Here is a 72,089-nt window from a genome sequence, read left to right on the forward strand (position 1 = left end):
AACTCTCAAGTGGCTCTTTTAATAAGCACTTCTTTACCAAATAAGTACTTTTTTGTACTTGTTTTACCAAACACTCACAATTACTTATTTTCCACTTAATGTGTACTTACCAAAAAAGTACTTGTTACATGTGAAATCAAACATGGCCTTATTCACATTTAACGGAGTGATGGCTCCTTTTCTCTTTATCGAGAAGCCGAGAAGCCTCACATTTTTAAAATTAGTTCCATGCTATCATTTTTTCACAAGATTGGATTTTTTTCTTTTTTATAAATAATTGTTCTGACACCATCTATAAGATAAATTTTATCAATGTTTTAAAAAATGACCTAGAACCGGAACTATTTTGGCCACCGGTTTCTGGGTTGATGGTTTAATTGGACAGCCCATTATGACAAAAAATAAAAATAAAAATTAAAACAACAATTAAAATAAAAAATGGCTTAAAACCATTAAATGAATCAATAGTTCAACCGCCTGAGTCAACGAGTTGTTAAGCAATTTAACAGTTTTTAGCCAAAGACTGGATTTGGGGTAAAACAGAACTGATTGCCTAGACAGTTCCTGGGCCAAACTGATTGCCTAGACGGTTTAATTGGACAGCCCATCTAATGAATTTTCAAGTTATTTCTTTAAAAAGTGTTGTCAATTTTATTTTACAGATGGGAGAGGTCCTCTTGTCTTGTACATTTTAGTTTGTTATTAATCAAAACGAGTGGATGATCAGGTTGTTATTTTTATGCTTATTTTTACATATCATGATGCAAATCCGGACCTCCTATTCATTCTTGCAGGGGATGACCCGTATAGTTAGACCTCTGTAGTTTTTTACCTGGTAGTTGCCTCATATTCTTCCTACTAAAACGAAAATTAAGCTTGGTTTTAAGGGCTTGGGGCACACCTTTAATCGTAAGGTTGGTCCTTGTAAATTATACTCATTTAATTTTGGGAGAATGATGGTTCAGTCCAGGGTCAAAATTTATAGGTTCAAAGTACTCTTGGGGTAGGTGCCAGTTTGGAATTGATGCCAATTCATGAACGGGCATTGGTGCATAGAGTATGAATTATTAACATTTTGAATATTTATAATTCTGTAGTAAATATCAGAAATCTGCATTGGGCCTGTATATACTTTTCCGTTTAATTTTTTGTTAATCTATTATCTTTTGACACAACACAAACAGACAAACTTTTGGTTGATTAGGATTATCAAACATAAGAATGCAACTTAGGCAGGCCCAACCTCAACTCGACCAAATCCAACTGTTTGGACTTTATGCTGAATCGTTCCTGAAAGGTTGAATTGGGCTTGAAGCTTAGAGTAGTGTCTTGTGGAAAGAGTTTGTGGATAGGAGATCGGGGCACGAATTATGATTCCATCACACCTTTAACAATAGTTTTCATGGGTGCATCCATACATAAACTTCATCATTCAACTCGTTAAAATTAATACGATTACAATTTAGAAGGCCATGAGAACTGGGAGACATATAAACTTCAACATTTCAGGATTCAGTTGTTTTGTTGTGCATCAGTACGTGTACCTAGATGTAAACAGATCGAGTTTGACACGGGTTTGTCTCAATTCTAACCTGACCCTGCAGTGCTTCAACACAAACCTGACCCAATCCGCCTTAAAATACATGATTTTCAAACCCGACCTAACCCTATAGGGTCTAACCCGATATCGATTCAATCTGATCTATAGCATTTCAATTGTATTTCTTAACATATTTTAGAGACTTAAAATCTATTAATTTAAATTAAGAAATTGTTTTGTAGAATTTAAGATGTTACTTTTTCCATTAAAAAAAGAAAAAAAATCAAAACCAACATATAAATAAATCTTAAACTTTAAACTTATAGATTTAGAAGTCAAAATGTTACAAGAATACCTTATATATATAGAAGGTACCATGACATGATGAATGATATGTAACTGCTTGAACCAAAATCACCTTACCGGTCCAGTCCAAATATCTTTGATGTGCTTCTTTATTCCATCTATCCATGTCTAAGAGATAAGCCCCACAGAACCCAACCCATCCAATTATATAGGTTGTTATTGGTCTCCGCATTGCTTGTCTCCATTATAATTGGATCAGACGGTTTTGGTTGTTTTAAACTGGTTAATATATCACAAAGATAGCTCCAGTCTATAATTAACGGCCAAAGAAGTCAGGGGTTAATACGAAAACTAATCCAGGAATTACAAATAGAAACCAAACTCCAAAGAGAAAAACCAAACAATAAAAGAAACAAACATGGTAAAAATCCAAAGAAATGCTAACTCCTACTCCCATCTACGCTCGCTTTATCTAAGACTAAGACCTTACCAAGGACATCGATAAGAGCCAGCTGGGGTCCTGAAAACATTAAAAAGTCTTCATCAAAAAGACTCCCTTCTATTAGCAGTTTAATTTAACAGCAGTGTAATCTTGTTATATTGCCATGTCCAAATTATAAATGTGTCAATTTAAGGGGCTTTTGCCAATGTGAATGATTTTTTTTTTTTTCTTTTTGCTGATGTGGGGTTGTTTTGGTTTTTAAAAACAAAATCATACATGTTGCCAAACACCCCCTTAATAGTTGGATGGGGAGATTTTATGGTTGGATCACCCTCCTAGATAAGGCCGTTAACCAATATAGGTCCCAACTATATGGGACCTTGGGAGGGGGATCATCCTCCTACACGGTTAAGTGATATTTTAAACTTAATTTGATCGTAAAGCTCCTTGTTTGTCTTGATAGTTTCTTTTATTTATTTATCTACTAGTATTACATAGTTCACATTACAGAAGAAGCAGAATAGGGGGTAGGGACAGGGCAGGGTGAACGTGAAATCCACTGCCCAATTGGCCATATCACGAAAATCCTGTGGCTTTGCATGCTTGATCGCGCATCTCCTACTTCGGAGGGATGCCAACTGACCATCTCCCTCACACACTGTGATTGACAATTTATAACTGAAGTTTATCGGGGCAGATCTGGTTGTTACATTAAAGCCCAATCCATCAATCCATCAATCCATCTTTAAGAACCATGGATTACAGTTGGCCTGTGGGCTGTGACATCCAAATTTCTTGGGCTTGGGGGATGGTTATATGGGTTTGGCTTTACCATAAAGCCGGTTTCTGTACCTGCACTCTAGTCTTTGCATGCATTTATTTATCATTTTCATTTTCTTTTTGGCAAAATAAGAGGAAGATATGTTAACTATAAACAAAATAGCACAATGATTCTTCCTCAACACATGTCATAGACTTTTGATTACAACATTCCATCCAAGCTAAACCATGAGCCAATATATTCCGGTTCCTATTTACATTCAAAAACTGTACACCATTCCATGTACTATTGATGTAGGCGCATATGGAAGGGCCAGGATGGTGCCATGTGGCATTTGCCGGATGAAATTCTGGCCGTCCGCTGCTAATAACCTTCAATCAATTCCCAAGCGAGTTCAAGTATAAATAAGTGTCACTCCCTAGATAGGTTATCTTGGCTCTTTCCTACTCTCAAGTATAAATAAGTGTCATTTAAGTAACTTGACTATCGCAGTTTCCGCCCCTAGAATAACACCCAGGGCCTCTGATGTACTCTCTGATCTTTAGGTCGAACATTGCAGCCCTCGGATGAATTAGCCCTTAGCTAAGGAAGTGAAGTTACATTGTTGCCCTCGGCCCATCCTTGGCAGCAACAACTATAACTAATGCTTCAATTTCCCAAATAAAAGAATATATGATCCCTCCCATAGAGACTCTTAGATAGGGGTGTCCATGAAAAACTGAAAAATCGAACCAAACTGCAAAATGCAGTTAACCGAACTGGTCGGTTCGGTTTCGATTTGGAATTTTTGAAAAACCGAAGGACCGGTTCAGTTTTCGGTTAACCTATAAAAAAACCGACGGTTAACCAAACCGACCGGTATATATATTTATATGTATATTTTATATATCTTTAATATATGTCACATATTTTCTATATATTTTATATAAATATATACTTATATTATATTTATAATGATCTATTTATAAATATATTATATATTTTTAAAATATTTATAATATATTATATATCATTTATTATTTATAATATAATATTATACATATATTTATATAATATATATTATAAATATAAAAAACCAAAAAATCAAACCGGTCAAAAACCAGAACCAGCAGACTGATTAACTGATGAAACCAATTCAGTTTCGGTTTGGCGAAATAAAAAAACCAATACCACTGATTCGATTTACAAAAAGGGGCCATGGTTCGATTAACCAAACCGTGGACACCCCTCCTCTTTAGAGATCCTGCGCATCAGCGAAAATAACAGCAGCCTTCAAATTGCCTACGTCCCTGCTGGATTTAATCGCCTCTATCATCACAACTGGTGGTAGCAAAACATCCATCTGATGCTGCAACAATGACCCTGTCATTATGATTTAATAACACAAAACCGAATGCTGTTTTGTTCTTTGCTTCACTAAATGATCTATTAGTATATATTTTATATATTGAGGAATTTTATATGTATGTATATCAATATAATATACAAGAATGAGAGGTACAAGGGCCCTTGTATACAAAAATGGCCCATAACTCAATAGCCCAAGTTTTTGAGTTGTATATATGGTGTCCCTCTCTTGTATTTAAGTCAGTGTATACGTATATGATGACTCCCCTCAATGCATAATAAGAGTTGACTCAATTCCTTCTATCCCTCCCCGGGGCTAGCTCTTGTTGTTCAACAAGCTTCCACATTTTTAGCATATTTCTCCCACCTTATTAAACTAACAAACGAGTCCATGCGGTGAATGGGGTGAATAGATATGTGTTAAGAGATTTTTTTTTTTTTGAAGCCCATAGGCTCGAAATTAACAGACAACTTCAAGTTACAGATCACCCCTAGAAGATTTTTAATGAAAGATGGGGGAGGACCAAGAAATTGTTGGAATACAAGAGAGGGCAAATCTAGCTAGAAGGTGAGCAACCTTATTACAATTTCTTGGACTGTAGCTAAAAACACTGTTATTTAGCTAATGAGAAAGCCTCTTGCATTTTGCAATCACAATAAGTCTGAGTCGCCAAGGTGGGTCGTCACTGTTCTCCACCAACAAGAGGTCGATGATAGGTTTAGAATCACTTTCAATAACTGTGATTGACAGGTTTAGAGAGAGGGCTATTCTTAAACCTTCCAAGAGAGCATAGGCTTCCGCTACCTGTGCTGGGCAATGGTCTAAAGGAACTGCTCTGGCGAAGATACAGGCACCCCGATCACCTCTAATGACAATTCCTGCTCCAGAACGTGAATGGGAAACTGCGCCATCAACGTTAATTTTGACTGACCCCGACGGCGGTTTTTGCCATCTGCTCAAATCCCTTCCATGATTAGGTGCGCCGTGGGGAGGTTGATGGGTTCTTTGTGTTTTGCAGGCCATTTCCCTGTTTCGGTGAGCATCAGCTATGGTGGATCGAGGGTCAAAGGACTTGTGCTCAAAGATAAGTTCATTCCTTGCTTTCCAAATCTGCTAAAGAATTGTAAGAGCAAGGCTGTAGGATGGGTGGTGCCCATTAAAATAGAACATTTAACAAAAAAATCATTAAACATAAAATCAACGGTTGTTTTGTAGTGTTTAGGCAATTATGATATATAAGAAGAAAAATAAGTGATATATATCTAATATTTTATTATAATAAAATCAAAGAAAAGGAAAAAGCATCACTTTTCCTAGATAGGTCAACTTTAGTTTTATAATTTATAAACACAGTGGTATCCAATTTACTATCGAGCCAGAGTAAAAGACAAAAATTGAAAAAGATGAGTGAGAAAACTTCTATACTTGAACAACCCACTTAAGCTTAATCAAATTCATTCGAGCCCATCACAACGTTCTAACAGCTTTTTGTAATCTTGTATTGGGAATATCTTTCCATGAAATAAAACACAAAAATACGGAGATATTCTCAATATAAGGCAGTAACAACTGTTCAAATGGGCAAAAAACTGAAGCTGAATTCTAGATTAGGTAGTTTTCGATTGGCAAAATTCGGCTTTAACCTTGTATTAGTACAAGCCGGAGGTCCTTGTCTTATAGGGTTGGGTCTTAACGTGACCTAACCCATCATATTTATTCCTCTTCTTTACTACATAGAGTTAATGGGAATTTAAAAAAATTTGAGAGAGAAAGAAGGATTTATCGAGGGAAGGGAGAGATTACTAACATTGACAAGTTGGGAGAGTTAAAAAACACTTCACATTGTCACCCCACAGCACCTCACAGCAATCCCAACCGAACATCTTCTAATGATAAATATCATACAAAATATTCTCAATGCACGCTGAGATGTGCATGTGGGGTGCATTGATATGGTCTAGTTGAAAAGAAGGATTCTACTTACCAAAAAAAAAAAGTTAGGATGGATTTTATTAGACAGAATTACATAAAAAAATAAGATTCGAAAGGTTTTTCATTTAAATAAATAAATCACACAATTGAGATATATTTCTCACAGAGCACTCCTCAGCCTCACACATTCCACTGTGTATTAAAAACATCTATCTATGAATTATAAATACAAATGCAAGGGATATTCCCAATGTACGACCAAAATATGCTGTTAGTCGGTGTGAGGAGCAGTTCCGGACTCTAAATCACATGTATGAAAAAGGAGATGGAAGATAGGTGTGAGCACTGACGTGATGGGGAACTAGGGAACCCCTCATCAGCTCATGTATCTACTTTGCTTCCTCTGTATAGTATAGGAATTTAAAGGGCTGATGTTACTATGTTTTAATGGGATGCGTCAGACTAAGGGAAGGACATTAACCAATAAGGAAGCGGAGTTGTTTTTCAGTCACATTCCAACAAACACCATGGCCGGCCATGTTTGATGTCATCAACAGAAGGGATGTGCTCCTCATGGTGAACGGGGGGGTATTAACTTTGTTCCTATTTCAGAAGAAATCCCCTCGCTTTTGGAAACCACTGAGATTTTGGATGTCTATTGTTTGGGCTTTGGTCTTTGGGATTAAACAAATTAGAGTCAGTCTCGATTACCAAAAATAGAGTCTAAAAAAAAAAGTAAAGTAGCGTCTGTCGATACACATTTTATATATTTCAATTAGCATAAAATATAGAGACAAATTATAAAAAATAAATATTAATAAAGAAAATAAGGGAACGAACTCTCATTGATTTTTCGTATTTCTTGAAGTGTTGATATAGATTTTCTTGATTTTGGCGCTTTGAGAGATTTGGTGTAAATTTCTTCACTTCATGCTTCGCGCTTGATCGGCTGTGAAGGATGCTTCTTTAAGAATGACCTTTTTTGTGGTGGTTTGATCTTCTTTGAAGAGCTTGAATCCAAGTGTTGTAGAGAACGAAGAAGCTTTTCTCTTCTTTCTTCTTTCTTGATCGTGTAGAGGTTGCAAGAACTTGTGGTTACTTGCAATTTTTTGCAGTGTGATTCTCTCAAAAATAATAAAAAATGAGGTTTTCTTTCTTCCTAGGCAAAGCTATTTATAGTCAAGGGTTAAGGCTTCCATCTCAGCCCACTTAACCAACCAATCCTATGAGAGTGGAATATTGGATTAGCATTAACTCCTATATATGCACCATTATGTAGAAATTAGTGGTATGAAACTACTTTATTACCATAAAAAATTGGCTAAATTAGACTTAATACACTTGAATCCTAAGACCACCAAGATATATTTATCTAAAATTGGACCTTGGGCCCATAAAGACCCATAATATTTAGAGACTATCATATAAATTCAACCCATTTGTTTGGCTTAAAAATTCACATGTCTACAGCTTCTCTTTTATCTTAAGTCGGTGTAACCCACGCTGGTTTTTCTCCTCATTCTTTATAAATAGAAGTAGGAGGGAATAAACCCGTAAAGCCCCGTCCGTCTGCTTATCTTTCTCTTCTGTTGTTTTCCCTTTTTGAGAATCTCGGAGTCCTCTTTTATCCCAAAGTGTTGGAAACTTTAACTTAGAACAATGATCTTCGAAATCGTATACCCAGAACTCATTTCCACTCGAAAGCTCAAAGTCGATGGGTCCAATTTTGACAGCTGGAAGAACAAGATCGAGTTAGTCCTTTCCGACTTGAAAGTCGACTACGTCCTCACCGATCCCAAGCCCACCGATCCCACCGACGATTCTTCCGAGGAGCATCGGGAATTGCACAGAAAATGGCTCTCCGACGACTCAACCTGCCGTCACCTCATGCTCGGGGCCATGGACGATAAGATGTTCGGCTTCTCCAATGGCTACAAGACCACCGAAGCCATGATGGACGCCCTCACCAAGCTATTCGACACTAACTCGTTGCCTCACCGCATGTCCCTGTTGAGGAAATATACCCAGCATAAGATGTCGGAGGAAACTAACATCAACGATCACTTGATCGAGATGGGTTCTATGGTCGTCGAACTTGAGAGGGCCGGTTTGCCGGTTCCGGAGGCCATGCAAGTCGCTATTTTGATGAACAGCTTGCCAGAGTCGTGGCAATCCGTGATGGGTTTGATCATGCTCATGAAACCCGATGAATGGTCTTTAAACAGTGTGAGTAGACATCTTGGAGTTGCAGGGGATTTGATGGCCTGGAAATCCCGTAATGGTGGGGAAGATGAAACCTCCAACAAAAAACAGAGAAAGGAGGGCGGTTTCAAGGGCAACTGTTTCTCGTGTGGAAAGCGTGGACATTGTCAGTCAGATTGTCCCAATAAGGTATTAATGTATTACACCCCCCTTCTTAACAGTCTTTTCGTTGCATTGCACCATTACAGCAATTTCTGATTTTTTTTTCTCCTGTGTTCTTGTTTAGGACTGATGAAGGAAGTAGCAGAGGAAATCAGGGTTACCAAATATTTCACAAATGAGATCTGAAAGGTGATGGATTTTATGGTCTCGTGTAGATGTTTGTACTTTCTGTTATTTGGTTTAAATAAACCATACATAACATTAAGATAGTTGTAAGAATGGTTCACTGATTGATGTTAAGGATTTGATTTCTGTTGGAATTTAGAATAGGCAAGTATTAAAGAAAATGACAAGTACTTTAGTGGACTACTCTATGATTTTAATAAATTTAGATAATTTGTCCTAATTCATGTATCATGGGTATGGAACCATTTCTTGGTGCATGCGTGCAGTTTATCCAAGGCTCTCTTAGAAAAGCTTTTAAGCTTTTGATACCTGAAGCACAACAGTAAAATAACACAATTAATTTTATGAAAAAACTTGTTTTTGCTTAGTAAGAAAAGGAATAAGAAAAACCTTGATGAATAATGCCTTGTATCAAAAGATAAGGAAACGAGAAAACAAAAGGAGAGTTCTGTGGAGCCCCTAACCGAAAAGGTAGGCATCTCATGCGAAGCCCACTATGTCCACTTCGAAGTTCGAACACAAGTTATTGGCATTGGGGTCGAGGAACAGAGCCCCTTGTCAAAATTAAGGGTATGCAGAATTCGACCATACAGGGATATTTTCAGTATTTATGTTTACTTTCAATGGTAAACAAGAAACCTAATTGGATGATCCCTGTATATACTAGCTTGTTCTCTAGGATTGTATAATTGTCAAACTGTAAAAGGTGAATTTTGTAGGGATCTTCCATGGATGTAATCTGTAGGTACAAAATGCTGAACCAGATGAATATTCTTGTGTATGTCATTCTCTGTTCGCATTCTCTTTTTTCATTCCTTTAGATTTCTCTTCACAATATAGGCTTTGATGGAAAGAAGTGGTCAATCAGTAGCTAGACTGCAAAACATAGGTTGCAATTCTTCTAGAACGACATATAACTGGAGTATCACCATCTTACATTTAATTTTACATTTTCTTCAATTAAACAATTCGAAAACTGCATTGGTTGTCAAACCAATGTGAGTTCTAACAAAAATTATAGCGTGTTTCTTGCTCCACTTTATCCTTCTACCACTACTTCTTGATCACTTTGATAATAATAAAGAGAAAAGAAAAAACTCTAACAACTTGATAAAGAACCGAGCTGTTCTGCAATGAGAAGGGATGATCAAATATCATTTGGAGAATAAGCTTGTGCTATGATTGCCTTGAGAAGCTTGTTCATGTCCCCTACCTCACCCTCGATCCCTGTTTCGGGTAGCTATCTTGGACCAAGGCAAGAGGGTAGAATGGTAGCTAGAAAATAAGGCTATGTTTGGTTTAAAGGAAAGGTAGGGAAATCAATAAAGGTTTGTAAAGGTTTCCCTACCTTTTCTTTCAAACCAAAGGCAATGTAAGAGAATTTGGCAAGAGAGTATGCTGGACAGTTCTGTAAACTGGGTTTCAAGTGAAAATCATACCTCCTCTACTCATTCGTTCATCCCTATTTAAAAGATACGTACAACTTAATTACAACCATTTACCACAGACTCCAAGATTCAGTCAACAATTTACAAACTAAAAAGCAACCACGTAACTCATTATTCTTCAAATGACTGCTAACCATTATCATGCAATGCTCCACGTTACCCCCCTTCTCGTCCCTTGATCTCCACATGTACACGGAATCATGATAGAAGTTCTAAGTTCAACCAAAATATGTGATACTTGAGGCAATTTCAATTGTTCTCTTTCTAAGGGATTGTGTCTATTACAAAGAAAGAAAGATGCAGAACTATAAGGGTAGACTTAGCAATGACTCACCTTGCAACTCTTCAATCTGCAAGCATAACTTTTTTAGGTATATGTTTTGGCATCGATGCTACAGTTGCAACATCAAATTTGGCATTACTCTAAGCCACATCATTTTCTATGAAAAAACGGTTCTAAATAAATGGCTGTTTTCTGCAACACCGTTTTTTTCCCTATATGACGCTGATGTGGCACCATTTTCTAAAGCAACAGCAACGATTCCAAACAGATGCTAGATTTGCACAATAAAATTATTGTCAATGTGTGCATGCATGCGTTTTCAGGTTTTGCCTACTTGTAGTAGCTTTTCTTGTTCTAAAGGGACCAAGGAATGACTTGTGCATTGCAATTTTGGGTCCTGCTAGTTGAAGAAACTCAAGAAGGGAGTGCAGACCTTAAAAACATGGTATTGGGTGCTGATTGTTCTTAAGTTTAGGTTTTAATTTCTTATGATTCTTCTCTTAATTTAATGTCCTTTGTTATATTGGTTTGAGAATAGAGGGTGGTAGAAGAAGCGAGGGAAAATAACAGGGTTTGTTAAATTGGTCAAGATTTTTTGATCCCCTTTTCTCCGAGGTTCAGTGATGAAACATTGGAATAGCATGAAAAGTGATTGTCTAATCATTTATTTTAACTTTTTAAGATGTGTACCCCAGGACAGTAGCTTTAATGGAATATGCAGAGATTCTTCTCTCTCACTTCTATATTCTGCAGAGCAATAATATAACTTTGACTGGGAGGTTGGGTCAAAAATGTAATGAGAGATGGATGTTGAAGAGAAGCAACAACTAGGGAGAGAAAAAGGAGGGGAAATGTATCGAGGATAACAAGGAGAGAGACTCTTCAACCGAACAACAAGGAAACGATAGAGGCGTTATATCCTTATCTATTGTATCATATTTAAATTGTATTTATCCTTTAATAGTACTACATATTTATCTCTTAGTGTCAACATCTATAAATACATGATCTCCACTCTCTCATCTAATTGTGCGAGAATCCTAAACTTGTTTGTTCGTTTAATAAGCAGTTCTACAGTTGTGTATATAAGACGAAAGGGATATATTTACAAGACAAAGAATACATTTGGAGCATCAAATCAAATTAGTGAATGGATCAAAAAACTAGTTTTGCAATAATGTTCCCCTGCATTGTTTCTTTAGTTATATAGAAATTTAAATTTCATCTAGCGAGAAATCTAGATTCTTTTTCTTTTTTGTTGTGTTTTACATGTCAGCAAAGGTAGACGTTGAACTCCAATACCCTCATACTTTAAGTGATGTCGTATTATATATTATGTTTGATACTTGGATTTTTAATGTTTTGTATCTGACACCTTGTTCAGTCATGTTTCATGCCATATCAACATAACATAGGGCGGAAGAAACTTTTTTTTTCTTTTTAATTTTCGAGATCATATTTGCGCCCGACAAATGCCCCACATTGAGAATATCTCCTAAAGTTGTTAGTGGGAGATGTTCCTAATACATGATTGGGATATACTGTCAGGCATTTGTAGGTTTCCTCTGGGTGCAGATGTGAATTCTCAATGTTCACCATCATTCTCTTGCCACGTAGCCAAAATAAACCCTTTAGGCAGTGGTTGGAAAATCAAAACTTAGAAAGTTCAATAAACACAAGTAATAGGGTTGGAAACTTAGAATTGCCATATATATGTCTAAATCCGAATTCATATCCAATCTAGTTAAAAGTAAATCCAAAATCCCTGATCCTTTTATAATTGGATTAAATGTAGATCCATTAGAATCCGATCCAATAATGTTCAACGAACTTTCACGGGATTAGATCTATAGCAGAAGACACCCATGTGGCGTTTTGGCCAAGGGAGACCAGGACAAGCCTGATGTGCGCATAGCGTTAGGAGTTGTCCGATGTGATGGTTCCACCAAGTTTAGTAGCACTGGATCATGACTTCAGTTCGCATGGTCGGGGCTCTCTACTGGCTCTGGCTGGTCCATGGGAGGCGCCTCTTACGTGCTAAAGGGGGACGACCATTATGAGAGGCGACTAGGCGCCGATGAGAGGGACTCCTGTATGCCGATGATGTAGGCACCTGATGTGCCAATGGTGATAGGCAACCGCTGGGCCGGAACACACCCGTGCGCTAGGGGCAACAAGATAGCTCAATCAACTTGGGCAAGGGGCTAGAGAGGTGTAAGGGCATGCTTAAGCCAGACCCGCATGCAGAGCCTCCCTTCAATGAGTGGAGGCGCAGTGCCAGTCCATGCACTGTCCCCATGAGAATGTGTGCGCCCATGAGGAACCCTGGTAGCCATGTTAGTCATTAATCAAGGTCGCCCTACAAGGGATATTGGTCTAAGAGTGCTAAGGTTAGACACCCAAGGAGGTCGACCACCCCTCCTCAAAGAGTACGTTAAGCTTTTGGTAGTTTGCCTAAAGATAACATTAATTCTCCCAAAAATCTAATAGGCAAAAATGACGATAATGTCCCTTAACGTAAGCCCACTAAGCATAAACAAGGTTAAGCCTGTATCAAACCATAACAAAACAAACTTTGTAACTGTCTTCCTAGGTTGGCCTGGCATCAAGTGCCTTCATGAAAAAAATTTATATTTTTTTTCCTAAATCCGAATTCATATCCTATCCAGTTAAAAGTAAATCCAAAATCCCTGATCAACTGGATTAAATGTAGATCCATTAGAATCCGATCCAAAAATGTCCAACAGACGGACTTTGTAACTGCCTTCCTAGATTGGCCTGGCATCAAGTGCCCTCATCGAAAAAAAGTTGATACTGTGTGGCCTAGTCGTTAACTAAACATTAAATGGGATGAAATGCGGAACCAAGCTTGTAACAATCGGTCAAGTGGGAATCGTTCTGGGTCCGTTTTCCATGTCGAATGGTTCGATCATCTGGTCCGAATGAATGGCCCATTTTGACAAAAATTAAAAAATAGAAAAAACAAAAATGATCAAAAAACATTGTTTGCGTTGATGATTCAACCACCTGGATCAGCGGACTACTGACTAATAAATTAATGGTTTTTGGCCAGAAGATGGTTTTGGGGTGAAATGGAACTGATCAGGTGACTGATTCCTGATTTTTCGGCCTGACCGTCCAGTCCAATTTGGTTTTGAAAAAGTTGGTATTAAGTCTTCAGGGTGAAATCTCCATTGTACCCTTTACCCTCTGAGGTTTGTTAATTAAAGGAGGAGGTTGCCCTGAGGTTGGCAGTGTTTGGTTGGGCAATGTTGACTATATCAGTATATCACACGGGAATTTATTCGGGAAAGTGTTGAGCGGAAAATACTTAGACAATTAGACAAACAACTTTCCGAAATCGAGCAGGGCCTTAAAAGTCATTTTATTCATGATATACATTATAGAACTCCATTTTCAATTCATTTTTTTAAGTGGTTTTAGTTTATCTTATAAAATATTATTCAACATGCAATACCAATCTGAAGTTCCAATAAAATTCCACTTTGTCTGAAAATTAGTAGATCAAATTTGGATCTAGATAATGTTCAATTTGGTCCAATTCATTTACACCTCTAAGCTAAGAGCATGTTCTGTATATTCAACTTGGTCCAATCCAAAGTATCTTATTGTTTTTTTTTTTTCTCTTCTTTTTTTTTTTTAAGAATGAACCGAACAGGTCTATCTTCCATTCAAGCACATCTGAAATGTCCACGGAGAAGTTATAATACCTGTTTTAGAATATTTTTTATTTTATCAGAAGTCAAAATTTCATAAAATTATCATATAGAAAAATCCTAAGTAGTTAAAACAATCGTAGAAAACCAATCTGGTCTAGCTAAAAAGTTGACAATATGCTGCTGAATAATGCTAAGAATATGTTATCCTGTCTGTGCTCATCATACTAATAACATTATTCTTAATAAGCTTTCTTTTGGTTGCAATTTGGGAAAAAAAATCGGAAAATGGGATTAATTATTGGCCTAACTACTAGATTCTAGGATTGCATGGAGGAGAAAAACTTCCATGGAATCATAAGGCCTATTTGATATGAGATTGATTTAAGGTGGCAGGTTTGCTTTTTATTGATATTTTTGTAAATCATCTATTTTTTGGCTTTATTTATTTATTTTTTATATGTATGGCTTCCTTGTCGGTCAAAATCACTTTCTTTGAGAACTAATTTTTCTGTCACTGTGCTGATATTCTCTTTAGAACAAAGTTACTGTACAAGGGTATATTCCTTTTTACTCACGAAGGCTATCACACTAATTCTATATACCTTATTGGCTGTGTGGAATTGCTGTACCTAAAAAATTGGCTATCTTCTTGCTCCATTTACTTCATTGTATATAAATACATACATACATACCACAATCCTTGGTGGTATTCTATTATCAGGATTAAGAAATTGAAAAATACTTTGTTCCAGCTGGAAACGTACTTTAATTAGGATTACGCATTCTGAAATCGAGGCTATTCATGTATTCAGTCAACTCATTTAAAATTGGAACTTTGGACCTATAATGTGTAGCAGGCTGCGTAGCAATTTGTCTTTGGCCCACAAAACAAAAAGGATGTAATCTATATTCTATAACGCTTTTGTTGCGCTTTGGTTATATGTTTATGGTGGATATATCAGCACAATTGCACAAACATGAATTTGAATGTTTATGCTTATCCTGCGGCTCTTGTGAATTGTGAATTGTGAAATCACCGTCGCTACAAAGTTAAATAGATAAGAAAATTGAGATCCCACGCATATCGAACACGATCTAGCCCTCGAGGCTCAAGATAGGCACCAAGTACCAACCAACCAAGGCAAAGAAACACAAATTTATGAATGGGATACGCCTGGATTGGCGATTGGCAATTTGGCATGGATGGTGCCAAGAAATCCTCAACGTATCTTCCCACATGGAGATGGGCATGGGCGAGGGAGAAAGGCAGCAATGGAGTGGACGGTGCATCATTCATATGCATGTCCCCTTTGTTTATGTCACTCTACTCTATTCGCTGTCAACACCTGCTGCTAGGCTAGCTAATTAATATTCCCCATCCCATCCATATTCCTTTCAAGTACAGTACAGGTACTTGCACTTAGTACCCCTATTCCAAAAGGGAAATCCCCTTCAGCCCTCCCTCGACTGCTTATCTTGTCAATTACACGCTGCTTTACTGGCTGTCCTGTCGAGGTTGAGGTTGAGGTTGAGGTTGTTCAATCTTGGGATGGGAGAGAGTATCAGTATTGGGACGGGACGACTTTTATTTCTTTATTTATTTATTGAGTCTTGTTTGTGGACAGTGGACTGGACTGCTCGCATCGCATGATGTCTTCCATTTTATAAATTGCCCACATCCCCCCATCATTCTCAAGAAAAAAATATCGAATTACAGGTGGTGGCCCCCATCCAATTTACAATTACGGTCAAGTCCTGGAGGCTGCTGGCTCTGGCTGGACTCTGGACCAGAAACAAACCAGAACACCAGAGCATATATATATATAGACTTACTTGGAAGGCATGCATGAGTCATGCTGCATGGAGCTATTTTCCTTGTAAGAAACAGCTTCCCGTCCTCTCATTAATGTCTTCAATTCAATGCCTGCTCCCTGCTCTGTGTCTACCTATTTACATTTTGCTTTGGTTGGGTCCTCTGACCTCTCAACTCTCAAATCTCAATGAATATGTACAGAACGTGGTGGGTCATTCATCATTGTGACTCGTGAGAGAGAGAGAGAGAAACAGAGGCTGAGACTCATTTGTCATTACTCATCAGATTAGACTTTAAGACAGAGAGATAGCATGTAATGGATGATTGAATTCCATCCGTCTTATGTACAACATTCTAAATCGCATAATTTTTTTCCGACCTTGGATTTTTTAACTTCACTAAGAAGAAACTATCACAAAGCAAGGACAAACAAGCGAATCCATGTTGGGATTATGAACCGAGAATCTGACCGCTAAAAGAGTCAAACCTAAAAAAAAAAAAAAGAATTTATTACAGGTCAATGAGTACGGAAGGAATCCAATCCATAGTTCCATACCACCTCTCTGTTAGGTTTGGTTGGGCTGGGCTGGGCTGGGCTGGGCTAGGCCGGGACGGTCCTGGCCTGGACTCTTTACAAGTTCGGGCTCCTGAGCAAATGTTCGTACTTGTCGACGGCGCTCCGGGGGACCGCTACCATCACCTTTACCGCACCACTCTGCTCGTAGACTGGCAACAGCAAGCAGTACCTATCGCAGCAGATGGGTCCCACGTGAACTGGCTCCCCCAACCCAAAGTCAACCCTCTCCAATCCCAGCCTTGACCATTGCGAAACGATTAACACCCCCACCGTATCCGGTGTCGCCCTCGACTCGCTCACCGCCTCCACCACCGTCCTTACGTACTCGTCCCCTACCCTCTCCTTTGCCTTCCTCACCAGCCCGGCCGCACATCCCAAATCGTTCTCCACTAGCTCTTTTGCCGTCGTCTGGGCACAACCAAGCACGAACCCATTCCCGTAGAACCCGTCCGGTAGACCTGGCTTCACTCGATCTCGAATGTTGACGCTGAAGAGTAGTCTCAGTGTCTGGTTCGCCGGCAATTCTAGAGATCTAGCCCAGCTCCTCCAAACGTGAGCTGTGAGCACTTCAAACGACGTATAAGGGGAGGAGGAAGGCTCGTTCGTGGGCGAGGCGATCTTCTTGAGTTCGGTTAGAGTGCTCTTGTCGAAGCAGACAGAGGTTGGGGATAGTGGTTCTCGGGAGTACCTGGAAACCAGCCCAGCTATGTCCTGGACGCGATCGAACTCTGGGTGTGCAACCGAGCGTCGAGGCTGGCATGGGGCCACAGGATCGAGAAGGTTTCGATTCCAGATGGGTTTGGGTTTGAAATCCGCGAGCCCTGTTCGTCGTCCCGCTGCCAAATCGGCGAACGAGTTGAGAAACTCGGCGCTGCCTACTCCATCGCAGATACAGTGATTAATGCCGATGCCAAGCGCAGCAGCACCGCCGGACAACCATGTGAGCTGAACGACGAGAGGTGGGGCCCCTCGGAGGACGTCTGCCACGTAGAAGGAGAGCAGGTTCCTCCACTGCGTGGGGTACTGTGGGGCCTGGTCGAAGTCGGAGATGGAGATATCCGAAACGGCTTCGATAAAGACCGCACCCTGTGCCCGACATACGACCTCAAGCTTGGAGCCGTCGGGTCGAGCTCTGACTCTGCCCGCAAGAGGGTAGTAAGGAACGAGAGCGCGGGCGAGAGCAGACTTGATACGAGCGGCGATGGCATCACGGTCGGAGCAGGGGCGAGGGCGGTAGACGAGGAGGTATTCGATGGTGAAGCGAAGGAAGAGCTGAGAGTCAAGAGAGGAGAGGGTGAGAACGTGAGACGGGGTTGGATCTGATGGAGCGACTAGCACTGCTTCTTTAACTTGGATGGGGCTGGCCATGGGGTTATCTGTTGAGTGTTCGTTTGGAGGTCTGCGGGACTAAACACCAAACAGGGGACCCAAAAGGCCAAAGGGTGGGTATGTGTAATGTGATGACTGATGACGATTTAGAATTAGATGGTGGGTGCCTGGGTGTTGGTGTTCTTCTTAAGGAGTCGAGCTCAGCTAGCGGACCTATCCCCTCGTTATTTTACCATTTTTTTTTCTTTCCCCTTAAACGTTTTATAAATTTTAAGAAGCGACCGTCTGGATATTCTCTCTCTCTCTCTCTCTGATGTTAAAAGATTTGTGCGAGATTCTCCGAGCATCGCTTTATGGGAAAACAACTTAAAAAGAAAAGAAAAACAAAAGAAAGAAAACAGGTTTTGCTTTCTGTCTGTCTGTTTAAGGAGGAGGACTGGAGGAGTAGGATATCATCTAAATCTAAATCTAAATCTAATCTAATCTCCCCGATTTCTCTTTTTCTTTTGAGTTGATGGGAGATTGATGTCGATGACCGTCTCTCACCCCCCTCACCTCACTGTTATTGTTCCTTTGTTGTCTCGGTATAGAAATCCCTCTCCACTGTTTATTATATTAAAACCGGGATCAACTTGAATTAAATGTTTCTATTAGAATGAAAATAACTTAGTTCTAAAAATATATATAGTAGTCAATCCGTGAACTAACATTGACACACGTTGCATAGCCAGGTCACGAATAGATCTCGGATCATCATCAGATAGCTACAGGTCTGGGATTTGGGAGATACTGGGATGCCAAATTTGTCGCCAGTGTCGTCGTCTTTTTTATGTCGTACTATACCTTGTATGTTGGCCCAGCCCAATAGGAGGTTTTGGGTCTAGAGTTTGAGCCCACACTTGACTTCTTCTAAGTTCCAAGTCTATCAGGAATTGGGCCCTGACTCATTAACAACCAAAAATCAATCGAAAGTTTTGATATTTTCAAAAGAGAGAACGAGCCTTAGGCATGCTGAGGCACACTCTCGACTGTCGGAACTCTGGATCCCACCATTCCAACACCAGAAAATCCAGTCATTTACACTTCCTTTAATTTTTCTTTTTTTATTTTCTTGAGTTGTCTGTCACCATTGGATTCCTGCTGGTTTAAAATGGAATGTAAAAAAGCCAATAGGAATTTCCTTCTTTCTCATGCCTGTACAGTTCTACGAACTAATTGTTGATTATCTATTGTGCTTGAACTTGGTACGAGCCTCGGTCTATATGAGAACTTGAGAAGTGGCCGGTTTAGAACTTAGAAGATATTAAAAACAGAAGAACACACTTGGTGTAATCAATCAACCGACCGAGTGAGACTTTTTTGCAAACTATACGAGTTTGTTCACTTTGTTGTTTGATATATTTTAATTAGTGATGTAGGTGGTTCTCACAAATAAAGGTGTTTACATAGAATCGATGTACATGGCTGTATTGTTGGAGTGTGGGAGACCTTGTCAATGTACTTCAATTATGTGTTTGTGGATATAATATGCAACGTCCAACATAGTGGAGGCATCCCAGATTTAGGTGATTCATGGAGGTTTACTCTAGTACAAAAAGAGGCAACAGGGAGACCAAAGAAGATGCTTCTGTCAGTAATATATGGGCGTACTGCTACCTCGTATATCTCGGGAGATTGCTACTTTAAAGGTTATATATATATAAAGAGAGAGAGAGAGAGAAGAAAAGAGGAGAGAGAAAGGGAAGGGAATCCTGCTGCTATACTATACTAATACTGTTGCCATTTGAGGAAGAAGAAAGTAGGATGAGCTGTATGGGTGAGGGAGGTATAATAGGTCAAGTCCTATACTAAAACTGTGCTAGGGATTTGGTTGACGACGCATCTCCTTTCGAATTTTTAATGTGATGCACCCTTTGAAAGATAAGAAGGTAGGAGATGGACTCTTATCAGTTGCCACTTGGGGTTCTTTTAGATGGATATCCATGCTTATTCCTTCCTGGGTCGCTCTCTTGCTCAGTAGCTAGGCTCACCTTTCTTCTTTTAAATATGGTAAGGTATTGGCGTTTGTTTGTTTGATTTTGATAAATCATTCACGTCTTTTCATGAAAGCAAAGAAAGGATGGATTGGAATGTGGTATAAGACGGATAGATGGATGGATGGATGGGTTGATATCTATCTTATTTCTTCTTATATATATGTGAATGTGGGTGGAGATGGAATATGGACCTTGGCATAAAGAAGGAAAAGAGATGTGAGATGTGGTGGCAGGGGCTTGGGTTTTGTTAGTGGATTATTACGAGGAAAACTGGAAAAGGAGAGGCTTTTCTGAAGTTTTGGTTTTTTTTTTTTTTCTTACATCATTATTCATTCCAATCGTTGATCATTTGTTTTTCCGTCTTTTGCTATTTTATTTTAATGAGTTTTATTTTTGTTCTCATCAAAACACTAATCACTAGCGATTTAAATTAAAAGGGATTAGTCAAGCCAAGCCCAAGAGTGAATAGCGGGGGTGACGTGAAAGGCATTTTGTGATGAGAGACATTTTGTCGAACACACAGAAAGCAGAATAGGTGGATTTTATGAGCTTCGTGCAGTTACTGCTGAAATGGCATATGACTAATGACTCCCACCAGCCACCATCCATATCCATGTTCCGCGTGTTCAATGTTTCACTCGGGTCATGACCTTTTTAGGGTATATATAGGTAATAGGATCCCCACGCCCCCTCTCTCTCTCGCTCGCTCTCGTCTCTCACCTTCTTATTTATTAAAAGGTGGACTGGAGACCGTGGGGCTCATCTCTCTAAAACGATTGTTTTCTTCTCACGAATCATGAAATTGGATCTTCTCCCTTTAAATACCTTCCCGAGTCCCGACCCGATTCCCTTTTCCTTTTACAACATGTCAGAAATTAGAATTGACTAATAGTGCAGGCAGGGTTGAGGGTTGAAGGTTCGTATATTGCCTTGCCTGTCTCTCGGTCTCGGGTCATCACTCATCAGGTGGACTTGGACGTGGGCGAATTCGAATACGGAATACCGCTTATAAACAAGGGAAACAATGAAACAACCGACAGCATCTTGCCTTGTTCAGTGCTCACGTAATCTTCCGGTACTGATAAAATGTAAGGTGGACGTGGAGTTGTCAATTCAATTCCACTACTAAGAGGCAACGCCAATCCCATTTTGATTGGTTTATCATTACATCGCCAATTTAAAAGTTAAACCATCCCCGGTGATCACTAAATATGAGGTGGTAGATGGTTGGGCCGAGCATTTAGGGTGTTGATCCAAGCAGAGTAACAGTACAGGTGTCAGTTAAAGTTGGAATCCCTTACCTTCAGTAGGGGCCGCCTTTTTATAGCCAAAGATCTGTGTCCTGGTCGGATTAGGCTTTTAGGGTTGTTGGAATGAGGTCAATCACCGACATCTTCGGGGTAGAGTCCTGCTCCTCGGCGGAGTTGTCTTCCTCTCTCTTATTATCCATAGTGTTTATCCTCGTGACGTATAACTAACGTGACTGAGAGGATAAGATGAGGGCCACAATAGTAGCGTAGCTCAGCCGAACTATACCAACGTGATCGGACTATGCCTATGTGGCCGAGCTATGCTGACGTAGCCGACATAACCGAACTCACCGGGCAATGACTGAACAGCCATATGTCTCTCAGGACCAACACAGCCATGACCCAAATAATATACATATAATTAAGAATTGATATTTATGTATTTTGTGAATGTTGTATTATTATTGTTTGGCTTCACAATGGACTAGTTGTCAATTTATAATCGGAAAGGTCCTACCATTTCCACGTGGCAAGCAAACCACATTCCTCCTATGTGAACGCTCTGGATTTACCACGGGATAGGGGATAGGGGATAGGGGATACCTCCACCATGGACCATGGCTAATATAGATGTAGGTCATGTAGGGAAACTAGATGATATTACCTTTATTACGTGGCTTCTAGTTGTAGAGTGAAGATGCAGATATTCTTTTTTTATATAACCCTAGACCCTACCTTGTTCCGTTGGCTCCCTCCCTGTACCTGTACTGTATTAGTCCCAATTGAGAGAGAATCTACTCAATCATGGAAGACTCATCATCACTTTCACTCACGGAGGATGGCTCAGGATGACAACATTAAAGTGAAAAAATCTCCAAAAGGGAGGAATCAAACATCCAACTCAGTTGTGAACACAAATCAATACCCAATATTCCTATCAATTAGTTTACGACTGACGACACCCGTAGACGCCTATCCCCCTGTTTAGAGTTTAGTCCAACTCTTCTCTTCTTCTGAGTTCTACTTCTAATAATAAATCTACTAGAAAATTGTCTCAAATCAAAACCCCTAACGCATTACTACACCATAATAAAAGTAGACCGAAGAATATTATGTACAGTTGTAATAGTCAATTAGAATTAGTTAGTTGTTGTCCTAGTCAGCACTTTCTTGTTTTTTTGTTAGTTAGTCGGTTATCCTGCATCTATTTATAGTTGTACAATGAAGCTAATTAAAAAAGAAACACAGACATAATTTCTTTTCTTCTTGATGCTCCTCTGCATCTGTTTTGCTTTGATCTTGTTCTTGAATATTTCATTTTGTTTCTGATCAATTTTATTCTGTTTCTGATCATGGTATCAGAGCTCCGGTTCTGAATCTTGTGCGCTACGCTGAAGTAATTTGTATTTGAAGTTTTCTCTTGGTTCGAGAGTATCATCTCTGCAAAGATGACTGACGGAAGCGCGAGTACAAGAGATGGAAACCAGGCTTCGAACAATCGTTCAGTGAAGACGTCAATGCAGTTGCACCCGTCCGATCATCCTGGTATAAGTCTCGTAACTAATTCACTTAACATGAACAATTACATGATTTGGAGTAGGTCTATGAGAATTGCTTTAAGGGCCAAGAAAAAATTAGGCTTTATAGACGGTACTTGCGAGGAACCTGATCCTACATCAACTGAATATGAAGAATGGAATCATGTAGATTCTATGGTGATTTCATGGATATTGAACTTGATGTCAAAGGAGATGACAGAGGCATTTGTGTACACTCCTACTGCTAGGGCATTATGGTTGAAATTAGAAGAGAAATTTGGCCAAAGTAATGGACCGCAATTGTATCAACTCAAGAGACAAATAGCTTCAATAGAGCAAGGTAACAATACTGTTGCTATGTATTCGAACAATTTAAAAAAAAAAAAAAAAAAACTAAGGGATGAACTCAATTGTTTGGAACCAGTTCCGAAATGCAGTTGCCATTGTACATGCTCTGCCTCAAAGAAAATGGAAAAATCAACTCCTCCAACAGAGTTATGCAATTCTTAATGGGATTAAATGATTCATTTGACAATGTAAAGAATCAGATATTGGTAATGGATCCTTTACCGAGTATAAACAATGTGTATGCTATGGTAATGAGAGTGGAAAAACAACGGCAAGTTCATATTAACTTTGGTGAGTCTATTGAAAGTAGTGTTTTATTAGCAAAATTTGCAGAACAATCTGCGAATACTTACAATCAGGCAAGCAACCAAGACAACTTCAAGAAGAAAGATGGAAAGAACAAGGGAGACAGATTTTGTACTTATTGTAATATTTCTGGTCATCTTGTGGAAACTTGTTTCAAGAAAAATGGCTATCCAGATTGGTTTAAAGATTTGAAGAAGCAAAAGCAGCAAAAATATGAGAAGGCTTTTGCCAATATGGCTGATTCGCCACTTGAGGTATGCAAAGACCAAATTAATTCACTGAACATGAATACTTTAGCAAAAATCATACAAAAAGAGTTGAGGAAGCTTGTGAAGAATACATAGCAGGTGGAGGAGAACAGAGTTAATGCAGCACATTTTGGAGATTTCACCGAAGATTTTGTAGGTACAATTTATTCTTCTGGTTCTAGTAAGTCACATTATACAGTTCATGGTTCTTGGATAATAGATACAGGTGCTTCGAGTCATATTTGCGCAGATTTAACTCTCTTAACTCATAGCCATACTCCTACACATACCAGCATTATTCACTTACCAGATGGGAATGTAAGGCAGATCACACAGATTGGTGATGTTGTTTTACATCCCAACTTAATTCTGAGAAATGTCCTATATATATCTGATTTCAAGTTCAATCTACTATCTGTCCGTACACTCTCTTCTTGCTCAAATATTAGTGTCTTATTCTGCTCTACTCATTGTGTTCTACAGAACCAGCTGAGTAATCAAGTTCTTGCTGTTGGCAAAGTGATGAGGAATCTCTACATTCTTGATCACACTTCTTTCTTGCCAACTACTATCTCTAAATTTGCTTCTTGTATCAATTTTGTTCCTTCTGCTCATTGTAATGTTGTTGCTACTAGTAATAAACAGTTGTTTGTTGATTACTTGGATTGGCATAAGAGACTTGGCCATCCTTCTACAATTGTTATGAAACATCTTCCTTTTGTAATAAATTCTGCAGCTAATGAAGTTTGTTCTATATGTCCTTTGGCTAAGCAAACCAGAATTCCTTTTGATTTGTCCAGCATTTATACTTCTAGTCCTTTTGAATTAATACATGTGGATATATGGGGGCCTTATAAGACACCAACCATATCCGGAGCACATTATATGCTTACTATTGTAGATGATTTCACAAGAACTACTTGGACATACCTTATGCGTCATAAATCACAAACTATATAGCAGCTGCAATCATTTTTTAAGCTTGTTAAAACTCAAGTCTCAACTATTATCAAATCTGTGAGGTCCGATAATGGCACTGAATTCTTAAGCCAAAAATGTCATTCTTTCTTCACTGATTTTGGTGTCTTACATCAGAAATCTTGTGTTTACACTCCACAACAGAATGGAGTTGTGGAGAGAAAACATCGCCATCTTTTACAATTAGCTCGAGCTCTTATTTTTCAAGCTAGTCTTCCTATAAAATTTTGGGGTGATGCTCTTTTAACTGTAACACACCTAATAAACAAATTGCCTTCAGTTGTTCTATCTTGGAAATGTCCTTATGAACTATTGTTTAACAAGCCTCCGGATTACTCACATCTCAGAGTCTTTGGTTTCTTAGCCTATGCCACTAATGTTCAACCTCACAAATCCAAATTTTCTCCTAGAGCTCACAAATGCATCTTCATAGGTTATGCTCCTGGTTATAAAGCATTTAAACTGTATGATCTAGATGAGCATCACACCATCATATCTCGAGATGTTGTATTTCATAAAAGTGTCTTCCCTTATAAGGCCACCTCTTCTACTTCCACATCCACTCCTGTTATTCCACATCCCATTTATTAGGATTTTGATTCACTTGATTCTTTTGTTTCTGCTGAGCATTCTTCCTCTACTGATTTTATTCCCTCTGCATCTTTATCTTCCATCAATCAGCCTTTATCTGATTCTAATATTTCTGCTCCCATGCCGTAGTCATCTCCTTCCACACAACCTCTTATCTGCCACATCTCTAGACCTAAGAAACCACCCAACTGGCTGCAGGACTATGTTTCCAATTCAGTTCATTTGTCATCCCCACATATCCCACCTGCTTATCCTTTTGTTAAATTTGTGAATTTTTCTCCCACATATTTCACTTACTTAGCTAATGTCTCTATTACTCGAGAGCCATGCTCTTATGATGAGGCTAAACTCAATCCAGAATGGGTTAAAGCAATGGATGTTGAGCTTGATGCCTTAGAAAGGAATGATACATGGCAGTTAACTGAGTTGCCTAATGGTAAAAAGGCCATCGATTGCCGATGGGTGTACAAATTGAAACTTAAACCGGATGGCACAATTGATCGATATAAGGCTCATTTAGTGGCAAAGGGGTATAATCAAGTAGCTGGAATTGATTATGTGGATAGTTTTTCTCCTGTTGCGAAACATGTCACTGTTCGAATTGTTTTGGCTTTAGCCGCAGCTAATCAATGGCCTTTGTATCAATTGGATATCAACAATGCATTTTTACATGGTTATCTCAATGAAGATGTGTATATGTCTTCCCCACCTGGATATCTTAAGGTTGCAGTAGGTCAAGTGTGCAAATTAAAACGATTTTTATATGGCTTGAAACAAGCCTCTCGACAGTGGAATTTTGAGCTCACATCTAAGCTTCTGCAGGTTGGTTTTCGGCAATCCGCACATGACCACTGCTTGTTTGTTAAGAAGTCATATTCTGAGTTCATTATTTTGTTAGTTTACGTGGATGATATTCTTGTCACTAGCAGTTCCGAGAGCAATATTACTTCTATGAAAGAGTTTCTGCACAATGAATTTACGATTAAAGATATTGGTCCTGCGAAATATTTTTTAGGTCTTGAAATATGTCGATCACGACGAGGAACATATGTGAATCAATGCAAGTATATTCTTGACTTGCTTACTGATATAGGGATGATTGGTACTAAACCCGCAAGTACTCCATTGCCGAAAACACAAAAGTTAACACAGCAGCAGGATACTCCATTTGCAGAACCTGATAAATTTCGCAGATTGATTAGGAGATTACTATATTTGGGTTTCACACGACCGGATATCACTTATGCAACACAACAACTCTGTCAATTTGTACAGAACCCGTGTGATTCTCACTGGAAAGCTGCTTTACATATACTCAAATATTTGAAAGGTTCTCCTTCCAAGGGTCTCTTTTCCCCGCTGGTAATACACTTAAGTTGGAAGGCTATTGTGATGTTGATTGGGCATCTTGTGTTGATACTCGCCGGCCCTTAACAGGATATTGTATCTTCTTAGGTACTTCCTTAATATCTTGAAAGACTAAGAAGCAAGCCACGGTGTCCCGTTCCTTCGCCGAGGCTGAATATCGCAGCTTAGCATCTACCGTTTGTGAACTTCAATGGATCCATTACATCCTCCGTGATCTTTGTATACCTGTTCAGTTGCCCATCGGATTGTGATGTGACAATCAGGCTGCCTTGCATATTGTTGCGAACCCTGTTTTCCATGAACGGACGAAGCATTTGAAGATTGATTGTCACCTCGTCCGTGAGCAGTATAAGGATGGTTTTGTGCTTCGTTCGTATATTCCATCCGAGTTGCAACTTGTTGACTTTTTTACGAAGTGTTTAACAGCTCCACAGTTTGCTCTTTTACTGTCCAAGTTGGGGCTTTTTGATCCTCATCAGCCTCCAACTTGAGGGGGGGATGAAGAATATTATGTACAATTGTAATAGTCACTTAGAGTCAGTTAGTTGTTGTCCTAGTCAGCACTTTCTTGTTTTCTTGTTAGTTAGTCGGTTATCCTGCATCTATTTATAGTTGTACTGTGGAGCTAATTAAAAAAGAAACACAGACACAGTTTCTTTTCTTCTTGGTGCTCCTCTGCATCCGTTTTGCTTCGATTTTGTTCTTGAATATTTCGTTCTGTTTCTGATCAATTTTATTCTGTTTCTGATCATAGACCAACCTCAAAAGTCAAAAGCTTCTCCCGAAATAAAACCCAATTTCCACCAAGCAAACAAACCAAACCTCTAAATCCGCCACAATCCCTCCAAGCATAACATCTCTCAGAACCACCCCCACCGGACAAGGTCGATAATCCTAAAACAATCTTTTCCCTGGAAGAATACGCACAAGGAGGAACAAAAACCCCGCCAGAATCACTAAAATCAGACCTGAAATCTCCTCCAAGTCGGCTAAACAACCGAGCAAATGAGAAAACCAGGAAAAATTCACAGACCTAGATGACAGAAGAGGAAAAATTACAGAGCTAGATGAGAGAACAGAGAAAAATCAAAGGCCCAGATGGGGAAATCAAGAGAAAACTATAACCCAGATGAGAAAATCAAGAAAAAACGACGACGTAACAGAGAAGAACCAGATATTTAGCTCCCAAAATCGAAACCAGGGTCGTAAGAGAAAAGTAAGATAGAAACCCTAGGCTTCTTAAAAATCACACAAAACCGGAAAGGACATCTCTCTAATAAAAATCCCCTCCCACCGCAAAATCAACAGAGAGAATAAAATTAAATTAAATTAAATTCGCATTTGTTAAAGAGGGTGTCAGTTTTCCTGCTGTCACAAATAGACCCAACTCAACCAGGTCAAACAAAACAAAACATCGAAACAAAGAAAAGAGAAAGTGTGGGAGAGGATGGATTAAAATTAACATCTTTTGACAATCTCAGAAGGAAACGAAACAAAACCGGAAGAAAAACAAAACAAAGCAAACCGAGGAAAAAAAAGAAATAGAAAAAAACATTAATATTAAAGCAAGTAGTCCTTTTAATCTAACCAAAAAAAAAAAAAACAGAAGAAACTTTGTGATTGTTTTGATTCATGGGTACCCACGAGATTCGGAGATTATGAACCCAACAAGTTGTCGTGCTCAAAAAGATAAACAAAAGCTAGTTTTAGTTCTCTTATGTTTTTTTTTTAGATTCGGTTCTTAGAGGTTGGAAATTCTGGAAAATCACGAAATGGATTTTGTTTCGTCAAGTGATTTTGTTTTGTAAATTTTTTTTTTTTGAGTTCTGACTGACGCGATTGGATTCATGAGGCTTGACTGATGTTCCCATCTGCCCAAAGCTTTGAGTCCAACTCTCTCTTTCTCGTCTTTATAGCATCTACAGATTTTTTATTTTTGATGCGTTCATCTAAATTCCTCCTGTTGCAAATTGCAATTTAATCTCTCTCTTATCTCTAGTTTCTATGGTGTCTATGTGGTAAAAGTGGTAGTTCGATCTTCCGTGGTCTGATGAGATGAGCTGAGAAAGCGATGCATATCTGGGTCCCAGTCAGACACGAGGATGTATCTGTCTGTCCCTGTGTTCTCAATCTTTCTCATCTCTCCCTGAGAAGTGAGAATTGTTGCAGTGCTTTTTAGCGCTTCATCTTATGTTCACATCAGTCTGGTGTCTGGACTTCCTGTTCCAGATGATTGGCCATGCTTGCATCGATATTCGGAGCTTGGAATTAACAAACGAAAAGGGTCGGATATGGACTGCATCCAGCCAAATGGCCCAAATCCAATCCACTCCAATTGCTTACTACGCTACTTCCTACATCACCACACTTTGAGGAAATATGCATGATTGAGATTTGAGATCGAGATGAGATCCATATCCCATACCCTTCAAGTCTATCAACATTCAACCATCCCCGCTCCGGATTATTTACTTATCTTTAATTTAAAATAATGTTTAGGGAAGAGAATCCATATCTACTAAGTCGGGTTTTGGATAGAACCGCTCCATTTCATAGACTTACCAGGAAGCAATGACCCCGACCGGATCGGTCTCCTTAATTAGAACGTGGGCGATATATGAATATGTATATGAATATGAATATGATGAGACCCACTTAAATGAATGGTCTCGATTCTTCGTTTGGGGTGGGTAATGATTCAGGCACATCCCATTCTCCATAACGATTAACGACGGCACACTCGTTACTCGAAGATCGTAATCATGAGACAAGAGGGTGTACATGTATGAAACATTTACTAATTGCCCTTTCCATATAAACCGGGTCCGGGTTGTGCCCAAATCAGACCAGAAAACAGTTAAAAAAGAAGGGAAAAAAATTAGAATCTACCAACGTTCAAAATATCAATACACCCGATACTCCCCTACCGGCGGGTGTTTCGATACTCATTTTTTTACTTTTTTTTTATTTTTTTTCAAAACTGGTTCAGGTGAGAAGGTCTAGGACCCCTCCATCCCCTGAACCGGTCAGACCCCCGATACACCCACTGTAGGGGCATATCGGAAGGGTCCCGGAACGATACATATCGGCCGATACGTAACGATACTTTGAACCTTGGAATCTACCCAATCCCATACCCGTTTGATACTAGAGAGGGCCCCTGCTATGCAGGGGCAAACCATGATGATAAATTTGAAAGAAAAAATTGGAAATGAGAAAAAAAATAATAGAGAAATTAGAGAAATTGCAAGTCTGTAAATGTATTTGATCATTGAGCGGGCACCACTTTCGAGAAAACAGACAATGTACTGTGTGACACATGTCCTAGTTAATGTGACTTTTCTCAACTCCCAACACGTTTAGATTTCCCCTTTTTCATTATTTTTATTTTTAATTATTTTGACAAAAATAATAAAATAATGGATAATTTCTAACGGAACAAAAACATTTGGATGAAAAACAAATTATCTGGGACATGTGTCACATAACTATTATGTGTTCACTCATTGTGCTTATCTAACGTGCCTACTACATCCGGACCCGCATTTTACATATTCTTAAAGCCTTTATTATTTATCAGTTACAAACCCATTAGGCTCAGAAGGGAGTGGGGGCCAAAGCTATTACCCTCAGAACCCATCCCTCCACAGCTGCTGCTGCTGCTACTACTACTATTATTATTATAAATTAGATAATTTATTTTATCATTTTTAAAAGTTTAAGTAATTACCGTTTAGTTTTTTGTTATTATTAAATAATTAATGTAATTATTTAAAGTAGTTACTATAATTTTAGTAATTTAGTAACCAATTTTGAACAATTAACTAATTTGATTATTAAAATTAAAGCAATTAATCCAAATTAAATAATCTAATTTAGTAGTTTTAATTATGTAGCCATTATTTTTCAATATTATTAATTTATTAGTAATTAATTATTATTTTAATTATAAAATCAAAATGTTTTCAACAACATTTTGCTAATCATTATAATAATATCTCATTTATTAATTTATTATGTCTCATTTACTCAATTTATTCTGATGGAGTAATTGAAGTATACAAAATAATCATCATCTTGGGTTCCATTTGGATTTTTTTTTTTTTTGCTTTTAGACTTTGGATTATGAAAAACAAACAAAAAAATGAAGAAAAGCTGTTTTGAGATTTTGATATGCAACAGTTTAGGTTCCATTTGGATAATTCTTTTGCTTTTGGACTATTAAAAACAAACAAAAAAAAAGCTATTCTGAGATTTTGATATGCAATAGTTTAATCCTTTCTCAGTCTGGACAAGTATTTGCTAATGCAGTGCAATCCAAGGTATCATAGCAGATGTTAACACATATATGATGTTGATTATAGCACATTGGTTCCCCGATAGTAGTCTAGCACTCTAACTAACAACTATCCAATTTCTTGATATTAGAGTAATACAATGCACAGACATAGAACTGAGTGCAAGTAATATACCTCCTTGAAAGAGTGAACATCACTTCCCCAGAGCCAAGAATCACACCCCGCATCTCTTGCACCCCATATATCATTCCTTTGATCATCGCCAACATGAACAACCTCCTCAGGTTTTAGTCCCAAAAGTTCACATGCCTTCAAAAATATTTTAGGATTTGGTTTCTCTGTTTCAACCTGTTGTGAAAAATATCATGGACCATTAAAATGGAAGTAGTATAATATGGCCAAGCCACCATATCTTGATTTACATACCTCAGTTGACACTGCTATAGCATCAAACCAATGTTCACAATTCAATGCCCGCAAAACAGGTCAAAGTTAGAAACAACAGCTATTTTCACACCAGCTTTTCTAATGGCCTCAAACACCTTCTCAGCAACAGGATCACAGAGGTGCCAAGCCTGAGAAACAGTCAAAGGATATACGTTCAAAATTCTGTAGATCGAAAGGTATATAAATGAGAAAATTTTCTAATAGAACTGTCACAACCTTGTCAGTTGTATAGTAGTTATAAAGTTCCTCAAAGTACCCTGAATTTGAATAACCAGTGGAAGATTTGACTATGAATTGCCAGAAGGGTCTTCCATTATCAACATATCTGCACATAGAGATAGCCTCAAAAATGCCAAAGCAGTTAAACAACAAGATTGATCATCACTCATCAGCGGGTATTACACTAAAAATTACTCTTACTCACTTGTGCCGTGGGTTGGGAGGGAACAAGGAGGGTCCCAACAGCGTCGACGAGAAGAGCCATGTGAGTGATATCACCGTACAGAGGCCTCCTGTAGTAGCTTGGATTGGACAACTTGGGCTTTGACAGGTTCAGCCACTCCTGAGCCTGGGCCAAATATCCAGGCCTAGCCAATAAAAATAAACCAGCATCAAACGCCGATAGAACCTGGGTCCGTATGGGAGAGAGATATGAGAGAGAGACATTGACAGATAGAGAGAGAGAGACCGAAGAAGATGGGGGCGGGCGGAACCCCTGTTTTCAGTGTAAAAAGTGAAGAAACACAATTAAAAAAAAGATTGGGCGGAGCCCCTGTTTTTCCATGAAGAAGAAGAAGGGGGTGGGCGGAACCCCTGTTCGGTGTAATAAGTGAAGACAGTAACACAACGAAAAAAAAAAAGAAGGCGTAGAACTTGGCGTTGATCAATAGTATAAAACCAAAACCCTGGGTGTTTCCCAAGAAAAGCCCCTGTATCATCTTCCAACAAGATGCCTTCCATCTCTCCAATGTGTTTTGCAATGAATTCACTGAACTTTATCCATAATCAATGCGTCATCAACTTCAGCACTAAGGTGAAAGAAATAAAGAATGATCTGACTTAATCTCCTACAAGCTATTAATTTCTGGAACTCCTATTCAGCCTTTTGTATGTAATTTATTAAAGGTATTCACTTGGAATATGGATTTAAATCTGTTTCATCACTGCCATCTAGGACTCCTTCAAAGATCTCTCTGAGAACCCTTGTTAGATCAGTTAATAGGTGCAGATGCTTGAGATACAACCTTAAGGTTCAGTCTCAGCTGTCTCGAGGACTGCCAACAAAAAATAAAAGATAAATGAATAAAAACAGAGATAGTGTATCGGGTGGAAGAACTGAAACAACCAAACTCCAACTTTCACAACGCTGCAGACAGAACAATATACTTAAATAGGAATAAGTCAAATAACGAAGTTTGGAGGGGGAATCCGATCTAAGAAAAAGCCACATTAATATCAATAGCCTGCAAAAATTTCCCGAGGAAACAACTCAAAGCAATAAGGAGGAAAAAAAAATGATAACTGCAACTTTGCAGATTCGAAATGAAAAATGAAAATTGTTTGGTTAAGTCGTATACAGACATCAACGCCAAATGAAAATTGTTTGACCAATCAAAACTATAGCAGTGCAAATGATTCGAGTGTAAATTCTGAGCTATTTTTGTTTCAAATTTTAGCTTATTTTGTTTGATTGCAGTACAAATGAAGGAAATTGTACTGCATACATTTATACTAATGCACTCCCATACATTTATACTAATGTATAGATAAAACACAAAATAAAATGAAACCAGAATTTGCATTTTTTTTATTTGCAGTCCCATACATTTATACTAATGCAAATAAAATTGCACTGCAACCAAACACAGCCTTAAATTATTAATTAGTGGATATTAGATTATTAATGTTAATTATTATATATAAATATAATCAACTTAAAAGAATATAGCATATAACTGAAGTAGTTTGTGTAAACAGTATAAATTACAAGGGGGCCTACTTACTATATGCAAATTTCTTGGCCTTAACCTGATGACTGAACCCATGGCCTTAATAGCTAGAGATCATGCTTTTGTGCTTACCTTAGGAACCGGAGGTGGCTCAATTGCACATGCTTTTGTAAGGTCATTGCAGAGAAACTTTACCAATGCATCAATCAAAGGCTTTGCTTTAAAAAGATATTCCGCAACATCAGTGTCAGAATAACCCATAACCTGGAAAATGTTTAAATGAAGGTTCAGTTATGTTACAAGAAAATGTATAGCACCTGATTGATTCACAATCTCAAAAGCTAAAGCTAAGGTCATAGCATGGAAGTGCTAAGAAAATGCATAAAGACTGATAGAGGAATTCGAGGGATGATTCGATATTTTATTTCATAATTGGAAAACGAGGAGACGCATTGAGAGAGAGACAGATTCAGGCAATTGAATAAAGTTCTGAAAAAATTTCACAGGATAAAGATGACAATTTAGAGAAGCAAAGAGACATGTGAGTATGTATTTCAAGCTTCAACTATTGAAGCAAGATAAAATTTTCTTTGTTTCTTTCTTTTTATCATGTGTGTGATTAACTAAGAAAATTCAAGATACGTGCTGGTCACCCTCACCCCATATTCGACTATAAACAATATCATTAGAATTTAGAACCAGCTTCCACCCAGTTGGCAAGGGTGATGTGAAAGATATAGATGAGACAAGGTAATGACTGACAATGCTTACCAAGAAAGTTAGGATGTGGGAACTGGCCTAGTAGGGGAAAAAGGATTAAAATTTAAAGCTGTGTGACTGGTGATGACAAAGCAGTTCAGTTGTATCTTTAACTTCCTTCTCTCTCTCTTCTCAAAAGAGATGGTGGTGGCCTTAACCACTGAACCAGAGCATCCTGATTCACATCCTTAGGCTCTGCTTGGTTTATTCAGAAAACAAGAGAGTAAATATCTTTCCCATATTTGCTTGGTTCAACTATGACATGGGAAAGATATAATACTGGAAAAACTTTAGACCTCTGAGGACTCCGAGGGAGAGATTCAAGCAGTCGATGCCGCAGGTTATTGTCATTCTGATGCAAAAATCCAAACGTTAGCCGTATCTAAGACCTAGAAAAGTAGATCAACTGCAATCAAACAAGTGGGTATATAAACTATTCTCCAATTTCAGCAAGTCAGTAGGCAACCTTCGTTTCTGGAAGAAGTGTTATTTGAAAGAACACCTCATCTGTTTCCTTTTCCACCTGCAAACCAAGAAAAAACCAGCCAAGAACGTTATTAGAAAATGAAATAACGATCACCTCCCACCCGATCTGAAGGTGGGGAGCAGAGAGAGAAAGATACAGACTGACTGACAGTGAGACAGACCTTTAACTCAACATTTACAACTGTGCACAGAATGTTGGAAGGTATATGGTAGATGGGCATTTTCAGATCATTATCAAGCTTTGAGAAGGCCTTAACCTACAAAGAATTTAGATAGTTAATACAAACTGAAAAGAAAACAAACGATTATTGTACAGCACTGAATACTCAGATCACAGGAATGAAACAGTGAAAGAGATACAGGAAAAAACAGAACCTGCTCGATGTGTTTGGGAGGTAGAAGACCTTCTCACCGACTCGAGGAACAGCAGCGAGGGGGCCCGCGCTTCTCAATTCCAATAGCCATTCATTCATCCAGCATGTCCCTTTCCCAGTCCTTGCTTATCACAACAAAGCTCTTCCAGTGTTCTTCTATCCCTCTTAAACGAAGCATGAAACCAAGAAAATCAAAGTTTTAAGCTCCAAGATTTTTATAACAGAGAAAAAAAAATATCGCTTAACTAAATGAAGAATGTTTGAGAAGGTAAACCCCATGCGTGAGTGAAAATAATGGAATGGAGTCACATGGGAGTGGAAAAGCCAGCAGTTCATGAAAGCTCAATCAAAAAAAGCAACGAAGAAAGCCCTCATTTTTTTGAGAGTGCTGATGAAGGTCTCAGTTCCATCATACTGCACCGCCCAGACCACTGGAACAGAGCAAAGGAGGGGATTCTGGGTTTGTTTCGCAACTCATGGCAGAGAAGATGAATAAAAAAATATAACCCTCTCTTTCCTCCGAAGAGAGGGAAAGAGTATGGACAATTGTTTTTCATGCAATGAAAAGGTATTGCCACTTGTTTTTCATGCAAAAAAAATATATATATATTTTTTCAATGAGATTGTAATTCACAATGTTAATTATTGTATTTTTTTTTCCTTTTTCTCATTTCTTATTTGGCTATGAGGATCAATTCCCTAAACATTGAGAACGTCATCTGTAGTCTTCCTTGGTCGACAAAGTAATCTACCGATTTGGAAATCTCTAATCCCAGTCCAGTGAAGTTAAATCAATCGGATAAGTACAAACGCATCCATTCAACAGGCTGAAACAACTAAAGAAATATGATTCTGATCATCAACTGAGTTAACGAAGCAAATCTCACAGTCGAATAAATTTCTAAACACCACAGATATTATAAATACGGCTAGGAAACAATTAAGCAAGAAATGTAATAGGATCTGCAACTCATTCAAGAAAAAGGAAACAGGATAAAACACGATGAGATGAATGGCCCTTTTAATAGTAAAATCAAGTGAAGAAAAAAAGAGAAATAAATAAACATAGAAACTATTGATTTTCCTCTTTAAATTACTGCCAACACGTTCGCTACTCCTAATTACCGACTCCAAAATCAATTACAGGGGTTTATTATCAACTATGGCGTCAACCAAACAATTACAGAGGATGGTTTCCCAGTACCTCATTGCCGCCTCTGTTGGTTGACAACCGGATGCAACATTAGAGAGAAGAAAACGAAAATGGAATATAAAGATAAAAGAAAAAAAAAAAGTTGCAGAGTAAGTTAGAACTTACCTGAGATGGGATTTTGGCCTGATCCGATCAAGAGAACAGGGGAGCTTCGGCTAAAATTATGGTTTGAAATAGATGGCTGCAGCTGGGGGAACAATTTCTGTTAAAGGGAAAACAAAGCAATGCTGACTGATGCCCGACCAATGTTTTAAAGAGGGTGATGCTGCCGGCGAAGAACTACTTTGGGAAACTGTAGACGAAGAAAGAGACGAGATTTAGACTTCTAGCAAATTCGTTCATGGCACCGTAGCTCTTGGAACTGAACCCTATGCATCCCAACAGTCCTTGCCTGTAAGGCAAAAAAGTTTTATTCTGCATCTCCTCCGCCTGAAGCAGTTCAAACCCTGAACATTTATGGCACCATAGCTCTTCTTGAGGAACTTGTTTTGATGGCACGCGTATAGTATTGTCGGTGGTGTATAGTCTCAATGGCAAGCAGGAGGAGAAACCTTGAAGAAGAAGCGATAGAAGTCCCCGGTTTTTCAGAGGAAGTAGAGAGAGAGAGAGAGAGAGAGAGAGAGAGCGGGAAGATAGACACGGAAGCTGGGAGAGAGAAAGAAATGTGTCAAAGGAAGAGAGAGAGGAGTAGTGAGACGAAGTGGTAAGTGGAAAATGGGGAGAGAGGGAAAAAAGTTCTGAAAACATGAGAAAAAAGTAAATACGCGTTGTACATGCAAAATAGAGGGAGAGACAAGTGGTTATTCTCATGCAAATTACACTTAATAAATAAATAACAGTATTGAACAGTAAGATTATGGAGAGCACCCCTTTCGCTTTTATATATATATATATATATATGATTGGTAGCTGAGACCTGATTCCTTCTCAACGAATTCAAATAAGTGACGGCAGTCTGCAGACTGCAGGTGCGAAAAAGGGCAGATCAATCTGGTTACGTCATGGGCTGGGCTTAAACACCCACCGCCACCAGAGTCCAGACTAGCCCGGTCCAGCTTCAGTCCACATACACCCGACCCATCACCATGTCCAATAGTCCATGTGCGAAGGCCGAAGAGCGAACATTGGAAAAAAACGAGCCAGCATTTGGTTCTCCCCACTCCCCACCGCGGCAGCAGCACCGCCCAACAATAACATTGGAAAAACCCTAACCTTTCCCGTCGTCGTGTCCCCTCAGCCACCCTCCGACGCCTCTGAACCATGTTTATCCTCCGAAAAAACCCAAAAGAGATCTTGAGGACACCTAATGCTTCCTTCTTCTACATCACCTCCCGTTGCCTCTGCAGCACCACCGATACTGATGAGAAAGCTAAACTAGAATTTACAGACCCGGATAAACCCACATCAGCTCACTACGACCAACTCGTCAACATCGCCGGTCATTCGAGAGACTTCACCACCCTCCACTATCTTCTCAACAAACGCACCAAGGACGGATGCTTCAACACCACCAATACCTTCAAATTCATCACCGGCGCCGAGGACGACCTCTCTGACCTGATACAGACCCTAAGTCGTCTTGACAAAGGCTTCGCCCGCAAGAGCGCCTTCGATGCCCTAATCGCTCGTTTCTGCAAATTGGACCAGACAGAAAGATCCCTTCGTCTCATTGATACAATGATTCGGGGCGAACACGGCATCAACGCCTGCACCTTCCACCCCATTCTCAACGCTTTGACAAGAAAGAAGAGCATGGAGGAGGCCCGGTGCGTATTAGCACTGATGAAAGACAATGGAATCACCCCGGACGTTACCTCTTACAACTACATACTGACCGCCTATTGCGTCGCCGGGGATTTAGAAGCTGCGGCCGGAGTCCTGAGAGAGATTCTGGAAGAAGGGTTGGAAGTGGACCCGAGAACGTACGACGCGATGGTATTGGGAGCATGTAAGGCAGGGAGGGTGGAAGGAGCATTGGCGCTGTTGAGGAGGATGGTGGATGACGGTGTTCCTGCGCTGTATTCTACGCATGCGCATGTCATTAATTGGTTGATGAAATTGGGTTGCTTTGGACAGGCGGTGGAGTTGGTGTTGAGTTATGGGGGAATAGATAAGGGGTTGGACACGGAGAACTTTGGATTCCTGGGTAGATGTTTGATGAGGGCGAGAAGGTTTAAGGAAGCCAAATTGGTGCTGGGGGAGATGGACAAGAGGGGTTTAGTGATGGGGCAAAAGTTAAGAACAGATTATGCGGAATTGCTACAGAAGCCCATCAAAGTCACCAAATGAGTTTGATTAATTACTAATCGATCGAAACATCCGATGTGATATAATTTGGTGTTGTTTGCTTTACGATTAATGAAGGACTTCATGAATGTGATGATGAGATTATACTTAATGCTTGGTTTTTTATTATTAGGCAGTCCCGGCTTCCGATTCCAACTCCATTTGACCATTGATATGAACTTTCTTTTAATGTATTTGGAATAGATAAGAGTGTCTCTTGTATCCATAATAGAAGAATTAAATACAAAGAGAATATGGAATTGATGTTATGATTTTTATTTCAATGGAGAAATGGACTTCGACATAGAACGGAGAGAGAGTAGATGTGATGATTTCCTTCGAGAACTTCACCACCTCCTGCAAATACATCCATGCTTCACCTTCTGCAAATAGATCCATGATTCATGCTTAAATTTTTAGTTTATCAACAATTTATGTCACATGGTTCAAGTCTCAACTTATGCAGTTTTTTAATGCAGTATAAACAATGTGAAAACTTGGTTTCTCTCTCCCAAAATTATCACTATAGGAGATGATTTAGGACTTCGCTTTATTTGCACAAGGGAATCAACCTTAGACTCCTAAAAAACGTCCAAAAGATGTACAAGTAACGCATTAAGCCCAGCAATGAATATCTTACTTTTCTTTTTCATCACATCCATCTCTATTATATCCAAACTCTAAAGACGTAACCTGTAATTGCAATTCAAAATCCAGAATAAGGTGCAGAGGTCCGGTAAAAACCCAAACCTGTCCAATTATTTCTGTGCTAAAACGATTAGAATTACTACTTTGCTCACGTCTGATGTCATTTTTCGCCAGTAGGCAGTATTCTTGCAAAATAAAAGACCATGTGAGTAATCCTGGTGACTTCAATTCAACCCACTAGTGAAGTATAGGAAATTTGATTCTAGCTGATAGAAAGAAGTAAACAAGTTACTCCACAAAATTTGACTTTGGTTCATTATGACAATCGTTTTTAAATCTATTAAAAAGTTCACCCCTTAAGCCCTATGATTACAATCATATCCCCAAGTGGGAGCAGATAATTGCAATGCAGTTTAAAGAAAAGCAAGAAAAACAAGATTGCAAGCATCTCCTTGAATATCTTCACCGCTGCCAAAAATAAACATGAAGACCACTCCCCTCATGTAGTATACAGCTGCATGAATGAGCATACCCGCACCTATGATGACTCAACATCGGAAAGATCCAACCCTTCTTTGTACAGCTCAAAATCATCGGGGCTCCACCTGCATATTAAGTGAAGGCGAAAAGTAGCCATTTTGATCCCAAGCAAACGCTGCAAATGAACAAAAATGAGAGCCTAATTAGATCATGCATTTAATAACATCAATCTAGGTCAATATAAACCTGATCGGGAGTTATTTAAACAAGGGATAACATCATTTTCTCCAGTCAAATTCTCAGCTCTTTAACCACCCAAATATTGCAATTTGAATGGATGATTAAGATCATGTCATTGCCCTAAAGAAAAATTACTTCATGCTATGTTAAATGCAATGATTATCCATATTGAATGAGACCGCCGGCACATAAAAAGATGCCACATGGAACTCATGTAGAATGTAAAGTTATATCCTTCCATTCATAACAGGTTCCATATAGCCTCTAAAAGATAGGTAAACCCCAAGAAAATTGACAGAGCTTCCATTTTAACTATGCACCAATTTCTGTAGGATATAAACAAACCAGTATGCGTGATGACTCGGGTGACAGTGGTTCTCCTTCTTCACACACGACAAAGTCAGACACGAGTTCCACCACACCTACAAAGAAATGATGAATAGAATCACCATCATATACATGTTCAACCCAATAGATGATTGAAAGGCGATGAGAAGTTGTCAACCACACCTTTGTTCAATCGAACAGGCATCCCTTGCTTGCGCAGAAATGGCTCCATTTCATGAGTAAACTGGTCCAAAGGACCTTCTTTAAGCTCCACCTGCAACAATCAAGGATGCCACCTTAAGCATTATTTTTTGCAGTGACAACTACCATAAATAGTAATCAATGTATCCAGATGGTACAAGGTGTATAAATTAAGTAAATATAATTTTGATTTACAAACATGAAACATCATCCAGTGTACATTCATATGCCAGGTAAAACTTGTAGTATTACAATCTATTGGAAAGGAATGAAGGTATGATAATATTAGGAAAAAAATGAGCCTATATTAGTATCTAAATGAAAATTGTGAATTTGATGCCTTTTGCAATTTTAGATAATTATACTGAACTTATTTGAGGATGGGCCTTGGCCCAACCATTGGGTTGTTCCATTGCGAAGTGGGTGACCAGTAGGGGTGTCAATTGGACCGGATTTGGTCCAATCCGATCCAGTCCAATGTGAGTCCATTATAAATGGACCAGGTCCAATCCGATCCAATGAATGTTTTGGACCAATTTGGACTGGTCCAATTCAATGTCTGGACCATCCAATCTGTTAAAGTTCATTTTGATTTAGATTGGTTTCAACCCAAACCCGGTCCATTGACACATATATTATTATCTTATATTAATGGACCAGATATTGGCTTAATCCAACCCAATCCAATATAAGTTTGTCACAGATGGATCAGGTCCAATCCAATCTAATAAATATTTTGGACCGGATTGGTCCAATCCAATATGTCTTGTTGGTCTGTCCAATCTGTCCAAATTGATTTTGAACTGGACGAGGTCCAATCCAAAACTGGTCCATTGACACCCTTAGTGACCAGGGTTCAAATCTTGGAAACAGCCTCTCTATATGTGCAGGAGTAAGGCTGCATACATCTGCCCCTCCCCAGACCCCGCATTGGCAGGAGCCTCATGCACTAGGTTGCCCTTTATACTGACAGTTTATTTATCTGCTATACATAAGAGTGTCAAGGGATTGCAGTTTCTGTTCTTGTTCAACCAAGCAAAGCACCTACATCATCATGTCTGTATAACAGGTCCTAAATAAGTCATGCATTCTCTGAACTGATGTACCAAATGCCAATGGTAGATCAAGTTGTCCTAAAGTACTCGTTAAATTAGATAAAAGAGTAAATAATGTTCATAATCTTTTCATTATTTTAGTTAGTAGCAATTATTTTTAAATGGTAGTTTGGCTTATAATAAAGCAAGAACTCAAGAGAAACAGCCAGAGGGCGGCAATTTATTGAGTGAGCTCTTATATGGGCAGAGATTTTAACCATTGTATTGTTTTCTGATGGAACATGTATCGGTACAAGAAGAGCAATGGGAGTTAGAAAGCTTCCAATTTGATGTCAGAATATTTCTGTCATCACTACCCATTAGCAAACTACCTTTTTATAGCCAAAGCCAATATCATTCCAAAAACCTTTAAAACCGTATTGCCTAGGCTAGATCTTTGAACTGTATTAAAATGAAAAGGACAACAATTTTAAAATGGCATGGCAATGATAATAACTGTATTTAGTTTCCATTAAACAAGTGGCTGAGAAACGAGATAGAAATAAACAGAATTGGTAACTAGCTCTTTAGTGCTCAGTAATCTACAACTTAACAAGAGAAAAGAGTGGAAATAATGGGTCCTTGCTCCCAAACCTTTTCAGTTGCAGTGCTTCCTGTCCTAGCAAAGTCATACTCTTCATATTGTTCAAACAATCTGCAAAACAAAGTGAAAAGAAGCTCAGAATCATGTAAAAACCAACATTAAACATGCAAATGACGACGGTCCTAACCTCCAAGAACAACAAAAAAGGAGTACATCTTATAGATGAAAGAATTTTTTGCAGTCTTTCAATTTTCCAAATAGCTTAAAAATGAAAATCATAACTTTCCCAAGGATCTAACTAGTATTATTCAGAGTATTACAGCCACATGTTAAAGGGATACCTTTCGACCTCTTCTTTTGGCAAGTTAGTGAAATAAAGTCCAGCATTTCCACGCAAGATCTGACATATAATAAGAAAATCATGTTAAGCGTGTAGAATAAGTATAAGTTGTTGGAGACATAAGACAGCTAGCATACCTTAGAAACTTTGTGAATGCCAGGCCTTACTTCATCAGCAATAGATCTTCCCAGAGATATTTGCATCACCTTGTTTGATCCCAGAAAAAATCTGGCATTAAGACAACAACAAATACAAATACACATTCAACTTTTATAATTTTAACAACATGCTGATTGAGCAATACTTTGTTCCTAGAATCCTAGGTAGCAAGCTTACAATTAATCAATAGCAAGAAAGCAGATAAGAATGGAAAACGCGGAATTGATTACCTGCTTGTGGATTTAAGCTGTTCCCTGAACTCCTTGAACTTGAGATTTCTCATGTTCTCAAAAGAGAAAACATATATTGAATTGTAATTGTCTATGGCCTGTCTTATTGAATTGACAATTGCTTCTTTGTGCTCCTTCCCCTTCTTCTTAGTCTTCGATAGTGTAACTGTCATTTCGCAATGCAATCAAAAATTAAAACTACAAAAAATGAATCAACTAGGAAAAAGGAAGACTAATATCATGTCTCTTGTAACCCTCATTACTGGTGTAGAAAACCCTAAAACCCATGAACGGAATCTGGTTGAGCTTTTCAAACAGATCACTCTGAGAAATCTAAGGAAGTCGATAAGATTTCTGAAACTAGCTCAATTTTAACAGTCCAAAGCTAAGCTACCCATGAAAAGTAGTAACAAAAAAAAAAAAACTGTAGATTTAAGCAAGAAGACATAGAAGAAAGACCGGATTTAGTGATTAGATATATTAGTGCTCGAGAAGAAGAGGACTAACCAGGCCTGTTACGCTTAGATTTCGGCATTCTTGAATAGATGAAGCGTATGCAAAGGCGGCTTCCCCTTCTGCCTTACGTTTCAAAACCCCTTCAACCAGGGGAGCTCCTCTTTGTGGGTTTAGGTTTATACGGAGGGATTGGTCCGCTGGACAAGACGTGCGGCAAAGTATAGGGTAATCAGCAATCTGGCGGGTTTGGTTGGATTAAATCCGTGTTCCACTCTAATGTTGCCCGACCCGCTAACCGCGATGTTAACCGAGTGACATTACCGAGTCGTAACGAACCCGTTTATCCTCAAATCAAAAATCGTCGGGACACGTTAAAAGGAGTTCACATCTCCGCCGTATATTAGGAATATCTCTGGATGATAGTACTAGAATTAATGATGTCTTTATCGGGAGATGTTTCTAATACATGGCGGAGACATTGTGGGGCGGATAAATGATCTCCCTTGAAAGCACATGCCACCCATTCAGCCGCACGTGGGACTCCGTGAATGCCATGCTTGTATGTAGCTGTAATAAAAAAAGGGTAAATTTTTTAAATTACCTTTATGATTTAGTTTATTGACTTGTTTATATATTGTCTTAAATACTTCTATTCTTATAATTGACATCGTCATTAAATATTAATGGCAAAAACAAAATTTTAATTTTGTCTTCCATTATTCCTCAAATTTTGAAAATAAAACCCAATGATAAAAAAAGAAAAATTTTCCCTCCTTCCATCGGTCATTTGTGCCACGAACTACTACCGGCATCACTAATAGTGTAGGTGTAGGCATATGTGCATTATACCAAATCGTTTTGCCTTTGATCAGTTTAACTAGTTTTGACTTTTGAATTTTAAAGTTTATTTTAAAAGCTTTCTTTTTGGAATAGACACTTGTGTCCATTTGGGTGACTGGAAACACTTTATAAATAGAGTGGTGGTCAACCCAGTTTCACACACCAAGTTCACAGTTTTGTCTGTTTCTTTCCTGAGCGTTATCTAGTGTCGTTTGCTAAGGTCTGGTAAACGAGTGCATGTCTACTAGTGCCTTGTGGGTTGTTTTATCATGATGACCGATTTGCAATCACCCGGCTGCACTATAGGCTCAGTTTGGAAGGAATACAAATACAAATATGTATTGTACAAATACATACAAAATATAAGATTTTGCACACAAATTTGTATTTGTACTCCTTCCAAACTGAGCAATAGGGGTAAATGTGGTTTTAAGGAGAGTGACCAAGCGGTGCGACTCAGCCCTCCCTTTCACTGCAAATCCTAGTTTCATCTTCATAGTTCTGCAACATTGCTGAAGTTTGGTTTGGAAAGTGTTCACTAATAAGTTCCATTTTGCCTTATTTACATTATTATTCCACCAATCTTAAAATCGCATTTATTGAACTTATCTCTGCTAATCCCATCATGAGAAATTAGATACTATCAACAGTTCTTGATTTCTCAATGATTGAACATTTCAATGGAACCAACTACAAGCGCTGGAGACATGCCTTCTGTTTGCCTTAAAATAGTTAGGGGTAGCTTCTGGTTTGACTAAATCAAAACCACTGAACATGGAAGAACCAGCCCGTTCTGTTGTTGTAGAACACTAGATCATTACCACCACCTTTACAAGAGCCATATGTGATTGCCTATGAAATTTGGATTGCTCTAGACAACAAATACACTCTGAAAAATGCTAGAAATAATATATATATATATATATATATATATATATATATATATATATATATATATATATATGTGGGTGTGTGTGTGTGTGTGTGTGTGTGTGTGTGTGTGTGTGATTGCCAATTTTCTACATTTTACCATGAAAGAAGACATGGATGTGTCTGCCCAAATAGATGAATTTCAAGTGCTTGTGGGGGAACTAGCAAAGGAAGGCATGATACTACCAGATGAATTTATTGTCATTTCTCTTATAGAGAAATTGCCACATACATGGAATGATTTCAAAATAAATATGAAAAACAAGAGAAATGACATTATTTTGGACTAACTAGTGGTTTGAATCAAAATAGAAGAAAAGAATAGAAAGAAAGATGAAGATGAGAAAAATCAGATTTCCAAAACCAATATGGTAGATGAAATGACTACAAATTTAAAAAATAATCTGAATGTGAAAAATGATCAGAAATTCAATAAGCAACAAAAGAAAGGAAATGGTATGTATATGGCAAACTTGGGCATTACAAAAAAGGCAATCGTTACCGAAAAAAGAAAGACTTTGAAAAACCAAAGGTCAACTTAACTGAAGATGTCATTGTAGCAATGGTTTTCGAGGAAAACTTGGTAGATAAATCGAAAAAGTGGGTATTGGATACTGGTGCTACCAAGCACATATGTGGAGACCATGACTCTTTTTACAAGTACACAACTCAGACCGAAGGAGATCAAGTCTTTAAGGGAAATTCACAAACTTCAAAGGTCTTTGGCAAAGGAAAGGTGCTCTTGAAACTAACTTCAAGAAAGATCCTAGTGCTGAATGATGTAATGCATGTGCTAGAAATTAGGAGAAACTTGGTGTCAGGTGCACTCCTTAACAAAGTAGGACTGAAGCTCACATTTGAAGCAAATAAAGCCGTATTAACTAAAAATAATGTATTCATTGGAAAATGATAGAATGTTGGTGAACTGTTTGTATTAAACATTTATAATATTATTATGAATAAGAATGGTTCTTCTTCTGCTTATATTATTGAATCTTTTGATATTTGGCATGCTAGATTAGGACATCATAGTGTTCCTTATCTAAAATGATTATGCAAGTTAGGGTTTTGAATGTTCCTATTGAATTTATAAGTGAAAAATGCCAAGTATGTGTAGAAGTAAAGTTCACTAAAAAAAATCATAAAAGTGCAAAAAAAAACTAAATTAGTGCAACTTATACACAGTGATATAGGAGATTTTAAGTTTTGTGAAACTAGAGGAGGAAAAACATATTATATAACATCCATAGATGACTTCTCTAGATATGCAAATGTTGTTTTACTTAGATAAAAAAAATGAGGTTGAACGAGCTTTTATAATATACAATATTGAAGTAAAAAATCAGTTAGAAAAGAAAATAAAGAGACTTAGAACAGTATGATAAATAAACCATTAGGAATTTCTTTAAAGAAAATGGAATTATACATGAAACCACAATCCCTTACCAACCTGAATATAGTGAAGTTGCAAAAAGACTTAATAGAACATTAAAGAAAATGATGAATGCTATCTTAATTAATTTAGGTGCACCTTAGAATTTGTGGGAGAAAGCAATCCTAACGACTTGTCACCTGTATAATAGAATACCTCCTAAGAAGAAAATGACAAATACCTTTTGAACTTTGGCATAACAGGAAATCCAATTTAGACTACTTAAAAGTTTAGGGCTACTTAGTAAATGTTGGAATACCTAACCTAAAAGATAGAAATTGAGACAAAAAACTTGTAACTGTGTGTTTATTGCGTATGCACAACATAATGTAACTTATCGGTTCCTTGTAATTAAAACTATTGATAATGTTGTAGAGTACAACACAATGATTGAGTCTCGAGATGCAAAATTCTTTGAGCATATTTTTCCATAGACAAAAGAAACAATAAATAGGGAACATCCCCAAGTGCATAACAGAAACCAAAGAACAAGAGTTAAATGCTCAAGGAATTAATAATTCACTTAGTCAAAGAAACATCAATTTTAGTAATCAGGAATCAGACTTAAGGAAAAGTAAAAGACAAAGGAAGGAAGCAAACCTGGGTGATAGAATATTCACATTTTTAGTGGACAAAGACCCAATAACCAATCAAGGAGCCGTAACTTCCCCTGATGCAGTATTCTAGAAAGAAGTCATAAAAAGTTAAATAGACCAAATCACACTTGTGGAACTTGTATATCTCTTACCTAAAACTAAGGCACTAGACTGTAAGTGGATATTTAAGAAGAAACTAAAACAAATGACACCATAGATAAATTCAAAGTCAGATTAATTTCTAAATGTTTCAAATAAAAACAAAAAGATGTAGATTTTTTTGACACATATTCCTCAGTTGCAAAGTTAACTACCATTAGAATCTTGTTTGTTATATCATCAATTTACAAATTAGTAGTCCATCAAATGGATGTAAAAACAACTTTCTTAAATGGGGAATTAGAGGAAAAAATATATGATGCAACACAATCTGGCAAATCACCCTCCATCAATATACATTAGGCAACCTGAAGGTTTTATAGTATCAGGACAAGAGAAAAAAGATTGATGCAACAAAACTCTTTCATGTTTTTCCTTTGACATTTATTTAATAAAAAAATAAAACACTACAAAAATTTGTCATTTCAACCATCACTAGGAAAAGAAAATGGAAGATAAAGTTTCAAGATATGCAGTTGGAGGAGAGAAAGGGGGGGTCAATGGGTGTCGTTTTCCAAAATCCAAAGAATTCAAGATAAGATCTTGTGGAAAAGAACTACGATTTTGTAGCATAAATACTAATCATCAACAGTTCTTTTTTTTTTTCTGTTTTACATTGTTTGGCAAAACCGCTACCCACGGGCACTTGCACAAAGAATAAAGTGACACCACGTTTCAACTCGATTTGAGGAGAATAGTGTTCGATACGTTTGGTTTGAATGTCTTCCTCGGGACTTCATGGTGCTTAAGTGAACTACCCATAACCAAAATCTTCAAAACCATCAAGAGTAGGCGCATGCATTGCTTAGGAGGACTTTGGCATAAATATAAATATTCCATACAAAATTTAACCAATACCTTGAATACCAAGGAAATAGAATTAGCCACGTTTTAGGAATGACTACCTCTAAGGTTAGATGTAAGCTTCTTCTTCTTTCTTTGTTTCACAAGTATTAAGAATAAGTAAAACAATGTTTTCGACATGCAGTTGAACTGGTCGATTGAACCATTAAAGCTATCATTCAATCAAGATTCTGGAGCCAGTTTTAGCACATCTAGAAAATTGGACAAATTTTGTTTTACTTCATCAAAAATCATTTGACTTAGGCAAGTGGACCATTCATCCATTCGACCCACCATAGATTGTATGTAAACATTGAGAGGTCATAATTTTGCACTCTAAATGTTTAATTGGGGTGATTTTTTTTCTTTATTTTAGGTAAATTTTTCAAGATCTCTCTGCCCTTGTAAATTTCAAAAAAAAAAAACTCTTTTTGACTTCAAATCTTAATTTTTAATATTTTTATAAATAAAAAATAATAATTATTAAATTAAAAAACATAAATTAGATATATAATATTTAATTTTTAAGACGTTGTAGTAAATTAGGAGAAGTTCATTGCTCTCGTTAAGACCTAGGAAAAGCAGCGCAGTTACACTCTAGCCCATAGGGAGGGAGAACATTTTCTTCGACTGTGTGCATGTAGGCTCAATGAAATATGAATGAGATACCTTGAATTTATTACAAATGCTGGCATGCACATGAGAGATTTCTGGATTGTTCTAAAGGCAAGGTTGCACGACAGCACAAGGCTTGTCGCAACATAACAACTAAGGCCATGTTTGGTTCAAATTCTTATTCTTTCTCATTCTTACCCAAGATGAAATTCTAAAATGGAAAAGAATGGGTAAAAATAGGCAGATTGAGAAAATATTGCTATGAACCCAACACTTTTTTCCTAAAAATGAATTCTTTTCAGACTAACAAGTGTCCTATGTTACTCATTTTCATTCTTTAAAAAAAATAAAAAGTGTCGATATTCACAAACTGCCAACCTAGGTCTCCAATAACAATGTTTACCAATTGGCATAGATGTTTTGTAAAAGTACTTTTGTAAAAGTGCTTTTGTAAAAGTACTTCTATAAAAGTACTTTTGTAAAAGTGTTTTTGTAAAAGTGCTTTTGTAAAAGTACTTACATAAAAGTGCTTTTATAAAAGCACTTTCATAAACGTGCTTTTATAAAAGTTCTTCCATAAAAGTGTTTTTATAAAAGTACTTTCGTAAAGGTGATTTTATAAAAGTGCTTTTGTAAAAGTACTTTGTAAAAATACTTCCATAAAAGTACTTTTATAAGTGTTTTTTGTAAAAATGCTTTTAGAAAAGACTTGTAAAAATGCTTTCGTAAAAGTACTTTCGTAAGTGCTTTTGTAAAAGTACAAAGTGCTTTTATAAAAGTACTATAAAAGTGCTTTTGTAAAAGTACTTCCATAAAAGTGCTTTCATGTAAAAGTACTTTCGTAAAAGTGCTTTCATGTAAAAGTAGTTTTATAAAAGTGCTTTCATAAAAGTACTTTTGTAAAGTGCTTTCGCAAAAGTAAACATCTATGACAACCATTTTATAGGAAGAGTTTCTCCAAAGAATGAAATGTGCAAGATGAGACATGATTATTTTTCATGTTGCAGGCTAATTAATTTTTGTGTTATGAAGCTAATTTTTCATTCTAAAAAGAATGTAGCCATTGGCAAGAACTTTGTAACCTAACACTCAAATGTTATTCATTTTTGCCCATTCTTGCTTAGAATGAGAAATGTTATCAAACCCCATTAAAATTATCATGTACCTTTCCATCTGATGATCTGACCAACCATTTCTTGAGCAGTTGAGCCTCAACTGGATCAAATGGAGAAAAAGTATCTAACTATATGATCCCAATATATGTTTTTGTTGCAAACAGAAATGTAAATCAGATTGGCCCGAGTCAGTATTTTAATCTGCTTCAACCTCATCAACCTTGGCTTCAGGTTGTGTCCATTCAAATTTTGACAAGAGCACAATCCAAGCACACTCAAAATTGCGTCCTTAATGGATAAATTCCTTTTACAATTTATATTGTAAACATTTTCCTCGGTGGGACCTACCCAATGGGTCCTGGTTGATTGAATATCCAATATATAACTAGTTATGAAATCCGCAGACCGCAATTACAATTTACAAGTCCTGTGGTCCCAGACTAAGACTACCCCGCTGCAAGTATCACTTGGTTGCTTTCTGGAAAAGTAATTTCTTTATTACAACTTGGGCCGGCTTTGAGCTTTTCTGAGTAGGGTTATGTTTGGTAAGGGTTTAACAAGTGAATGCATATTTCCTCAAATGGAAGGATGCAAACATTGTTTGAATGCAAAGATAGTTGAAGAAGACAAATTTACTTTCATGTCAGAACAAAGAGGTATTCCTAATTTCCTATCAAACACCTGCAAAACCGAACCAATTTACACTTTTACCAAATATATCAATAGTTGCAAAAATTCAGTGATTCAGCGTTAGAGAACATCTAGGTCAAAATTCATCTTGGACAAAGCCATTGCAGCAGATTAATTTGATGTATTTATTTGACTCCAAAATTCAAATTGTCAAAACAAAGGAATCGAGGTTTTAAAAACCTACCTGGAACCGGAACCATTTTATCCACTGGTTTCTAGGCCGATGGTTCAAGAAGCAAGTTCTTTGAAAGCTCCGAGTTGCCATCTTTCCATGTCATGGTTACTTCTAAGTTTTAACGTGAAAAACCTTCTCCGATGTAACTTAATGCAAAACAATTATTTATTTATTTATTATTTTATTTTCACAAGAGGATCCCCATACCTATAAACCCTCTCCCCCCAGAGTCCGGGTCTGCTCATCACAAAGCACGCCTCACAATGACCTCACAGCATATCCTGGCCGCATATCAAGACATCTCCTGTACTTGTCAGCGTGAGGCACGGTATGTGAGGAGTAGATCCCAATTCCTTCCCCCCAACCCTGTGGAAACGGGATCTGCTCCTCACACATGGGCGCCTCACAGGCACATCCACCATGCATTGGAAACATCTCCCGTGAATAATAACTTATAGGTACAGGAGATGTTCCCTGATAGAATGTACATGTGAGGTTGGTGTGAGGCGCCCTGAGTGAGGAGCAGATCTGGTCTCACCCTGGTGGTAATGGGATTTAGATATTTTCTACCCTGAAAAGAACTTGTACCTGAACCACAACCTTGGTTAAAAAGAGATAAAAAAGGTTACTAACAAATATTCTCAATTATAAATATATTATGGTGCCGGATTTTATGTCATTAAATTTATGATAGTTTTAATTTGATTAATTTTCAAATGAATTTAATTATTCATTATTTGTAAAAGCCATAACTAATGTTGGTCCATATTATCTGGGCCCTTGAGAGGGGTGGACTGGATATGGTCCTAATTATTCACCTCACATAGAACATATTCTTGAATTTCAACAGTCCAAAAGTTGCTCAAGACATGAAAAAATTTGCTCCATTTAACAATGTTAATCACTAATCAAAGAAGAGCCACAATTTGGACTTTTTGTTGATACACTACTTTGAACTACATTAGAAATAACCAGTTATTAAAATACAATAGTGCGACTGCCTTCTATAGAAGTAGGTATTAACAACATAGGCATCAGAAAACAAGGCTTCCAACCAATAGAGAAGTCAAGGGAACCGTGAGGTTATCATCAAGCTCAGAACTAATTGGAAGTGACTCTACTATTGTAGTGAGTGAAGAGACAATAAGGAATCCAAAAGTCATTCCCCAACTTTCTTGAAGTAACCCAAACAGGGAAAAGTAGTGCATATAACTGTACAGAAGTTTATCAGAAACAAGCCACACATCACTCAACTACCAATTTGATAATGAATAGAAAGCAATCTGGAGAAAATTAGAAAAATTAGAAAGATGACAGAAAATTACCCGATAGAAGTTATGAAACCAGCAGATGCCATTGCAATGCTCCCAGCAAATGATTTGTCCCTGTTATATGGAAGCTTCTGTCTTCCAAACCGCCTTCCTACTATGTCAGCTACACCTGCAAGCAATATAACTGTTGATGCTATGTTTTATCTAAACTAGAAGTTCATTAGCTTGAGAGACTTCAAATGAAGTCAACCTAGACTTAGCATTTTCAATTTTGTATCTTTTATGTTTAGTGTATACTGAATAGAAGATATGGCTAGGTGTTTTGGTTTTTGACTTACTACTAGCATGGTTAATGAGTACCAGAAATGTTTGTCAAGTTGTTTCTAAGATATAGAATACTTAATGGATTGAGGTGTAATGAACATTTTGACAAAGAACTAATAAACATTTTTCTCCTGGCATTAGTTTCCAATTCGTTTTGTAGTTCTGTTTGTGGGCATTCTAGCATCTATAGAGTAAGGGTGTCAATGGACCGGTTTTGAACTGGACCCCATACAGTCCAAAATCAATTTGGACGGATTGGACGGGCCAAAAAGACAGTTGATTGGACCAATCCGGTCCAAAATATTTATTAGATTCGACTGGACCTGGTCCGTCCGTAATAAATTTATATTGGATTTGATTGGATTAAGCCAATATCTGGTCCATTGATATTAGATAAGAATATAGGTGTCAATGGACCGGGTTTGGGTTGAAACCAGTTTAAATTATGAATTTGAACAAATTAGACGGTCTGAACATTGAATTGGACTGGTCCAAAATGGTCCAAATTATTCATTGCACTGGATTGGACCTGGTCCATTTGTAATGGACTCACATTGGACTGGATCAGGTTGGACCAAATCCAGTCCAATCGACACCCCTGCTATAGAGCATTTGTCTTTTCTAAGCTTAAAAAGTACCCCTCCACCTATCAGCACAGCAGGGTCTTAAATCTCTGCTTCATTAGTCCTTCCTGATTCTTTCATAGGTTATGCAACACCAATTCAATTAAAACCGTATATGAGTATAGTCAACAAAATTAAATATGCAAAGAAATAGGAAGCAACTGAAATACCATCTCCAGCACAGAGGTTGCAAATTGCTGCAATGGCAATAGGGGATGAACGCCAGTAAACAACAGAAGCTAAGGTTATTGTGGAAGCATAATATAATGGTCCTTTTAGAAGTTCCCTAAAGCATTACAAGATGTTGGAATCAGAAAATGAGTTACATGAAAAGAAAATACTTGTACAATTGAAAAAAAAAAGTCTTAGAACACCTCCAATGCCTGTATTCTGTACAGATCCATCTGTAAATGTTGGTACCGAGCACCTAATGGGTCCTAGTATGAGATTTCTGAAGATAAAAATAAACTCAACTTAACCTTTCTTTTTAGATAAGTACCAACACCTATTATGGACAGTCAGGAAAACTATGGCAAAAAGTGCAAGTCCAATTGATAGTTATAATGCTCGGTCAGTACCAAAGTACATTTGGACCTACACAGGGGTTTAGCATGCAGACACCCTAGTATTCCTTATAAGTTGAAACCTGTAGTCACCGGATCTGCTCATTGACTTGACAGTGGCCTCATCCTTCCATATTCCAAGTCCTATTAGAAGCATCCGTATTATATTAACACCTGGGACAAGAGCTGCCAGATATGCTCCCTGTGGTCCAGAACTGTAACATGCATCAGATTGACATTTCAAAACAAAAATGCAAAATCCTTCTTTAGCCATGTGCATACCTGAAAAGTGGCCAGAAAAGCAAGAAGACGAGCCCAATGCTTATATGTACAAGCTTCCGGTTCATTGTCTGAGCAAAACAAAAGAAATTAGAGAAGATTCTGGGAGAAAAGAAATGGAGATTAATGGATCTTGGGAGGGTCAGTTGTGTTAAGAAGATGGAATTGTCTCTTCCATTCTTTACAGTGAATGTGATTCATAAAAGGTATCCCTTATAAAAACTTCAGCAGTTGCCAATTAGAGCAGTCATATATGCATCCAAATGCAAACACATGGCAGAAGAAATGAGGAATGTAGCATCTATAGATCAATTAAGTCCTCTAGATATCAGCAACCTCTTTCTTCAACAAACCCCCACTGTTATTGCTAAAGCTGATGCTACTAATGCTTCTGTGGCATAAATTTTAGTCCCATGTACAATAAAATGAAATTACAAAGGAACAAATAAGAATAATGTCAAATTATTAATTACAAATGTTTTTCACCTTGGTTTTCAACATTATTCCTTAAAATGCTTTCAAAATGCAAATATGTAAATCAGATTAGACCATATTCAAGCTCTAACTGGAAGGCTTTACCTGCTTTACAATCCTAATGTGGTTCTATGAATGAAAGGATCATAATCATTTCAAGCTACTCCTAGTTGGGTTACCTTCATCAACAAAACCAAAAGAAATGGATAAAGATAATATGACCATTTAGACTGGAATGTAATACAGTGCAGAAAGCATGCAGTTCTGTTAACACTGAAATAAATAGGTGCCAGTTTACATGCCAGAGTTAGGAGAATTGACATAGGAAGGTATAGTGCTTCTATTCCTAATGTCTATCATTTCTGAGGGCTGTAGTGAGTTTCTATCTTCTGTGTTGCAACTAGTTCTCAATAGTGACACTCTACAACACCAGGTGAATCCAAGAAAAGCATTCACTTATGAACTTCTAACGTTGGAGTACAGTTTGGAATATCCCATACAGTGCAATCTTGTAGAGGGGGTGATTTCCAACTTCCTCATGGTTAGATACAGATGTAAGAAGGGATGGGGATTAATGAGTAAGCAAATTAGCCTTCTTTCCGGCCCTTCAGGTCTTTCGGTATCATAGAAATTGCCTCCCTAATTCATACAAAACCACAGTCGTCAATCTGAAAGCAGGAGGGATATCCATTATGCCCCCATATGAAATCAGTTTCAAAAGTTTCAAACAGTTAAACATGGAATTATAGAATTAGGTTAAACTAAGCTAATCCAACCACGAGCATAGTTGGATTTGTTTCAATCTAAGCCCTTCTTTTACGCTATAGCGGCAACAAGATCTGGTTTAACATCCTTCCTTAATCAAAAGCAGAAATTGTTGAAATTGTTGAACAAAGCAAAATTCAATGACTGCGAATGAGCAAGAGGAAGGTAAGAAAAGAAACCTTTTCGAGAAGTCCTCGCTTGGCGATTTCTCCCCAGAAGCGAAGCAGCGAAAACGCGACTCCAGCAGCCAGAGCTGCGATGAAAAAGTCGTTGAAGACTGGGTTGTCGCTGAAAATTGAAGAAGCCGTCATTAGGGAAGTCAGATTACGGCGGGGAATTCTACTTCGGTGGGCGGTAACGTTGAGCGGAAGAAGGGGGGTAGAAACAGCAATAATGCCGGCGGGAAAAACGTAGGGCGTGGTCGTCGGAGTGGTAAGTCTAAAGTTGAGGGAAAATGGCCGACGAAAGTCAAAGTCGGGCCGGACCAGGAGACGTCTGTAAATTGGAGGGAAAGGAGAAAGGGAAAGGGAAGGGCGATGGAACGAGGGACGGAACGCAAAGACCTCTGTGTTCATCCTGAGTTCCTGATGACCTGATTCTGTCCTATAACTCTATAATGGTAAAAAACTCGTGGACGTCGTTTTACTTGTAAAGTAATTTATTTAAAATAAATAAATAAATACGGTGGCTGGTTCAATAAAAGGTGGTGGTGATGGTGAGTGATCGGTAGAGAGAGTAGAGACCAGAAAGAAGAATTAATAGATAGAAATAAGGCCTTTTTAATTACTCCTAGAAATAAACCAATTGAATCAATCAATCCCATCTACTGAAAGAAAGAAAAATCAATCAATCCAACAAAAATGTATGAAAAACAAAAGCAGAAAACTAAACTAAACAACCCTTTCCATTACCAGAAAAAAAAGGTAATCCCTATAGGAAAGAGATTGATTATCTTGAGCGAGAAGAGTGATGGAACCAAACTAAACTAAATCGCCCCGTAACGTACTCCTTTGTCTGTTTTTCACATGCTTCGTCAGGGGGACGAAGAGGAAGAGCCTGAAAGAATTGCGAAGCTGACACCTAGCCCGTATGGTAATGGTGCAGTGTAACTGAATATAGAATATTCAGCCCCACTTCCCTTGATGGAGGAGACAGGATGAGTTGGAAGTCGCTGTCATTGTGCTGTACCGTGTACGTGAGAGAGAGATAACAAATAACAATGCACAAGTTACAAGAGCAGTAGTTGAACTTGAATTGGATGGATCATAAATGAGAACAGTAACACCCCCCTCATCAATGCAACAAGTGGGTGAACACTGAACCCTGGCTAATCGGTTTTTTGTTTTTCCATTTGGGAGCACGTTCATTTTATATGATTCCACATTAAGATGGTAAGACTACGGCTGGAACGTGACGAGATCTGCTCCTTACAAATGGGCGCTTCATAGGTACATCCACCATGCATTGGGAACATCTCCTGTGAATATTCACTAATAAATACGGGAGATGTTCTCAATGAATGGTAGGATGTGCGTGTGAGGCGCCAGTGAACGCGCAAGGTGTGAGGAGTAGATTCGCTTCACTTACTGTGAATTAGTTGGACACTCCTGGCGGAAGTGTCGCCAGATCTCACCGGAGATCTCCCTGGAGCAGATTTAACAAGAGTTGGATGAGCGTAGCCTCGACTCCCCTGGAGACTGGCTTAGAGCTGAGTTTAAATTAGAAAAACCCCTAAAGTACCTGGAGCTTAGGAAGGTACGTCCCATGCAAGCAGTTGGCGCTGGTAAGGGACTGTAGTTCGGACGAGGATACGGAGGAGGAAAGTGGAGCAGACAAGAAGCAGAAGCTGCTTTAAGGAGAATCTCAAACATTACAGTATTCGGCGAAAGACAAGGCGAAGCTGCAAAGACTACAGACTGGCGACGAAGACAAAGGCGAGTCGTCGAACTCGAAACGGAAGAGGAGCGAGTCAAGCTATAGTGCGATTTGGAAGAAGGGTAAATTCAACCCTCGGGATTTTCTCAACAAAAATCAGTCACATAAATCAGAAGATAAAGTGTGTGTCTACTCTACCCTCTCGGGAGGCCTAGGCTGATAAATCTGGAAACGGGTGCAAAGAGTTGAGGACGTCCCTTCAAAATAGAGATATCCTTGAAAGACCACCTGCAGAGTCAAGTTTCCGCAAATCCCTTGAAAATTGCGTTTTCTCCCCCTCTGCTGATAAGTTATCAACCATCCCAAGCGATTGAGATGAACTGGGCAATTGATTCGAATCGGGCGAGCGGTCTAAACCACGAGCATGGTCTGAACCGGGCAAGTGGTTTAAGCTGGACCGGAGGTCTAAACCGGGTATGTGGTTTAATCCGAGGGTGTGGTTTGAACCGGGCAGACTCCTTCTCAAGTCTAGAATCGTTGGACAAGCTAGAGAGCTTTGACTGGTGGTCGAAGCTTTGACTGGTGGAGGACTTACCAAATGCCGAGCAACAAATTGCGGCACTACCTACTCTCATTGTATACTTTTCACTCACATTATCAATATTACATGTACTTCTTTGTTTACATTGTCTGCAACACCCTTCCTTTCTATCAAACTATGAGAATCTTTGCTTGGAACATTCGGGGGGAAGGGGAAGAGACACTCAACGCTCTATTAGGAATTTATTGCAAACCCATAACCCGGATTTCTGCTTTCTTTGCGAAACAAAACTGAATCTAAGAGAAGCCACAACTCTTTGCAAACGTTTGAAGTTCTTTAATTACGAAATAATTGAGGCCTAGGGCCAGAGTGGGGGCCTCATCTGTTGTTGGAAAGATGGACTAATAGTGGAGGTCGTTGGCTCATCCCCAAGACTCATTGAATTATCTATTTCCCACGGACCTCAAGGAAAACCCTGGTCTCTGCTTTTCCTTTATGGTCATCCCAATAGAGGGGATTGGGTAGCCAGATGGGGATTGCTAAAAATTGACATGGCAAAAGCCTTCAATAGAATGGGATGGGATTTCATCATCCAAACCTTGAGAAGGATGGGATTCCCAGAGAAATGGTGTAATCCTAGCCAAGGAGATAACCCACAAAATTAAACACTAGAAGGGCAAGGCCAGATGGGCATTACTAAAAATTGACATGGCAAAAGCCTTCGATAGAATGGGATGGGATTTCATCATCCAAACCTTGAGAAGGATGGGATTCCCAGAGAAATGGTGTAATCTAATTAAACAGTGCATCACTACAATCACCTTCTCAATAAAACTCAATGGGAGCCCACTTGAATTGTTTCATACTAATAGGGAATTTCAGCAGGGAGACCCTCTATCACCATATCTATTCATAATTGGTATGCAAGTGCTAACAAAACTACTGGAGAAAGAGGAAGTGAAAGGCAGGCTGCATGGTATAAAATTGGCTAGACATTCAAAACCCCTCTCACATCTCCTGTTTGCTGACGACTACCTCATTGTTAGTGAAGCCACTCCAGAATCCCTCCTTGCTGTCAAGTCAGCTCTCCTCAAATTTGAGCAACTAGCAGGCCAATAGATAAACTTCCATAAGTCTGGCATCTTCTTTAGTAGGAACACACATAGAACTCACCAGAAGCTCCTCAGTCGTCTAATGGGCATTAAACTAATGCAACCCAATATGAAGTACTTGGGTTCTTGGATGGACAAAGCAAGAGGAAATGTCTGGCCGTTTGAAGAAATCATCTCGAAGGTAGAGAATCAGCTAGACACCTGGAAAGCAAAATTTCTCTCCCAGGCAGGTAGAACCACCATGTTAAAAGCAGTAGCCCAAAGTATTCCTATCTATTAGATGCTCACCTCCTTATTTCCAACGAAGATTCTGAAAAAACTAGACCAACTCCAATGCTATTTCTGGTGGAAGGGGTCACAATATCTCTTGGAACACGATTTGCAAAACAAAATTTGGGGGAGGTCTGGGTCTTAGACAGGCGGAACCAATGAACATGGCACTTTTTTCTAAACAATTCTGGCGGCTTCTTATGAGTAAGGAAGAGCTTTGGAAGGAATAGATCCAAGCAAAATATTTGGGGAGCAAGTCTATCTTTGGTGTCAAACCGGGGAGGTCCCACTCTTATTGGTGGCATAACACATTAAGTGTTCGAAACAGTCTCACTTCCCACCTTTGTTGGAAAATTGGTGATGGATCACGAATAAACTCCCAAACGGATCCTTGGATTCCGGGACTCCCCTCCAACAAACCCTAACTCCGACAACATCAACTCTTTGCAACCAGAAGTTGGATGGTGAAAGACTTCATCACTTCCCATGGAGAATGGAACTCTCAACTCTTGCACAAGGTCTTTGAAGATTTATTAGCTGAAGCCATTCTAAACATACCCTTGAACCCTCAAGGCCAAGAGGATAAATTACTGTGGAAGAATTCAAAGGATGGGGAATATTCAGTCCGATTGGCCTATAGAAGTTTCTCAAGAACTGAAGCAGTGGGCCCCTCTAGTGAACAAATCAAGTGGTCAAGGTTGTGAACCACAAAGCCCCCTGATGAATGGAGTCAAAACGAAGCAATCAACTTGGTTCTTACATCACTCAGGGGACTATACTTGTGTTCTCTATGGGAATGCACCTGAAACATAGGTACATCTCTTCTTCAAATGTTCTCTAGTGAGAGTAGTTTGGATATCGACTAAAATTGGCTTTAATCTAAATGCCTTCATTGCATCAAGATCACCAGATTTCCTAGCCTGGTGGCTAGAAAGGAATCATGAGAAGAAAAATCTCTGAGATTTCTCTTTGGCTAGACTCCTAGCCACTCTGAGAGCATTATGGGATCATAGAAATGAAGTGATCTTCAAAGGAAAGTCCCCAGACCCCCTTGAAGTCATAAGAAAAGCAAACTCTTATGTCCCAAACACAGAAGACTCGATTTGGTTTCAATCTCACCATCAACCCGAACATACCGCCCTTTCTACCTACCAACTGCCCCTAACTTCCCATTTGTTAGTTATAGTTGATGGGTCCTGGAACACAACAACTAGCTTAGCCTCCACAGGTTTATATATATTGTCATACACACACAGTGTTTGCTTTGTAGAAGGACAATAGTGCAAGGCCTTTAACACCTCAGAAGCTAAGCTCTGGGCAATCATCAAAGGCCTGAGAAGACTCATTTTGCTGGGTATCAATCAAGCAATCATTCTATCCGATGCAAAGGAGATCCTGCTAAAGCTCAGAGGAACCATGGGAAACATTAGGTGGAACGAACAGGCGCTAATCGAGCACATAAAATTCCTTCTCTCTTTTTTCGTGGAACTTAAAATGATGTATTTAAATAGAAATGATGTGGGCCTTGCTCATGACATTGCCAAAGGGCCAATGTAAATAGAACTTATATTTTGTTACCTAGACCCCTCCCCTCGAGGCATAACTCGTATCTCTGTAGGAGGGGTCTCCTTTTGTATCCTTAACCTTTTGATGTTTCCAATGGATCCCTTTGCTTACAAAAAAAAAAAAGAAAAAACTCTCCTGAATTGAATTGGAAGAAGAGTGAGCTCTTAACCAATTCGGAGGTAAGGGTGCAAATGGATAGGATCCTATTTGGTCGAATTCGGATCACTCCTATCCGATTCGACGTGTTATATATTTATAAATATAAATAATATATATATATATATATATATATATATATATATATATATATGTGTGTGTGTGTGTGTGTGTGTGTGTGTGTGTGTGTGTGTGTGTGTGTGTGTGTTATTTATTTATAAATATATTATTTGTATTGTATTTTTATAAAATTGTTATATTATTTATTTTTTATAAAAAACATGTATATATGATAAAAATAATTAAAAAATACTTATATTTTTTTGTTTTTTTTATTTAAATTGTATATTTTGTTTTTTAATAATTTATTAATTACAAAAACAAGTCGGATCAAATCAGATCTGATAGGATTCGAATTTAGATCGAGTCCTATCAGATCTAATCGGATCTTCAGATCAGATCGTATCGAATCCGACATGAACAATATCGTATCGGATTTAAACATACCTTGATTTGAATCCAATCTGATCCATTTGCATCCCTATTCGAAGGGTCATTGTTGATTTAAACTGCTTCTAGTCCTATTAGCTACTTCATAGGTTGCACTATTTTTTGTTTTTTGAAACATATAAAAATAAACAAACATCAAATTTATTGATAAGGTCTCTACTTCTTCAAATACATCCTGTTCATCCCACTTCACATTTCCTTTCCTTCCACTAAGACATATAATATATGTTGATCATCTATACATATTTGAACTTTCTTCAAACCTGGTTTTGGAACATGATCAAGAGAAAAAGTTATCGCCCACCATTCTACATGAGCTGCCTCTCTAGCCACACATTTGCTCCATTGATGTACCCATCTTGGCTCAATCTTTTCTTCTTTAAAAACATAGCTGTTCCGCTGCTCCCAAATCAACTTTTGCAAATATCATCCATTTCTTCTGTAAGTCCATTTTTTCTTCTAATTTTGCTTGCCAGTCATTCATGATGTTCTAAAGGGGATTGACTATAGCTATGTTTGGTTTCATGGGCGTTTATTAAAAAAATGTTGTTACATTAGTGTCACATAGGCGTTGGTGTTTATTGCATATGAAACCACTGTTTGGTTTCACCATTTATTAAATTAACACTAGAAAACTGAAACACTTTGATTTATGTGCATGGAGCATTTGGGGAAATGTCAAATTCTCATTTTCCCAATGCTTGGACATTTCCTGAACTAAAATGTTGATGTGGTGCACTTTAAGTTGAGGTGGAAAGCAACTTTATGGGGTGTTACTTGAAACGTACATAAAACACCCAACCAAATAGAAAAAATAAAAAAACATTTAGGGTCAAATACAAAAACCTCCCCTGAAGTTTCTGACAATCATAAAAACCTCCATTATAGTTTCATTTTAACAAATACTTCCCCTCAACTTTTTAGAAACTTGACAAAAACCTCCCTTCCGTCATTGTTCCAGATGGAAAAAAGTTAGATTGATGCACCCATTTTTTCCAAATACCCATTCTACCCTTTTATAAATTATTTTACATACAAAATTATTGAAATAATCCCATTTTAACTCAACAAAAAAACATATTTCAGTAATTTTTGTATGTAAAATTACTGAAATGATCATTAAAAGAGGTTTTTGTTAAGTCAAAATGGGGTTATTTCAGTAATTTTGTATGTAAAATAATTTATAAAAGGGTAGAATGGGTATTTGGAAAAAACTGGTGCATCGACCTAACGTTTTCCGTCTGAGATAGTGACGAAAGGGAAGTTTTTGTCGAGTTTCTGTAAAGTTCAGGGGAGGTATTTGTTAAAATGAAACTTTAGGGGAGGTTTTTATGATTGTCAAAAATTTCAGGGGAGGTTTTTATATTTTACCCAAACATATAAATCAACGTTTTTCATATAAATGTTTGTCTAATAAACACTCGCTTAATAAATGCCCACGAAACCAAACACATACTATATCTCTAAGGATTAAAGCTAAGGTTGGATTGCATCCACACTATTCTCACAAAATGACAATCAACTAGAAGGTAGTCCACCAACACAAGATTTCCACATAAAACATTTTAGACTCGAATGTTCACCTTCAATTTCCATATTTTCCCCCATAACACACCATTGTTCCTTAGATTCTCTACACCAATCAGACTGTGGAAACTTGAATTCACTCTAAGGTTCCCACTGTGTTTCCATAATAAATTAATAATGTATCACTTCCCCCACCCTTTTTGGGTAAAACACTCAAAATTGCTTCTTTCTCTTCCCCATCAAACCACTTCCCTATCTCTTCCAGATTTCACCTTCCATCTTCTTTCGATAAATCATACTATTCATAGGTTTGGTTTGTGATTCTAAAAAAAGGAAAAAAAAAATCTCGATGCATGTATTAGTATGTATGCCATGTTATGACCCCATATCCCATTTAATGATCTTTTTTTTTTTGTCAAAAGAAGCTGCCTTGAATTAGTTAAACGAGTCTTACATGGGGGGAGTTAGCTCTATTGTAATGCAGTGATATGTGGCCCTTACATGAAATGTAAGAAAAAAGATGGGCCACTTGATTGTTGTTTCTACTTATATGTACAAACTCAATATATTCAAAAGATGAAATCAGTCTTTGCAGATAATTTCGGTGAAGATGATGAGACCATTGGATTGATTTATCTATGGTTGCAAACTCCATTAAGGCAGTACTATCTGAGAAAACCAAAAGATGGGAAATATCATGCGATTGTGCTGCTTGCAACCCTCCTAAGAGAGCTCTTGTTTCAACATCATAGCTGCTGATGGCCTAGCTAGGCTTCCCTTTTACAATACAAAGTTGACATTGCACATGTTGGATGACGAACCCTTGTCCTGCATAGCCTGTATTAGGATCAAAGGAGCCATCGACGTGTAAGGTTGGCATGGACTGTGATAGTGAGATGGTGCGATGACTTTGCCTATGCTAGCCGATGTGTGTTATGGGAAATTGGGATGTTGTTTGTATGACATGATATGGATCCGATTATCTATTTTTGAATATGATGCCGTTCCTTGCTTTCCATATGAAATAATAGATGATATTAAATTTGCTGAGGTACAATAGTGCTTGTTGCTCACTTATTGGTGATGCTTGTAAACCATTCGGTGATAATGGTGTGGGCATGAAAAGTTTGATAATGTATTAATAATGAATGGATATAGTAGAAATGATTATCACTGATGTGTCTATAGAAAATTTGTATACGATAAAGGAGTCATGATCTGCCTATATGTTAATGATATGTTAATAATGGGTACAAGTTTAGAAGTAGTAAAGGAAATAAAACAATTTTTAATGTCCAAATTTGACACTAAAGACATAAGTGAGGTTGATGTAAACCTAGGGATTAAATAAACAATAAGGAAACTTTATACTATTCCAGTCACACTATGTGGAAACTATACTTAAAGAAGTTTGGACGCTATGATTGTAAATTAGTTAAGGCACCACTTAACTATAGTGTCCATTTAAGAAAAAATGTAGGAGAACTTGTTTCACAAAAAGAGTATGCAGCTATAATTGGATGTGTCATAATTAATGAACTACACAAGACCGAATTTATCAATAGTAGTTGGAAAACTAAGTCAGCATACTTATAATCTCAGGATTGAACATTGGGAAGCTCTAGTAAGATTATTAAAAAATTTAAAGGGAACCATAAATTTGGTTTGCGTTATTCTGGTTTTCCTCCTGTTTTAGAAGGCTTTACTGATGCTAAGGCTATACACGAGTCAGTTCAGTTCGGTTACATACAATTTTCTCAACCGAACCAAACTGCTTGGGTTGAAGTTTCAGTCAACCAAAACCGACTGAATGAGTATAAAAAACATGTTATCTAAACACTCGGGTTTACCGGTTTGGTCGGTTTAAATCCAACCGACTTCAAAAACTTGAAACTCAGAGGGTCGAATAAATGTTAATACCATGTCGTAGATTGTTACCATCATCAAATAAAGGTATATTGTGACACTTACAAATCAAATAAAGGTATATCACTGAACCATCATCATTCAGAGGAAATCGGAATTGTGACCAGTCGGCATTTTTCTCCCAAATGAATAATGCATAGATTCAAAAAAGATGTCCAATTAATGCTTCAAACAATCAAATCGCCAAACTTACTTTTTGGGGTTTCTCCTAGTTTCATGGGAGATCTTCTACAATAGAGAAAGAACGTATACACATAAAATATTTGATCTTCATTATGCAACAACTGGATTTCAGATAAAAATGGGTAAACGACTCAGCTTGTATATCTCAAACAAATCCACCAATAGATGACCATTCACCTAGTATATGTTCATTTAACAGATGTTTAACGTTGTTCCTACCACTTTTGTAATTGAAATCTTTGCATCTTAAAAATACCAACTTCTCTACAACTACAAAGGAAGAAATTCAGAGATGATAAAGTGAAAGGTTGAGAATGAGATACAAGAATGACAAGCACTATTCACAAAAAAGATTTGAATAGCTTTAAATTTCAGATTGTACCATTTTATTTCTTAGACTATTTTGAGTTTCTTGGTCTTTTCCGTTGGGTTATTAATGTCCAATCCTCAAAAGGAGTGAAAGATAGCTTTTGAATGAATAGTAACTTCTTTTCTTTAAACTATGAAGGAAATTTTGGAAAATACAACTTTTATATAATTTCTAACTTTTTTTTCGAAACTAGAAATGAAGACAAATTGGAAAATTGAGAATTTTAAACATTAGAAATTGAAAAATTATATTTTGCCTTTTTTAACTTATAGTCAATTTAGTTTGAGTTGTTTTCGGTTTACAAATACATAAATTGAAATCGAACCAACCAATTGGGTTATGCATGCTTATAAACCAAATATAACTCATATGCAATGTCTGCTTCTCCCTCTTCGTCTTCTCTGTCTCTCCATCTTCGTCTAATAAAACTCATTCGAGATTACTGTAATTACCATTATCTACCAACCTCCCGACCCATGGCTTGTCATTCAAAATCCTTACAAGGGGTTTCACAAAAGTCGAGAATGCTACCTTCAAAATCAACGGTTCATCCTCCCAACTAGCGAGGATGTTGGCATTGCCCCTGTTGTATCACCACCTGCCGTTGTTGAAATCACTGAGGCCTCAATCGAGAAATCTGAAGAGAAAATTACGAACTTGATTTATCTTCTAAACTGCGATGAATCTCTAAAGATTGTCAACTATTTTGATCCACATGTTCTAATTGCCATAGAGAAGTTTATCTTAAGGTCTTCACCACCACTCCCGAGATTGAAAGCTTCGGCTGAAGTGGCTACAGGCCTATAGCTGTAGGCAAGTATGCTCCTTGCGAGGTACCGGTTCAGATTTTTTCTTCATATTTCCAATGTTTTAAAAAACGACTTTGAACCGTAACCGTTCTGGTTATCGGTTTTCAGGTTGACGGTTCGATCGTTTAGTCTTAATAGATGGTCTGTTTTAACAAAAGAATTTAAAAAAATAATAAAAATAAAAATGACCAAAAACTATTAAACGGGTCGAACGATTCGATGATTCGACTGCTCGAATCAATGGATCGTTGTCCAATTTAATAGTTTTTGGCTAAAAATCAAGTTTGGAGTAAAACCGAACTAATTGCCTAGACAGTTTCCAGGTTAAACGGTCCGATCATCCGATTCAATGATGGTTCAAAAACCATGCAGATTTCTCTTTAGATTTTCTCTTTTCATTACTTTACCACCACTTCCACAGTATCACTGGTAAGGTGATTACAACTCCTCCCTGCTGCAGTCTGGACTCTTGACCGAATATCAGGTTTGTTGATTGGAGTAATCCAGGATAAAAATGAATAGAAAATCAGCTTAAAGGTGCCAATTGGCTAATTTGGTAAGGTTTCTTGATTATTTCAAAGAACATAATCCAAACCTTGAAAAGGCAGATAGACATGGAGATAGATGTTGGGTATAACCCACACTGCTGCATTCCTTGATGAAAGATCAAATTCAATCCCTTTCTGTATTTATCTCAGAAATTCTTCTTATAAGTCATGAGAAGCTTCAGCCCCATTCCAAAAGCACCAACCGCCAAAACTGACGTCGAATTTTGTCAATACCTTTTAGGGAATTAAACCTTGATTAATTATGATAATAAATAATAATTACCAAAACTAATAATTTCTATTTTATTAATACCAACATTAACTTTTGTTAATTGAAGATCAACCCCCTTTTTCTTCTCCACGGTATTCTTTTACTCATTGATTTTGCATCCATAAATGATTTGATTTTTGTTCTAAAAATCATTTGGGCACTGTGATTTAATTTGATACGGGCACACCGCACACCAGGATGGTTGATTTAATTCGATATAACCACACCACATTTTGCATTTCATTATCTGCATGGGGTATTAATGGAAGCATGCAGAAGATTTTATTATTTGGGTTAGGGCTGTAAAGAAAATGAACTGAAATATCCATAAGATTGATCCTCATATAGTCATATGTAAGGCTTGCAAAATGAATGGAAACAAATATAAGATATACTCATATTTAAATTTGATTCATTAATATTTGATTTGAATAGAATCTTATCTATTGGATTTATATAGGATTGAACTAATATTATTTAGATATTAAATACCATCAATAAATTAAGCTAAAATGATTAAAAGATGGTATGCAATTAATAACATGAACTAATGAATAATGATGGCTTTGATATTACTAGTAAACATGTATGTGCATTTGCACGTGACAGTATCTCTAAGATAAAATTATTTATAATTCATGGATAGTTTTTATACGGTTATAAGTGGACAATTTCTGAACTGTTATAAGTGGACAGTTTTTGGAGCGAGAGTAAAAGATACATATACCCTCTTTATGCCCGTTGTATGCTGTTTAAGCAAAGGGTAAAAACGTCCAATAAAAATTCCAGAAAGAAGAGAAATTCATTCTTTTATCGGTAATATAGATATATGATGAACAATAACCTGAAAATAACTTTCATGAGTTTTTTTTTTGGTGTTACATATTACACTTTACAAGTGATCAAGGGGTGAAGATAGAGCAGGGTGCACATGAAAGCATGCAATTATGAACATTTACTTTGTGCCTCCATATTCGAAGGTATGCCAAGTTATCATCTCAGTTACTGGGTCATTGGCAATCGGCACTATCCTGAGGCGCCCTCCTTAGCCCAGGCTAGATTCAATCTTGTCAAGCAAATGGCAAATTGGGTGGCCCATGTAGTGGCTCATTATATCAAAGTCCAATTAAACATTGATTTTGCTACCTTGTTACCTTGGCATTTAGGAGTGCATGGGTTGGTTTGGTTCAGTTCCTATGCAGAACAATGCCTATTTAAGATCAAATTATACCCAAACCAGTTCCACTAAGACCGATAAAGACCGATTTTCTTGATTGATTGGGTAAGATAAACATAAATTGTCAGACATTGAAACTGGCTTGGGTGGAGGTCAATTCTAAGAAATTAGAATTGGACCCTAGCTGAGAATCAATTTATAACAATGCCTATTTAGGCCCCGTTCGCATTTTGGTAAGTTACTTACCCAGGTAAATGCATTTACTTGGGTAAGTGTTTCTCATTTTTCCTGGGAAACACTTACCCAAGTAAGTTCATTTACCTATGTTCTTTTATTTCTCAAGTAAATAAGACAATGACCATTTTAGCTATAGAAATCTATTATTAAAAAGGCATTTTTGTCTCATTCAAGTGTTGCAACTTTCCTCATATGTGGGAAAGTTATTTATGCACGTAGGAGATGGGCATCACTTTCCTAGGTAAGTTGTACATAGGAAAATAAATTTTCCCTGTCCCCCACATAAAACTGAAAAAAGAACATGAGATTCTTGGTCAATGGGAACCAAAATCCCATCGACTAACTCAAGGTTCAAAATATCGACACGTATCGACCCGTATACATTTATTGTTTTGGGACCCCTCCTCTACAGTGGGTGTATCGGGGGTTTGACCGGTTCAGAGGATGGACTAGCCCTAAACTGGTTGTGAAAAAAATAAAAAAAAGCAATAAAATGCAGTATCGATTCGTCCGATACGCCCCTACTAACATATCGGGCATATTGATATTTTGAACCTTGGACCAACTTTCCCCCTCCAAATCCAAAAAAAGAACACCCGCTTAAGGTCAGTTCCAATCGATTGTACCGATCTATTTGCTTAAACCTACCAACATCCATAAATTATAATTTGTGTCGAATGTACCCACCATCATGATGTCATAAATGAAAATTTGTTTTACCAAAAAATTATGTAGAGTGGATCCATATATAATTTTTATTTTTGAAAGCCCTTAGGCAATTCGATCCATATATAATTGGTCCTATAGGCTCGTACTGCCTACGAATAAACCAAAAGCATAGGATAGGAAGGTAAAAGGAGGTGATATCGTGGGGATTGATTGAGCATGGGTGGGGGTGGTTCCAAAATTTCCCAGCTGACAAGCATTGAATTAAAAAGATGTGGAAGTGGAGTGGAATATATTCCTCTTCAGCACTACCCATACCCATACCCATACCCAACACAGGCCGCAGCAACTGTGTCTGTGTGTTGTCACGATTCTTCCCCTATAAATTTGGTGATTACCTAAAAAATAAAACCTCTCTTTAAAGTGTAAACACTAAACTAAAGGGGAGGCTTTACCTTAGCCAGTTAGCCTACGTAAGTAAAAAAAGTGAAACCTTGAAAGCCACACTTGTCTCCCACAATACAAACCACTTTCTTAAGTCTTAGGGCTAAGAATCCTATGCCCGGCTGGCCCGGCCCATGCAATAAATGGATTCTTACTCAGATCAGAGATCACGTCATCCTCCTTATCAATGTTTACCATATGCTTCACCTAGCTTGCTAGCTGCAGCTGGGTTTTAATCCTGCTAATTCACTTTAATAAGATTAAAGAGGGCCAAACCAAACAATCAGCCTCCCAATTGTATATTCATAGCTCACCTCAAATGCGGGGACGATGACGGACAGAAACAAGTTGTGGCAAATTAGCTTGAGTGGGCTTGGGCTAACTATTATCTAAAGAGACAAACAATGAGACACAATACAGCCCATCAGGTTAGTATTTGATCTCTACAGCATGGATAGGTCTTAAAAAGGGGTCCAGATCAGATCAGGCCGGCAGCGGCAGGCCCATGACCCATGGTTATCTTAACAACATTTACACACCACAATATGCATTATTTATTGTTTTTCTTTGAAGGAAAATAACGTGAGAAGATCCGTAATTAATTTTGAAGAGTGCCAAAGTAATTGCCAGAATAAGATGGTTGCTGTTTGCCAGTTGGAAGGGATCGAGTCGAAGGTATTTGACCAAACTTTGGTGATGAGAGAAAAGTTGCTGTTTACATAATAATTCTTGGTATTGTGTGCGTGCCCAAGTGATGACATTAGGTGTGACAAAACACAAACAAAATTCAGAGAATCGACCCCTCCAATCTCTCAATCCCGTTCAAGCCTTCAAGACTGTATTTATAACTTTCAGAAATCCAATATCCTTTAACAGATTGGATGACCCTTTGGACACGTCTCACTTATCAATCTTAGCACAAGGAGCTATAATTATGTGAGATATCTGGGAATTGGGATCTTTTGCCAATAAAACATGTTCCAACCCTCTACCAATTTCATACATTTCACTTTAAAACTGGGACCCGCCATGCATGATTTCACTTTAAAATTGGGACCCGCCATGCATGAGATGCATGGTGTGAGATTATGTTGGTAGCTACAGGATTGGAACGTGTTTTGTTGCATGGTAGGTGATCCAAACTCATCTGGAAGAATAGGTGCAAGGTGATCTTCGAACATATTGCATTTGATCCTATATCTGTAGTCTTGGTGGTTCATTCTCGGATGGATGAAATTCTTTCCCATATTAATATACTGTCAGTAATCCAGTCATCTGAAAGTCCCATTCAGTCACAACTTGGTTGGACCAAACCTCCTTCTCCTTCTCTAAAGTTAAACTTTGATGGGGCGCTAATAAATTGTCGGTCTTTTAGTTCGAGACTCAAACTGCAAGTTTTTGTTATAGTAGAGCATCTAAAGTTCCTCTGGGATCTCCTTTGGAAGTAGAAGCTAAGGCAGCTCTTTCTGCTATCTAGTTTGCTGTAGATATTAGTGTTTCTTCAGTAATTATTGAGGGTGATTGCCAAACTGATGTCGAATTTATTTCTAGGAATACAAATGGATCGGATCGGATTCAAATTCGATCTGACTTTGTTAATGTTGGATCCGATAATATTCGATTTAAATTCAAATCCTATTGGATCTTTGGATCTGATTTGATCCGACTTGTTTTCTTTAAAAAATAATAAATTATTAAAAAAATAAAATATACCAATTTAAATAAAAAAACAAAAAATATAAATATTTTTTAATTATTTTTATCATATATATACATATTTTTATTAAAAATAAATAATATAACAAATTTATAAAAATATAGTATAAATAATATATTTAGAAATAAATAAATAATATATATGTATTATATATATATATATATATATATATTTATTAATTTATTTATAAACATATAACACATGGAATCGGATCGAATCATAATCCGATCCATTTGCACACCCTATTCTCGTTCTTGGCAAATTAGACATATTATTTCTGATTGCAAACTCCCCATGTTACAAATCCCTCACTGCTCGGTTCGATGGTCCTCTTGTTCCAGTAACAAGGCAGCCCACCTATTGGCTAAGCATATTCTCAATGTTGCTCGTTCAAATCTGCGCCCCACCAGCTCTGGCCCCTCATTGCCCCACATGCCGAATGTCCGCCATCTGTCCCTTCGCACGTAGTTAACTTGTCCCGCGTGCGGAGTCAATGGAACGGCCGTTAGCCCCAAAACTATCTCAAAACCGATTTCAAATCTCAAAACCCTCATTTCCACATTTCACATTCCCGTGTGCTTGAGCAGCGGGTCCCCTGACCCCTCGTTCTTCTCCCCTCACCCGAGTTCTCTTCTCCTTCTCCGGCACCGGCGATCATCCGGAGGTACTCTCCAGCTCTCATATTTGAACTTTTTCACACATTTTCTAAATTTTTTTCTTTTTTTCTAATATTTTGGTTTTTAAGAAATCAGAGAAACCACTGGCAACAGTGCTTTCTCTTCCGGCACCGGCGACCATCCGGCCTTTTCACTATCACATATACTTTCCAACTCTCATAGAAACCACTCTTCCACAAGACATCTCGATTGATTCCTCTGTGCCATTCTTTCTCTTAAGTCTTAACTATATTGGATTCGCCCAGTCGTGGACAAGAAAACAAGCATTGTCTTTCAACTTTCAACATGGTTATTGGTGTTTATCTATATTTCTAGTTTTTTAAGGGTCTGTTGCATCAGACAGTATATAATCAATAAATAACAACTGCCTCATGCCAACAAATCATATGTTAAGATGAAATGGGTAAGTAAATAGTAACACTCTTTCACACCTTCTCGGGAATCAATGCGAACATGCTCAATCCTGATAACACCATTAATCGATAGTGGATAGAGCGTACGTTGGCCACCGCAGTAGAGGGGAGGAGCTCAGTCTACTCGGTAGCCACTGAGAGATATCCATGGGCTGATAATCATACCGCCCTTATTCT

General features: G+C 37.9%; 5 protein-coding genes, 1 long non-coding RNA gene and 1 pseudogene across 10 annotated transcripts in view; 2 read left to right on the plus strand and 5 right to left on the minus strand.

Moving 5' to 3' along the window:
- Positions 1-5,038: 5,038 nt before the first annotated feature.
- On the minus strand, positions 5,039-5,440 carry LOC148802168 (uncharacterized). The gene has a single exon (XM_088897836.1). It carries the CDS (start codon positions 5,438-5,440, stop codon positions 5,039-5,041), a length of 402 nt encoding a protein of 133 aa, XP_088753962.1.
- An 11,111-nt stretch (positions 5,441-16,551) lies between these two features.
- LOC104602545 (HXXXD-type acyl-transferase family protein) lies at positions 16,552-18,308 on the minus strand. Its single transcript, XM_010266274.3, has one exon. The coding sequence runs from the start codon at positions 18,066-18,068 to the stop codon at positions 16,755-16,757; it is 1,314 nt and encodes a 437-aa protein (XP_010264576.2). The 5' UTR covers positions 18,069-18,308; the 3' UTR covers positions 16,552-16,754.
- Positions 18,309-30,946: 12,638 nt separating this feature from the next.
- On the minus strand, positions 30,947-37,162 carry LOC104602544 (uncharacterized; annotated as a pseudogene). Its single transcript, XR_016082260.1, has 9 exons — positions 36,324-37,162; positions 35,007-35,169; positions 34,793-34,888; positions 34,612-34,668; positions 33,519-33,650; positions 31,862-32,065; positions 31,654-31,779; positions 31,417-31,565; positions 30,947-31,338 (listed from the first exon to the last, which is right to left on the minus strand). The product of XR_016082260.1 is annotated as an uncharacterized LOC104602544 (transcript).
- Positions 37,163-37,478: 316 nt separating this feature from the next.
- Positions 37,479-38,765, plus strand: LOC104602695 (pentatricopeptide repeat-containing protein At2g40240, mitochondrial). The gene has a single exon (XM_010266474.2). The coding sequence runs from the start codon at positions 37,479-37,481 to the stop codon at positions 38,505-38,507; it is 1,029 nt and encodes a 342-aa protein (XP_010264776.1). The 3' UTR covers positions 38,508-38,765.
- Positions 38,766-39,375: 610 nt separating this feature from the next.
- Positions 39,376-43,435, minus strand: LOC104602543 (Ribosomal protein L10 family protein). The gene is made up of 8 exons (XM_010266270.3): positions 43,275-43,435; positions 42,768-42,933; positions 42,516-42,606; positions 42,380-42,438; positions 42,089-42,149; positions 40,383-40,473; positions 40,218-40,294; positions 39,376-39,807 (listed from the first exon to the last, which is right to left on the minus strand). Exons 1-8 carry the CDS (start codon positions 43,300-43,302, stop codon positions 39,691-39,693), a joined length of 690 nt encoding a protein of 229 aa, XP_010264572.1. The 5' UTR covers positions 43,303-43,435; the 3' UTR covers positions 39,376-39,690.
- A 6,619-nt stretch (positions 43,436-50,054) lies between these two features.
- FOLK (Phosphatidate cytidylyltransferase family protein) lies at positions 50,055-57,375 on the minus strand. Of its 3 annotated transcripts, none has more exons than XM_088899118.1 (6): positions 55,097-57,360; positions 53,682-53,749; positions 53,483-53,614; positions 53,007-53,122; positions 51,944-52,058; positions 50,055-50,434 (listed from the first exon to the last, which is right to left on the minus strand). In XM_088899118.1, the coding sequence occupies exons 1-6, from the start codon at positions 55,490-55,492 to the stop codon at positions 50,416-50,418; spliced, it is 846 nt and encodes a 281-aa protein (XP_088755244.1). In that variant the 5' UTR covers positions 55,493-57,360; the 3' UTR covers positions 50,055-50,415. The 3 variants fall into 3 exon arrangements, with proteins under 3 accessions (XP_088755244.1, XP_088755242.1, XP_088755243.1); XM_088899116.1 differs by lacking the exon at positions 50,055-50,434 and adding an exon at positions 51,477-51,830 and having other exon boundaries at positions 55,097-57,343; XM_088899117.1 differs by lacking the exons at positions 50,055-50,434; positions 53,007-53,122 and adding an exon at positions 51,477-51,830 and having other exon boundaries at positions 53,493-53,614; positions 55,097-57,375.
- Positions 57,376-71,100: 13,725 nt separating this feature from the next.
- LOC104602542 (uncharacterized) overlaps positions 71,101-72,089 on the plus strand; it is a 2,086-nt gene continuing 1,097 nt past the window's right edge. For both annotated transcript variants that reach the window (XR_016082990.1, XR_016082989.1), the window contains exon 1: positions 71,101-71,486. This is a non-coding gene — a long non-coding RNA (uncharacterized LOC104602542). The remainder of the gene's footprint in view (positions 71,487-72,089) is intronic.

Source organism: Nelumbo nucifera, chromosome 2 (assembly GCF_055504915.1).
Source record: "Nelumbo nucifera cultivar China Antique chromosome 2, China Antique-T2T, whole genome shotgun sequence".
Classification (NCBI taxonomy): domain Eukaryota; kingdom Viridiplantae; phylum Streptophyta; class Magnoliopsida; order Proteales; family Nelumbonaceae; genus Nelumbo; species Nelumbo nucifera.

What these genes read in the sequence shown, in the direction of transcription:
- LOC104602543 (XM_010266270.3), bottom strand. Translation starts at nt 43,302, where the DNA reads ATGCCGAAATCTAAGCGTAACAGGCCTG. An exon ending in CAGCTTAAATCCACAAGCAG is followed by an intron (nt 42,607 to 42,767) that starts GTAATCAATTCC and finishes TCTTAATGCCAG; the next exon opens with ATTTTTTCTGGGATCAAACA. An exon ending in CCGAGTCATCACGCATACTG is followed by an intron (nt 39,808 to 40,217) that starts GTTTGTTTATAT and finishes GTTCATTTGCAG; the next exon opens with CGTTTGCTTGGGATCAAAAT.
- LOC148802168 (XM_088897836.1), bottom strand. Translation starts at nt 5,440, where the DNA reads ATGGCCTGCAAAACACAAAGAACCCATCAACCTCCCCACGGCGCACCT.
- LOC104602695 (XM_010266474.2), top strand. Translation starts at nt 37,479, where the DNA reads ATGTTTATCCTCCGAAAAAACCCAAAAGAGATCTTGAGGACACCTAAT.
- LOC104602545 (XM_010266274.3), bottom strand. Translation starts at nt 18,068, where the DNA reads ATGGCCAGCCCCATCCAAGTTAAAGAAGCAGTGCTAGTCGCTCCATCA.
- FOLK (XM_088899116.1), bottom strand. Translation starts at nt 55,492, where the DNA reads ATGAACACAGAGGTCTTTGCGTTCCGTCCCTCGTTCCATCGCCCTTCC. An exon ending in AGCAGATCCGGTGACTACAG is followed by an intron (nt 53,123 to 53,482) that starts GTTTCAACTTAT and finishes GTAATGCTTTAG; the next exon opens with GGAACTTCTAAAAGGACCAT. An exon ending in GGTTTCATAACTTCTATCGG is followed by an intron (nt 51,831 to 51,943) that starts GTAATTTTCTGT and finishes ACTTCTGTACAG; the next exon opens with TTATATGCACTACTTTTCCC.